General features: G+C 40.6%; 2 protein-coding genes across 11 annotated transcripts in view; one reads left to right on the forward strand and one right to left on the reverse strand.

Annotated features, from left to right (window-relative positions):
• Positions 1–10,685: 10,685 nt before the first annotated feature.
• Positions 10,686–37,962, reverse strand: LOC137659479 (proteasome subunit alpha type-1-like). The gene is made up of 7 exons (XM_068394370.1): positions 37,882–37,962; positions 34,696–34,755; positions 19,764–19,926; positions 19,185–19,372; positions 17,891–18,100; positions 11,596–11,817; positions 10,686–10,947 (listed from the first exon to the last, which is right to left on the reverse strand). Exons 1-7 carry the CDS (start codon positions 37,882–37,884, stop codon positions 10,924–10,926), a joined length of 870 nt encoding a protein of 289 aa, XP_068250471.1. The 5' UTR covers positions 37,885–37,962; the 3' UTR covers positions 10,686–10,923.
• A 2,268-nt stretch (positions 37,963–40,230) lies between these two features.
• Positions 40,231–72,089, forward strand: part of LOC137660261 (protein transport protein Sec31A-like) — a 129,140-nt gene continuing 97,281 nt past the window's right edge. For 7 of the 10 annotated variants that reach the window (XM_068395020.1, XM_068395016.1, XM_068395019.1 and 4 more), the window contains exons 1-11: positions 40,231–40,305; positions 54,994–55,205; positions 55,432–55,621; positions 55,974–56,104; positions 56,333–56,435; positions 61,396–61,607; positions 62,280–62,472; positions 62,688–62,819; positions 63,075–63,251; positions 70,255–70,470; positions 71,034–71,075. In XM_068395020.1, the coding sequence (XP_068251121.1) occupies positions 55,003–55,205; positions 55,432–55,621; positions 55,974–56,104; positions 56,333–56,435; positions 61,396–61,607; positions 62,280–62,472; positions 62,688–62,819; positions 63,075–63,251; positions 70,255–70,470; positions 71,034–71,075 (1,599 nt within the window). In that variant the 5' untranslated portion in view covers positions 40,231–40,305; positions 54,994–55,002. Of the gene's footprint in view, positions 40,313–54,993; positions 55,206–55,431; positions 55,622–55,973; positions 56,105–56,332; positions 56,436–61,395; positions 61,608–62,279; positions 62,473–62,687; positions 62,820–63,074; positions 63,252–70,254; positions 70,471–71,033; positions 71,076–72,089 lie in introns of all 10 variants that reach the window. The other 3 variants (XM_068395013.1, XM_068395015.1, XM_068395011.1) reach the window with 2 other exon arrangements.

Below are 72,089 nucleotides of genomic sequence, written 5' to 3' on the forward strand. Positions count from 1 at the left end.
CTACATTCAGGGGATGGAATTGATGCAAAGAGAGTAGCATCATCTGCATATGCAACAAGCTTATTTTCTAGGCCAAACCACATGTCATGTGTATATAGTATGAAAAGTAATGGGCCAAGAACACTACCCTGTGGAACACCGGATATCACATTCCTATACTCACTATGGTGCCCATCAACAACAACTCTTTGAGATCTACTACTTAAAAAATCAATAATAATGCTAAGAAACGACCCACCCACTCCCAACTGTTTCAGTTTGAAAACAAGGGCCTCATGATTAACACGGTCAAAGGCAGCACTAAAATCAAGGCCAATCATACGAACTTCCCGACCACAATCAAGGGATTTCTGTACTGCATTGGAGATTGTAAGAAGGGCATCACATGCTCCAAGGCCTTTCCGAAAACCAAATTGCAAACTAGGGAATAGATGATTACCTTCAGCAAACCTATTAAGACGTTTTGCCAGAAGACGTTCAAAAACTTTAGATAATATGGGAGTTATGGAAATTGGGCGGTAATCAGTGGGACTTGAGCTACCACAAACACATTTACATAGAGGAGTAACATTACCAATTCTCCAACAAGTGCTAAAAGCTCCTCTTCTTGCTAACTTGCGTAAAATAACAGATAACTTTGGAGCTAAGAAATCTGCTGTCTTTATAAAAAACAAAGGAAAAATACCATTAGGGTCTACACCTCCATAAGCATCAAGGTCCATCAACAGAGCTTTAATCTCACGAGATCGAAAAGCTAAACTAGTTAGTTTAGCCTCAGGAAAACAGGAATGAGGAAGTTCAAGTTTTTCATTACTCTGTTTACTGTCAAAAACATTAGCCAAAAGGGTTGCCTTTTCCTTTGGACAGTGAGTGACTGAGCCATCTGGTTTAAGTAAAGGAGGAACTGTTGCATCTACACCAAAGAGTGCAGATTTAAGGGTAGACCACCATTTATGTTCCTGAGTTGTACCAGAGAGGGTTTCTTTTATGATTAAATTGTACTCCTTTTCAGTTGAGGCATAAACTCTCTGAGCAAAAGCTCGAAGCTGAGTATAGTTGTTCCAGGTCAAATCTGATCTGTTACCCTTCCAAAGGTGATAGGCCTCCTGCTTCTCCAAATAAGCACGTCTACAATCATCATTGAACCACGGTTTGTCCTTCATTCGGTACCTTAGCACACGAGAAGGGATACGCCTATCAATTATGTTGACTAGATTCTCATTCAAAGGGACAACAGGATCTACACTATTATATAATTGTGACCAATTCAAGCACAAAAGATCATGCAAAATCCCATTCCAGTCTGCTTGGGATTTCATATAAATTTTACAAGAATATGATATATCAGGGACAGGCTGCTCAGTTTTCACTAATAATGAAATCAAGGCATGATCAGAAGTCCCGACTGGAGAACCAACCTTACTAGTTATAACGCCAGGGGAGTCAGTGTATACGAGGTCCAAGCAATTACCAGACCTGTGAGTAGCTTCATTTATGATTTGCTCACAGCCTGATTCTGAGGCAAAGTCTAAAGCTCTTAAGCCATGGCGATCGGTAGGAGAGATAGAACTCAACCACTCCCTATGGTGAGCATTAAAATCACCAACAAAGACAAACGAAGCCTTTCTATCATCTTCTTGTATCTTAGCCATAATGGTAAGAAGACAATCAAAGATAGAATCATCCATGTCTGGATTCCGGTAGATAGAACACAAATAAAAGTTGTTATGCCTGCCACAAACTTTTATTACCTGAATCTCATGACATCCACATTGATAGCAGGACTTATTAGAAGCAGGATACTCGGTCCTAATATACACCGCCATTCCCCTGGCCCTAGGAATGGAATCACGTTTCAGCATTATTGGCTTCTTAAAACCAGTTATAAGGAGCTCAGATGAGTGCCTCATATTAGAAACCAAAGTTTCTGAGCACAAAAGAATATCATACTGTCTGGACGCAACTGTAAGGTCTCGGATATTTGCATGAAGACCACGAATATTGCAATACAGAAGACGACATTGACGAAATCTAGGACGTACTGGTCCCGGATTTTGCTCAATGTCTCCAGACAGCATAAGAATTAATAGAAATAAAAAAGAGACATCATACTTAAAAACTAGATTAACAAGAATTAAAACCAAAACAATATGTACAGAATAATAATAAAAGTGATTGATGATATCCATAGACTATAGTAAAAAGTCGGAAAAACTGGTCAACATGGAGGAGCCGATACACCATGCAAGGCTAAATACCCTCCAGGATAGCCACTTCAACTGAAGGGAGGACAGTAAGGATGGTTTTGAGAAGAAAAAATCAGAAAAAGGAAAAGACAACCTCTTGATAAACCACCAGGCATCCATGGCCCTTCTATTAAGCCTGCCCAACACACCATTTCAAAAAAACAAGAGGAAGAAAAAAAAATAAGATAGAATAGTGTGCCCGAGTGTACCCTCAAGCAAGAGAACTCTAACCCAAGACAGTGGAAGACCATGGTACAGAGGCTATGGCACTACCCAAGACTAGAGGACAATGGTTTAATTTTGGAGTGTCCTTCTCCTAGAAGAGCTGCTTACCATAGCTAAAGAGTCTCTTCTACCCTTACCAAGAGGAAAGTACACTGAACAAATTGCAGTGCAGTAAATTAACCCCTTGGTGAAGAAGTGTTAAGTATCTCATTGTTGTCAGATGTATGAGGAAAGACGAGAATATGTAAAGAATAGGCCAGACTATTCCGTGTAAGTGTAGGCAAAGAAAAAATAAGCCGTGACTAGAGAGAGGGGTCCAATGCAATACTGTCTGGCCAGTCAAAGGATCCAATACCTCTCTAGTGGTAGTATCTCAACGGGCGGCTGGTGCCCTGGCCAACCTACTACCTATTGATAGATGTTATAGGCCTACCCAGGCGTCACGTGAGATTGATATCGATCTGTGTGAAGTCCTTCCTCAGACGTTTGTAGTGTGACTCGTTTTTGCTACATTCTCTGGAGAGAGAGAGAGAGAGAGAGAGAGAGAGAGAGAGAGAGAGAGAGAGAGAGAGAGAGAGAGAGAGAGAGAGATTAATTGTTGCTACGAGAAAGTTAAAATATCACAACGTAGACCTAGTAAAGTTAAATTCCAGACTGATATAGTCACCAAATTCCAGTGTATATGGGGAATATGTGAACCTCAAATTCAAAAGTAATATTCTATTTTTAGTGCTGTATTCTTTATTTCTGAATTTATGGGGATTTCTCCACTCCATGAACGAATCTCTTCTATGTTCACCGCCTTATGTTTAATTAAAAGTTGGCTTTTTTTTCCTTTTTACAAATAAAAACATCTATTCGATCTTATTAAATCAACCCTATTTACTGACGTATCTCCTGTCTTATTTTACTGATCACCTATTTATTCATGAATATTTCTATAAAAGTTGATTTCATGCCTTATTTGGTATTCATGGAAAAAAACTTACCACTTTATTTTATTCCTTTAATGTAGGATCGTTAACATTACTAGCGTAAAAGCATCCGCTATTTACATTATGCTGTAAATACGGAGTAATAAGAACACGTGTTTACCACATATTGGACCGAATAACCGCTATTCTTCTTATCGTTACACACTTCAAGTCACCTGGGACTATGATTTTATCACCAACATGGCTATAAAACTTGCCCGTGTTGCGACACTGCATTTAAACTAGGTTGTCGTTATGTTAATCTGGGTGCTTGCACCTTCAACAGTCAACAGGTCTAGGTTTAGTTGGCGGGTCTAGGGTTAGCTTTATACTAACACGATCTCTTGCCCAAAGCCTAGGGATGATATGAAAGGAAATGGGAAGCTTAGTGTGAAATTACAAACACTGTTACTGTTTCGCTGCCATTTTTTTTCCCAGATGCTAGAATATGACAGAAAATAATGGTTTAATGAGAGCCAGGTACCGTTGGTGTGTAAGCTTCGCTTACCCATCTGAATCATTAAGCATTACACTGACAATCCCCTTTCAAAACGTCATTTTTCTTACTCCTACTCTTGTGGTGTGACAACGGGTCCTAACGAAGCTCTAGAAACCAACAGATGTAGCTAGCTAGCAATACAAATTATGGCGGCAAAATGTCACGAAACTTACTTGCATGGCACCATCTTGAAAAATGTACCAAGATACCTTGTAAATGCAGCAGTGAGTAGAAAGAAAGTTATTCTCTCTTGTGCAATCAATGCAGCACAGTTTAATCTGGAGTGAGAAATTATTTATGAAAAACTGGGAAAAAAAAATAAATTGGGGTATGTTAGTCAATTGAATAGTTTGTCTTTGATAATGAATATTTTATATTAACTACTTTTTACAAAATGTTCAGTTTTCTTTTAGGGAATGTGAAAATCGTCCCACTAACAATAAAGATAATCCGTAGAAAGTCATTTAGTTGATAGAAATGGTCTCCCTATCAATGTTTACAGTAATTCTATTCGGTAAGAAAATAAAGCTAAGTAGAAAAAGGGATGTAAATAATTTTGCTACAGCAATATGTTCTTCAAACATAATTTCCATTTTATGCCCGATAAATACATTAGCCTGACATTTTAAGGACAAATTGATGGGAAGGTTATCCAGTGTAGGCCTACACTTATCGATGCAGTCTATCAAATAATGATTTAAAACCTAATATTCCTTGTCAATGAATCTCTCTCTCTCTCTCTCTCTCTCTCTCTCTCTCTCTCTCTCTCTCTCTCTCTCTCTCTCTCTCTCTCTCTCTCTCTTTATCAGCTAGGAGATTGTGGTTACTTTTTATTCAGCGTGACTTTTAAAATGTCTGTTTATCAGCTACTACGCATTTATAATCGAAAGTAAATTGAAAAAAAGCCAATGTCCTCTTTATGTATTAACCTCCCCCCCCCCTTTTTTTTTTTTTTTTTTTTTTTTTTTTTGGCTGTGCTTGTAAACAAACCAGTGACCGAAATAAAAATGCACTTGTAACCTGTATCATATCTGCCGAGCGTCTTCACTAAATCCTGGGATTAGCTGAAGTTGGCGACTGCCTTCAGTGACACAATTTAGGTCTAATTCTGGGTTGTCTTTGCTTTCCTACGTATCTTTGACAGAGCGGAAATTAATCTTGAATTAAAGCAGTAGGCCTACACTGTAGACTATATTAAAAAAAGGTTCAATTTCACAATCAAATGCAATAATGAATTATTTGATTTGTGATCTACACTAAATTGTTGTTGGCTAGTATGAATAAAAGTAGCTCAAATAAGTTCTAATAGTTTACCGGCTCATTTCTAATTTTCCGCAATGCAAGGCAATCACATTTTCCATAAGCTGTAGAGAATAATAGACGTCTTCGTTACCTATAAATGTCTGAACTATCAAGAATTCCTCAAAATTTAACGCCCACCTTTCGAAATAACTAACAAATTTGAGATCATTGTACCTTGTCCCTAGTCTGAGCTAAAATGTTGAAATTGCGATATGCAAAATGACATCATTCTCGCATTTTGCTTATTTGTTACTTTTTAAATAATCACCTACATCTATTTATGGTCTTTCTGTGCCAGTCCACGCCCACAAACTTCCTTAGTTCGTCGATCCATCGTCTTCTCTTCCTTCCTCTGCTCCTTTCACAATTTCTATGGACCAATTCTGTTATTCTTAGTGTCCATCTATTGTCTGTCATTCTCATCACATGTCTTGCCCATGTCAATTTCTCTTTCTTACAAGTTAATAGAATATCCTCTACTTTAGCTTTTTCTCGTAACCATGTCGCTCTTTTTCTGTCTCTTAGTTTATTCTCATCATCATTCTTTCCATAGTTCTTCAAGTTGTAACTTAGAGAGAGAGAGAGAGAGAGAGAGAGAGAGAGAGAGAGAGAGAGAGAGAGAGAGAGAGAGAGAGAGAGAGAGAGAGAGAGAGAATGTATATATATATATATATATATATATATATATATATATATATATATATATATATATATATATATATATATATATATATATATATATATACACACGTTCACATTGCACCCTACTAAATAAAACGCAATGTGTAGCTTATTACGTACCTAAGTAATAACTATAGTCTACGGACATTGAACCTCTTGTTTCGCCAACCCGTTGTCCCGCCTGTCTACCTCCAGACTGGTACATTAGCATGTACTGAACATAGATAGATGGTAAGTTATTCAACAACATTTTTGTCTTGACCCAGTTGAGTGTGCGTCCATTGCAGATAATAGCTATCATGTTTATAATTTACTACACCTGCTACTACTAGTCCTAGCCCTTTCAGCCACTAGTTCTAGCCCTTTCAGCCACTAGTCCTAGCCCTTTCAGCCACTAGTCCTAGCCTTTTCAGACACTAGTCCTAGCCCTTTCAGCCACTAGTCCTGGCCCTTTCAGCCACTAGTCCTAGCCCTTTCAGACACTAGTCCTAGCCTTTTCAGCCACTAGTCCTAGCCCTTTCAGACACTAGTCCTAGCCTTTTCAGCCACTAGTCCTAGCCTTTTCAGCCACTAGTCCTAGCCCTTTCAGCCACTAGTCCTAGCCTTTTCAGCCACTAGTCCTCGCCCTTTCAGCCACTAGTCCTAGCCCTTTCAGCCACTAGTCCTAGCCTTTTCAGAGACTAGTCCTAGCCTTTTCAGACACTAGTCCTAGCCCTTTCAGCCACTAGTCCTGGCCCTTTCAGCCACTAGTCCTAGCCCTTTCAGACACTAGTCCTAGCCTTTTCAGCCACTAGTCCTAGCCCTTTCAGACACTAGTCCTAGCCTTTTCAGCCACTAGTCCTAGCCTTTTCAGCCACTAGTCCTAGCCCTTTCAGCCACTAGTCCTAGCCTTTTTAGACACTAGTCCTAGCCTTTACAGCCACTAGTCCTTCAGCCACTAGTCCTAGCCCTTTCAACCACTTCCAAATCTAAATTATTTTCAAGCACACATGCACTTGTCCACCAGTGCAGTCCAGATATCACGTGGAACTTGGATGGCCTATTTCCCCAGAAATCTTGTAATCAGTTAAGAACTCACTTACCCTGACAACTTCTGGAGAGAATCACTGATAAATTCAGCTGATATCACGGAAGAGATGTGGAATCACGTGCACCAAACATGAGAGATAAGGGAGGGACTTTCCCATATTATTATTATTATTATTATTATTAACCAAACTACAGTCTTGGTTTGAAGAGCCGAATACTAAGAGTCCTAGGGCTCCAATGAGAGTTAACCCAGTGAGGGAAGGAAATAAGGGAATATATAAGCAATTGACTAAAAATAAAAGAAATAAGACCAGTAGCAACGTTAGAATAAATCAGTCATATATAAACTATAAAACGAGACGTGTCAACATTTTCATCAGAATTTAAGTAGTTTGAACGCCTTGTGATGGAGAAAATCCCACAGGACCCGATCCCCAGATTCCCCACGGACCAGTCCCCAGATTCCCAACGGACAATATCCCACAGGACCAATTCCCAGATTTCCCATAGACCAATTCCCACAGGACCCAACCCTCAAATTCCCCACGGACATGACCCCACGTTATGAAAAGTGAGTTTAGACATGAGAAAAGGCGAATCAAATTACTGAGAGATAAGGACATGAGCGTTTTAATGCGGTTGTTTGATATGAATGGCAGCATCGCTGGTTATCAGAATTGACCACAAAAAAAAAAAAAAGTCTGAAAATATTGAAATATCAAGTTACTTGGCGTTTAGGTCATAGCTGCAGTACTAGGCCTATATATCTTTCCTTTCTAGGTAACTGTCCTTATATGTTGTTGAACACGCTTAAGACTATTTTCATAACCCTGGTTGATGAGTTTTTAATATCCATTATTATTATTATTATTATTATTATTATCACCATTATTATTATTAGTAGTAGTAGTAGTAGTGGTAGTGGTAGTAGCAACAGCAGCAGCAGCAGCAGCAGCAGCAGCAGTAGTAGTAGTAGTAGTAGTAGTAGTAGTAGTAAGGCAAACAACTTGACACATGACCAGGAAAACAGCCCTTAAAGAAAAGTAACTTTCCAGCCTAGTTTCCTCTGAATAAAATACCAATTGCGGAAAAAAAAAATGCTTGCTTTATAAAGTCATTGATGATTTCATTCATTTGGAAAGTAAACAAACAACAGACGCAATTCTTAAAAACATAGTACGTCATTAGGCTCACTAATTAGGCCTAATCTCTTTTATACATTACTGGTTATAAATAGTACTGTCCCCTGAGCCTCTAGTTTTGGTTCCCAGGACCTGAGGAACCAAAACTAGACTCCAGCAGTTTTCTGTTTCGTCTAAGATTAAAAAAAATAATCATGATTAGGGCATTATAATTATTGTAGATTGAGGGCATTCATTGCAGTATTAACGTTAGTAATAGTAAAAAATCGTATTAGTAATGCAACCCTTTTCCAGGAGATTCGACGCTCGACAGTTTATCATTATTATTATTATTATTATTATTACTTGCTAAGCTACAACCCTAGTTGGAAAAGTAGGATGCTATAAGCCCAAGGGTTCCAAAAGGAAGAAGTAGCCCAGTGAGGAAAAGGGAAATAAATAAACTACAAGAGAAGTAATAAACAATTGAAATGTAATATTCAACGAAGGTAACAATACTTTCATATATAAACTATAGAAAACAGAGGAATAGCAATAAGATAGAATAGTGTGCCGGAGTGTACCCTCAGGGGAGAGAATCAGGTTATGCTAGTTTATATCATTCCCAGCAGCAGCAACAACAACAACAACAACGATGATGATGATGATAATAATAATAATAATACAAAAACAATAATAAAGTAGTGGTAGACCCTGCTTAATTTTTTTCCTTAACAAGACATGATTAAAAGATCTCCACAATATTGTATTCGCACCAAAGCGCAAAAGCATCACAGTATGAGAGAGAGAGAGAGAGAGAGAGAGAGAGAGAGAGAGAGAGAGAGAGAGAGAGAGAGAGAGCGTTTCAAGATGTTCTGGAAGCAAGCTCATAAACTAATATGCTTGAATCTAAATTAATTTTCCCATAGAAAATAAAGGAAATGCACTCCATAAGTTCATGAATACATATATGCACTGATTTTTATATGCTTCTAATGGAATTTATTGAGAAAAATCTAAAACCCTTGTCAGATATTCACGAATAAAAAATAAATTATTGATAAATCAACTCTCACTTTACCTTTGAGGAGAGGAGTGGCTGCCATAAGGGAGATGGGTCATGAGGAGGGGATTACAGCTTGGAAAGGGAATCTACGCCCATGAGAACTCATGTTAAAATACCTGAGTTCTCTCTCATGAATAACATTCACTAAATCACTTAATATACATTTTATGGACACTTGGTCATCTTTCTATTACTCTTACATTCAATTTTGATAAGGAATCATCTCTAGACTGCTTTTGTCTTTCCTTTTAAACGACATGAAAATTGGGTAAAAATAACATGAGCACTGCATGTGTGGAGTATGGTCTCCACTTTGATTTCTTGCTAGTCTTGTTAGTAATTGTCCACGAAAATATGCATACGGATGGAAATTTTGCTTGCCGATTGATACAACCCTTGTAAACTAATTAGCTTATAGTCAATCACTTGTAAATAGAGGTACTTCTGTATATACATGGAGGTATATACATACATAAATGATATGTATGTATATAGGTGTGTGTGTGTGTGTATGTATGTATATATATATATATATATATATATATATATATATATATATATATATATATATATATATATATATATATATATATATATATATATATAAAAACATCCTGAATGCTCATTTCTGTGCTAACTAATGCACTATAATTGTTCAGAGGCTACTTTCCTCTAAGTAAAGGTAGAAGAGACTTTATCTATGGTAGGCAGCTCTTCTAGGAGAAGGGCACTCTAAAATAAAATTTTTGTTCTCTGGTCTTGGATAATGCCATAGCCTCTGTACCATGGTCTTCCACTGTCTTGGCCTAGAGTTCTCTTGCTTGAGTATACACTCGGGCACACAATTCTATATAATTTCTCTTCCTCTTGTGTTTTTAAAGTTTTAATAAATTATATATGAAGGACTTATTTTGGTGTTGTTGCCGTTCTTAAAATGTTTTTTGTTGTTAGTTACTGTACTTCTCTTGTAGTTTCCTTATTTGTTTTCCTCACTGGGCTATTTCCCCTGTTGGAGCCCTCGGGCTTATAGCCTCCTGCTTTTCCAACTAGGGTTGCAGCTTAGCAAGTAATAGTAATAAAAGTAATAAACAAATTCCTTTGAAAACTGTTTGCGGTTGTCCCACCATTGAACCAGACAGGTCCATACTTGCCAGCATTATTTTTTTTTCTTTTTTTTATTCAACATTCAGTTCCAAGATCAAGAATGGTTAATTTGTATATGTCTCAATTGTACAAGACCCAGAGAAACAAACTTTTTCCTACAAAGATATAGTTTCCAGAAGTCTCACAACAATTTTTGATGTCTGGAACAGTGGACAAAATGAAATAACATTTTTAAATAGGTAATTATACTTAATATCAAATACAGTACCAACCTTCACCATACCTATCTTAACACAGCTTCATCAAAATGACTTCTTTATATGCTAATATTGTTGGACAAAATTAACTATGGTTTTTGAGTTTTCAAATAAAGGGAAATCACCAAGAATAAAATCTGCTTATATAAACTTCACATGACAGAGGAAAACAAACAAAAACTCTGTAAGATTAATCTATATTTCTTGTGGAAAAACAGTATAATATAGTAATAACATGATTTAACTTACATAAATATTTGGGGAATACAAATGAATCCTGAAATTTGGAAAAAAAAAAATAAAACGTAAAAATTACAGCAGCTTCACAGATAATAGGCTTCTCACAGTAGGTGTGGCAAAGGCTAACGCATCATACAAAATGTTTTTAATGTTCTTTACTTAGCACAAACTATCATTCATTAATCTGTTTCCATAGCATCACCCTGAAAAAGAAAAATCATATCATCACTATTATTATCATTAAAACATCATATACTGTACACTACAAAGTAGAATTAGAATAGTAGTTCAAAGGCAGCTAAAGAGTCATATCTACTGACACTTACAGGCTCGTCCAAAGGACTCCATTCAAAAGGTGAAAATTTTGTCTTTAAAAATTATTGACATATGAAGAGCAAAAAATCCAAATAAAATTGATATAAGATATTTGGTAGTAAACAAAGGACTTGGGGAATGAGTTGATGTAGCTAAAAACCAATTAATTATGTCACAGAGTCTATTTTAACTACAAAGCTAATAACCAATTAATTATGTCACGGAGTCTATTTTAACTACCGTACAGTATAATCACTCTGTGAATTCGTTACTCATAAATATTTCTAACTAGTGCCATAAAATTATAGTTTTCCATCTATCAACAACAGATTATTGTCATAAAATGCCCAACCGCATTATTTGTGATTCAGCATATCCATCATTATCAAACTGAACATTATTCACAAGATTTTCAAATTTAACAGGAACATCTACAACTATTACTACCTGTCAAACATCTAAGTTTTACTGAATAAATACTATTACAAATATAAAAAAAAATTTGGCACAATTAAATACTAAGAAGATCAACTTACCGATGGCTGGTCATCAGATGGAGGTGGTGGAGGTGCCGAGCTGCCTTCTTCACCATCGCCTTCTCCTTCTCCCTCGGCAGCAGCAGCAGCTGGTGCATCCCGGCTAGTTCCAGCACCGCCGCGGCGTTCCTCTTGATCCAATCCCTCAAGGTAGGGGTTCACATCATCATCGTCATAGATATTCAACTTCTCCCCTTTTCCAACAACTGCTATGCTGCAATTCTAAAATAAAGGAGATTGTTACATGCATGTTTTAGACTTACACTAAAGAACTGGTGAATTACAATTTTTATGCTGTACATTCATCAAAAGACAATACCCTTTTATATTTTTAAAATAAAAATAATCCTGTTTTTGTGTTTCTATTAATATTCCAGTATAATAGTTCTGTCACAGCTAAAAAAAAAAAAAAAACCTACAGTACATCTTAAAGTAATTTGTATTTTTCCTAGTTGGACAGACCCCTGTCATTTAAAAAGGATTATGACTTCAGTGGGAGCTGGAATGGCCGTTGAATGGTTAACAAGGTAGGTGCAGTAGTTAGCGGGAGGTTTGGCAAAGGTACTCCACCACCTGCCTAACTGTAATAGATCACTCTTGACCTTTTGCCTGAAGACAGAGATGGGTAGTTGCTTGACAACCACCAAAGGAACTGCAAAGCAGAAAAGCTGCGTTACTCCCTCCTAACAAAGGAGTGCAGCTCTCTAAGAGCATGGAAGCTCCTCATATTTAAGACTGGAACAGGGAAGGTGTGGGAAAAGTCCCATTTCTGCCTGGCCCATGAAGTCCATGTTGGGTCCTATGCAGTACCTTTCACTAGCATTAAAGAAAAAACTGTCCTATGAGGCCCACAATCATTTGACAAACCCTAGAGGTACCGGTCAAAGGAAAAAAACTGATAATCCCTCCACATAAGGGAGGGCAGCTTCTTAAGGGCAAGGCGGTTTGCCTATATCATGAAAGAAATGAAGATGGTAGGAGGAATGCTCACATCTGGCATACAGACTCACCTGACCTGTCACTCTCACTGAAGGAGAAAACTGTAGGCTAGAAGTCCAAAGGTGCTTTTATGATAGTCTTCTTGCACGACTAATACGGCTTCTTCCTTCTGAAAAGAAGTTTCTGAGGAAGAGAAAGTAGGGGAAGATGTAGGAGGAGGAAAATGAGAGAGCAAACTCACTATTCTCCACATCTCTTCCTTGCTACCATGAATAGGCTAGCAGTTATAACTGATTAGGTACAGGTGTGCTACCTCTACAGGTCTACTGATAAGTACAAGGAAAACTAACAGTCAAGTAGTATACCAGGTATTCCTCTTTTGCATAGGAGAGCGATCAAATTCTCTATGATTGCAAAAAAATCAAGAGGTAGTCTTGATCTTGTCCTGGAATGACTTCGAAGAGGTAATTTCAAGCAGTCCAAGCTTAACATTTAGGTAGGTAATTGTGTAAATACCTGAGAAACAAATAGGCACTTTCTGAAAAACTGAAGACATGCATGCACTACAAGTCCTTCACATCACCCATACTGAGAGCAGGAGACAGCCTCCATGTTACATCCCCATCTTCTTTTCCTTCTAATCCTTTCATGGACTGAGCCTGGAAAAAGGAGGAAGTTGCCATTTGTCCTTGCTGGAAACTGGAGAAGGCAAAGACCTTCCCCATCTGTGTCAGGATGAGCAACTGATGTAGCTGAGCCAGCCAATCAGGCCATAAGCAGTCAAATAAAAGAATCTGAGCCTCTATATTATCATTTGATAAGCTACAACCCTAGTTGGATAAGCAAGATACTATAAGCCCAAGGGATCTAACAGGAAAAATAGCCCAGTGAAGAAAGGAAATAGGGAAATAAATAAACAACATGAGAAATAAACATCAAAATAATTCTTTTAAGAAGAGTAACATTAAAATAAATCTTTCATAAATAAACTATGAAAACTTTAAAGAAACAAGAAGATAAACAAAGTAGGATAGTGAGCCTGAGTGTACCTTCAAGCAAGAGAACTATAATCCAAGACTGGAACACCATGCTATGAGGCTAAGGCACTACCCAAAACTAGAGAGCAATGATTTGATTTTTGAGTGTCCTTCTCCTAGAAGAGTTGCTGACCATAGCTAAAGAATCTCTTCTACCTTATCAAGGAATGTAGCCACTACATTTACAGTGTAGTAGTTAAGCCCTTGAGTGAAGAATAGTTTGGTTATCTCAGTGTTGTCAGGTGAATGAGGACAGAGGAGAATATGTAAAGAATAGGCCAGACTATTCGATATATGTGTAAGCAAAGGGAAAATGAGCCATACTCAGGGAGAAGGATCCAATGTAGTGCTGTCTGGCAAGTCAAAAGACCCAATAACTCTCTAGCAGTAGCATGTCAACGGTTCAAAGAAAAAGGCTCCTAGAACATCTAGATCAAAGTGAGTATTTCAGATCTGAAAAATTCATACAGTAGTAGCAGGCCACAAGCCTAATGGTAAGATTTGAAACCACATCGGGTCTAAAAGTCTCACAAACGAATAGCACCTATAGAAACCAAGGGTTCCTAAGTGCCTAACTCCTTCAGATTTTGATGGTTGTACCTTCTTCACCAACTATAGGAACAGATAAAAAAATGTAGATACAGGAAAAGGAATTAATCAGGCTGTGAACGGTCAAATGTCATGTCCTAAGCTAATCCCTAGCACCATCAAACTACTAAGGAAGGGATGATACTGTGTATCCTTTTCCAAAAGATCATCCTTATCTAATGCTTAAAATCATATAGAGCATTACCTGGCACTTGTAAAGGACTTTCCTTCCTCTTAGAAAACAATTTCCAGGACTGAGAATGACCTTAGGGATGTACCCACAAGAGGACAAACTTAGAACTAGTCACTAGTGATCATGGCTCACACTCACACCAGAAACAGAACTTGTCTTTGCCACTCACGCCCACTAAATAAGAAAGGGTGTATAGGTAAGAGCAGCGTTGGGCAGCATATAGGTGCATTGCATGAATACTGGCCATCAAATGATGTTCGACCTTGTTCCCAATCGCTCATGGGAACTCTCCAGCACATGGAGAACAGGTAATAGGATGTTAAATAAAACCACATGCAAGACGCATAAATAAAACAAACATGATACTGGTGAAGTAAGAAAAGATCCAACAGTCAGGAGAGCATCGACTACCCCAACCCACAACTACCTCCCGCATTTACCTTGTTAATTATTCAATTACAGTTCCAGCATGAGCTGAGGACATAATCCAGGCTAAAAGATGAAGTTTTAATGTGTAAAAAAATGGATAGGTATCTACCAAATTTATTGGCAACTGATATGCACATTTTACAATCAACTTCCTAAACTGTTAATAATTACAAAATATCCCATTCATAATGTTTCAAAACATCCTGATGTCACAGAGTCGTGGTTAGGAACAGAAAATACAGTATATAAAGTCTCCTAACAGTAAGCCATCTTTGGAAGAAAAATGCTAGAGAGTTTTAATCCAACATTCTAAACTAAGCCATATCTCAACCAAATATCTTCAAATTGGTCACAAAATTATGTACTGTACACAATTCAATCAACTCTCTTTACCACAGAATATCTCAAAGGATGAATCCTTTCCCCATGTACCATTGCCTTTCTTAGCTCCTAGGCCTTACTGAATCATTGCTATTTGCAATAGATCCCTCAGAGATGTGCCATCCTAGTTTCATCATCTTGTTGCTCTTCTACATCTAAAGAATCAAGACCTTCAAATAGGTTATTGAAAATTTATGAGCTACAAAATATATAAAAATCAATACTGCATAAGATTATCAAAGGATTGTCCATGTGACCCTTAGCCATAAAAAGAATTACCTAACTCTCTCGACATAATAATGTTTCCACATTAAATTTAGATGTTATAAAACGAGGTACCCAGACAAACAATAATGGTTACAATATTAGTCTAAATTCTCAGAAGAATGCAAAGGAATATATATATATATATATATATATATATATATATATATATATATATATATATATATATATATATATACATTAAAATACACAATTTTCCGTGTATTTATGATAAATAAAATAACCCACAATGTATGAAAAATAGAAGTTTATTTAGCTTTCGAAGGGACCATCTCCCTTCCTCTTCAGAATACAAATGGTTACAAATTTTTTTTTTAAAAAGAGTTACAAAAAGGTTCTTAAGAGATAAAAAGCCCGTTACAGTCTTAGCGAATATTAACAGCATTTCACGGTGGTTTGTTTACATCGTTTAACAATTCCTTAACAATAGTTACATTGTTTTTTACAATATTATTTAAAAACTGATCCAATTTAAAATTACTTTGATATATATTAAAATTATTAGAATTCTGAATTAAAACAGCTTCAATCAGTTTCCGTCTATGTGTATCAGACATTGATATCAATTTGTCCATATTCTTAAAATCTATTGGGTGATTTTCCCGTGTCATATGTTTAAAAACAGCGCTATTTTCATCACCTCTTCTAATGGAATCTCTATGTTCTCTTTTTCTTCTCTCAAAATCTACTGATTCTCCTATGTAAACTTTATCACACGAACCACATGGTAGTTTATATATACATGCTTGTTTGGCAGCCTTTCCTTTCCCTGATTTTGTCAACACTTTTTTAATAGTTAAATTATTTTTATATACCCCAACTACTTTGCAACTTTTTAGGCAGGTGTCAAGTAATTTGTTGTCTTGGCCTGTTTGAGGAATGACAAGAAGACACTCATCATCTTTTAGAAATGGTCTTCTTTCTTTTGCAACAAAATATGTCTTCCTTGCTTTTAAGTGTGCCTTTCCGATAAAACCAGAATCATAGCCATGACCTTTGAAAACCCTTTTAAGATAGCTTATTTCAAATTCAAGAAATTCGTGGTCACAAACTTTATATGCCCTTAAAAATAAGTTAGAAATAACCCCCAATTTTGTAGTTCTTGTATGGTTTGAAAATGCATGTATATAAGAATCTGAATGCGTTTCTTTCCTGTAAACCTTGAATTTAGGACAGCCAACTTCCGGACGGATTACCAGTGTGTCCAAGAAGGGTAATTCATTATTGTTTTCTATTTCAACTTTAAATTTAATTGAAGGGTGGAGATTGTTTAAAGACACTAAAAAGTTATCAATATTAAGAGAACATGGAACAACAGCAAAAATATCATCTACATATCTCACCCATGTAATGTCAAAATCTAAAATGTCAGGTAAAAGTTCTGTTTCAAAAAATTCCATAAAAATATTTGCTAAAACAGGAGACAGAGGGGAACCCATGGGAAGACCATATATTTGAGAGAAAAACTGACCGTTACAAGTAAAATAAGACTCAGAAACACACAATTCTATCAACTTTATAAAAATATCATTAGGTACAGGTATACTTAAATCTAATGTATCAATTTTGTTACTCAGGTACTGAAGACATTGTTGTACTGGGACTTTGGTAAATAAGGATTCAACATCAAAACTGACTAACTTTTTGTTGTGAAGATCAATATCTCTAATTCTATCAACAAAATTACAAGTATCTTTTAAATGAGAATTTGATATGGTGCCAAGACATGGGGAAAGTAATTTTGCTATCCACTTAGATATATTGTAGGTTACACAATTACGGGTTGAAGTAATTGGCCTCATAGGTACTCCTTCCTTGTGAATCTTCGGTAATCCATACATGTGGGAAAGAGATGGTAAATAAGCCTGAAATTTCTTGCACAACTCGGGATAATCTTTCTGGAGGAGAGATTTTAACATCTTATTGTAAGTTGCCTGCCATCGTTTAAGTGGATCCGTTGTTAGTTTCTTGTATGTAGATTCGTCACTTAATAAAAAATTCATTTTTTCTGTATAAGTATTAACGTCTAGAACTACAATTTTATAACCTTTATCTGCTTTTGTGATAAGAATGTCTCTTCTTTTCTTCAGATCTAATATTGTAAAAAACAATGTAACTATTGTTAAGGAATTGTTAAACGATGTAAACAAACCACCGTGAAATGCTGTTAATATTCGCTAAGACTGTAACGGGCTTTTTATCTCTTAAGAACCTTTTTGTAACTCTTTTTAAAAAAAAATTTGTAACCATTTGTATTCTGAAGAGGAAGGGAGATGGTCCCTTCGAAAGCTAAATAAACTTCTATTTTTCATACATTGTGGGTTATTTTATTTATATATATATATATATATATATATATATATATATATATATATATATATATATATATATATATATATAAATAAAAGTTATTAAAACCCCCAGAGCCAGACACTAGCCATACCTTATTTGTTAACTCCACATCATTTGGAAGAGTATCACGCAGAGCTCGCAGCGCATGTCTGATTAGTTCTTCTCGTGTAGCTGCAGGAAATTCCTCCAGGTGGCGTTCTAAGTAAGTCCTAGCACTCTGTGAGCGAGCTCCAATACCCATAGCCTTGCAGTCATAGTAATTAGCTGATGGGCAAGTTTGATAGACATGAGGACCATCTTCCTGAAATGGGAATTCAATTATCAGATCAACAATGCAAAATTCTTGAAAAAAAAAAGTACAAACATATCAGAATCATGATTATTGATGACTTTACAATACTTAATTTGACATCAAAAATGAAAAAAATATAGTGTACCTAGTTATTACTACAAAATCCTATAGTGGTAAAGTTTAATAATGAATAGTTAAAATCATCATGTTGTATAATCGAGATCACTCATTATATAAAAGAAGGAGAGAAGAGAGAATTAAAAAAAAATCTTTGTAAGGGTTTTACATTTCAGAATCTAACATGATTTTCATTTACATACCTATATCTGGAACTCAAAACTATTTACATTAAATTATACACATTTAATCTATTGGCGCTCCATTTTAAACTAATATACTCTGTAGTATGTTGAATCCATCTACTCTTTCCTCCAAATCAACCAAAAATAATTTTCACTTGACACTATTAGAGGAATTTCTTATCAGCATTGTACTGTATTCTAAAAGGTTTTTACATGGGGTTAAAAGAATGGATTTTCTGCTAATAGGAACTACAGTAATAATGACCACAGATACTGAACCATAATTCAATATACAGGTAAAACCTTGGTAAGAATTCATCTGAGATCCAATTCATGCTACAAGTAAAGCCAAGAAACAAATTGAAATATCACAACAAACTTTAAGGAAATTTCCCAAGGGCCTCAGCCACTCTAAATGCATTACTCTATTCAAAGGTGAAATGATTACCATTTCTGAATTATGTCTCAATTTAGAACTTTATACAGTATATCAATCTAAAGAGCTAACCTTAATAATTTAGAAGATATTAAATAAAGGCTTAGGTGTGGAAGACAAGCAGCCACAATTGTTTGAGGGTACACTCAGGCACACAATTTTATCCGTTTCTTTTCTTCACTTGACTATTTTTCCTGTTAGAGTCCTTGAGCTTATAGCATTCTGCTCTTTCAACTAGGGTTGTAGATTAGCTAGTAGTAGTAGTAGTAATAATAATAATAATAATAATACTATTGTGCTTCTTGTGAGAAATCATAATCTTAGAAAAAAAGTACTGTAATAAAACATTACTTACATCATAACCTGCAAGCAGGAGACCAACACCATATGGTCTTTTATCGTACCGCTGGGTAGCAACCTGCATTTTAGTTCCAACCCGCTCCATTAATTTATTTAACGACAGAGTCTGATTATGACTGAAGTGCTCATTCAGGCACTCAGTGCGCATAAATCTCGACAACACTCGAGCATCTGCGGTGAGACCTATTTGAAGAAAGGAAAATTCAAATGGTTAAAATCACTTATGTTATACAGTACTACAAAAAAAAAAGGAGCTACTTAAGTTAAACTAAACCAATTTCATATATTTTTCCTTGAACTTGCCATTTAAGAAATCAAGCACAATACATACTCATAATTCTTATGTTATTTGAAAAGGATTAACACAAACTCAATAGTAGGGAAACATTAATAAGCGTTTCCACCTCTTAGGCACTTGAGTTTTCAGCTATTCAATTTCCATCTTTCAAGTTTATGAAGTTTATTTTCTTAGGCCTTATTTGGATCACTAATGGATGGTCCCCTGACTAAACAAAAAGGCAATTCAATAAAACTTGTAAGAAGGGATAAGTTCCTTTAAAAATATTCCTCTCACCTGAAATAGAGACGGCAATATGCTCGTCAATGGGCATTATCTTTTTTTGATGTGCGGCCAGCTCTGAAGATGCTCTCTTCAAGGCTACAAGAACTGCATGGCTTGTGCTCTTGACACCTACTGTGGCTGAACCTTGTTTCACAGCTTCCATGGCATATTCAACCTAGAAAATAACAGGCACCAAATCTGATGTAAGGTTGAACATATGAAAGCATAGAAAATAACATGGGCAGTTAAATACAGAACAAATATATCACAAATTTTAATAGTAATTTCTATTTTTCCTAACTGTACAAACACAAGTCCTTTAAAAGGTTTATGCTTTCAGCTTGGCTGGAATTTTGGCTGATACAATTTATAATGAGGAGCCAGTAGTTACTGGTGGGTGTTGGAGAAGGGCCGCCCGCAAGCCAGTACTGTACACTGAGTGGTCCCTTTGACCTTCACCTCTGCAGGAAATGAAACTAGGACTCACGTTTATATACTTAGAAAATATACAATCTACTTTTAAAATTCGTTATTTGGTCTTCCATGAAGAGAATACAAACCCTGGATCTTTAATTGAAGACATATTTTGGAGGGAATGAAGGCAATAAAATTGTACTGGATGGTTTAAAAGTCAGGGATGTCAACACACTGACCTGACAGTGGTGCAGGAGTGTTGATTCTTACCATCTCTCAACACTTAAGAATAAATTCTCATGGGTTGGGCTAAGTTTTCTGTCCGCTGACAGACGATTGAGGAAGAATCTACAGTATATCCTGTCACAACGTATGGCCAATTAGGTGTCTGTATACTACATTCTATCCATCCTGCCCCTCGCAAGGAGGATGGGGGACATACTTCTGTAGCTGACTTGTATAGAACAGGTGCTCGGTATGGAAGCTCACCCTCAACGTCCAATACAGTAAATGACAGAACGACCCCTGCAACCTCAGAGAGGGATAGAAAGGAAAAGGGGAAAAGGGCCAGACATTATCCCTCTGATCCTAGACTAATGTAGCGACTGTTATCTTGCATAAGATGCTTCTTGTTTTACAGGGAACTGGATAAGCTTCAAAACCAGATGATCAGCTACCATAGTTGACAACGAAAATACATCTGAAAACTTGTAGGTATAATCCCATGGATAGGAAGCTGCAAGGACTGCCTGGCACTTCCAGAATCCGGCTTTTAGCACTAGCACCACTGACAGGTTATTCCTATAGGATAGGGTATATCCGGGTAATCTTCCTCGTGGGAAAGTGTGTATTATTGTTCCCATGAAGCCAGAACAAAACAGCATTTCAGGATCTCTCAATCCCTCCGTAATGAAGGAAGAGTCTTGGCGACTCCCCCATGAACGGGAAGGTTAGTCATTCTTGCCCTGCTATCACATTGAAGAATTGAAATCATGGCTGCTTGGATTCTAGGACCTTGCCATTAAATGCTGAATCAAGGAGATAGAAATCTTCTATCCATCAGAATGGTTAGTGACAGGACAATTTATGCCGTTTTCCTACTCGTTTCACTAGGCCTAACAAGAGTTCAAATGGGTCTAATTAAATGACCTAAGGACTCGTGGAAATGCTCCAAGTGGCTTTAGCTCTTAGGAGGTAAAGACTGTGACTTCCCACCTCCTGAAGAGTCTTAGTTGATTCGCATGAAGAGTCCAAATGTTTAAGACTTAGATCAGGGACTGAGTGGTATCTTTACCATATGACCTGGGACTGCTAAGGAGCGATCGGATCTTTCTGAGTCTCCATATATTCTACCGACTGCTAAGTACTGTAACTAAAGAGACAGGGAAAGAAGGCTGGAAAGGCATAAGTATCTAGGATTAACAGAGATGTTGGAAGGCATCTTCAAACTTCGGGGACAGTGTGCGACTGAGAGAATCTTAAAAGTTTCTTATCTTACTGCATGGCAAATAGGAGTGATGGTGAGAAACTAAGCCTTGCTATGAATTTTTGCTGGACGCCCCAGTAGCTATCATGTTAAGGTAAGCCCAGATCTTCCATCCTCTGTCTGGGAGTCCTAAAAAACTTTACTTAATGCTACAAATCTTAATCCACTGATCAAGACAAGAGATAGAATCTCTCTCAATGCTGAAATGATTCCCTTGTAGGAGTGTAAAAGGGGCAATCGCCGAGACCCATCCGTAGACGAATGGCGATTGTAAGAGCTAAAAAAAGACTAACGTGAGTGAACACTTGGGGAGTGGTAGCCAATCCAAAGCACAGGGCTTTGATTTGGTAGCTACTTCCCCCAAAAGACCTAGTGGAGAAAACCTCCTGTCAGGTAGAGGGTACATGTCCTTCACGTTTACAAGGATGGAGTAGTCATCATTCTTATGACGGACTGTATGCAGTAAGACATGGCCTTTCTGGATTGTGTCTGGAAACCCGAACATGAAGATCGAGGATCGGTCTCCAATTCCCCATAGACTGTTACGAATTATTCTATATGTAAGAGTAGACAGTAAAAGTCCATAACCCTTCTCGGCAGCCTTCCCATCACCTCCATTCCTACCAGTAAGGTGTGAGTTTTGGTTGATCATGAGTGTAATCAGTAAGCAGGTCTAGAATGTTCTATTGATACCCATACTGACCAGTATGTACTCCTTCAGAGAAACTGCATAAGTCACTGAATTCAGAATTAATTTCTGCCTTTCCTCCTCCTATCCCTATACATCAAAGGCAAGGTTGTGAGAGAAATAGAGAGCTGTCTAAACTTGTCAACACGAGGAAGAGACTGGAGAAGCTGATTAGACCTGTAGGTCACCAGATTCTTTCTCAGTGCTTGCTAAAGGTGTGAAGGGGATCTTGGAATAATTATCCTCGAAGGGCCTGTCCCCTTAGTGCTAGCTGATTGGTGGATGAGGACACATGTTTGCGCCTTTTTCCCACCATCACCGCCCTGATGTCGTTCCCTCCATGGGAACCAGGATGCAACTTTTATACCAATGTACTCTATAAGGGACGAAACTCTTTGGACTCCCTTGCCTGATGAAGTACGAGGTAATTGTATTCCTTTTCTCTAGGTTTCAAATGGCCCATGGGGCAACTGTATAGTGCAACAAGAAGGCTTTCTTCATAGCAGATTAAATCAGTGTACTTCCTCGTACTTGGCCTTTGACAAATCCTGAGTTGTAGTGCAGTGCAATGCTGTGATTGCCTACTAATTGAACTCTGATGTAGCTTGGAGCCTGGCCATGCATATAGATTCCTACAAAAAGGACTTAGATGTTGGGACATCATGTCCTCGTTTCATCCGGGTCCCTATTGTCAAAGTGGATTCTTCTGGTTCAAGCGATGGGGGTTCTGCAAAAATCCAAGGGACTAAGATGCTATGAGATAAAAGATTCTTGGCATCTGGGACACCTCAAGTCATAGATCTTTGAGTATAGGAAGATCTAGATTGAGGAGTAGTATCAGCAAGCTGGAAGTTCATGTGTGATGGTGCACTGAAGCATCTCTTGAACATCACAGGAGCAAAAAGGGACGAGGGCTTCTGCCAACGTTCCGACCAGCAGCTTTCATGCTCGGTCTCAAAGAATGAGCTTCCATACTCCATACCAAAACCCTTCCAGAGGGTTTGATTTTTGGTACAGTGCTGCTCCTCCCACAAAACCATGCAGAGGGAATGGCTTAAAACTTGAGCAACTATGTCAGATTTGTCATCACGTGCTTTAGTGATTCCTCCCTCCTACTATTCTACGGTAAGAGAGACGTGAAGGAATAAGTGTAAACTCCGAATGTTGTTCCAGATCTCACAATTCCCAATCTCTATAACCCATTGAAAGCTTCCCGGTTGCTATACAGTACGCCATTGTAAGGTTCACAACCTCAGAAACCAATTATATGGGTCTCAATAAATGTACACAAACGTAGAGTTCCAGATAGCGGTAAATGATCATAGTTCCCAATCACGGTACAGTAGGTGATTGTAGAATTCCCAATCATAGTAACCAATTGTAAGAATTGCAATTGCCGAGAACGGTCGATCCCACAGGAGAAAACGGCAATTGTGGAGAGCAAGTGCAAGGCAATGTTCCCCTAAAGATGAAACACAAACGGACAGGCACAAGGAAAACTCGCTCGCATACCAGTACTGTAATATCTTGTAGCCTGTACAAGAGATGCGAATGACCCAAGAGTCCTCTTCCATTGTAATATATAATGGAAGAGCAAGGGCAAAGCAGATGCCAGAAGTTCTGAGATCCAAAAGTAACTGAAGATGATACGGAAGTGTCAGATCATTTAGCATCAAGCAAGCAAAGTGAATACATGAACCTTGTAACTGAAAATTTCCTCGGGGGGAAGTACGTAAGAATTATTGGTACTTAAGCTCTCAGAACATGCTGTACTCTGTATTATCTGTATAAGACTCACTCAGGTAAGTGAGCGACCATCTTCCCTGTCGAAAAAACAAGATCTCGTATGAAACCGAGTGCTAGAAACACGTGTGTGATCATTTGTATCCTGAACCATTCAGAGCTGGGTACACTCTTTGGTGCAAAACACTTAGCATTGGGTATGATCGTGGAATGTGTCGCCCTCATGTACTCCAAGACCATTGGAGACGGTTGAGGGTATTGTATTTGGTACAAGACGAACCATGGTTGGCAAAGTGTGTACCGTTGACTGTTCACAAAGGAACAACTTTTGGTACAGCTCTTTTCAACTACCTCTTTCAAAAGCTAGAGTACACTTGTGCAGGAAAGGAAGAGAAGGGTGACGACCCTACTCCTACTGGTAGTGACCATAGGTAACTGGCGTGTTAGCACTTGCATCCCATACTGACACGTAACTTCGGGGAAGGAATGGTCCTCGTAAGCATTCTCTCACCTCACAAAATTCACTGGGGAACAAGAAACTATCAAGTTTCTCACCTTGCTAGAAGGCAAATGTGAGCTCTCATTCAATCAGCATAGCATTCTAGACAGGCCGTGTGAACAGTTGAGCGTTCTTGATTTGGAGATTGCATGCCAGCAGTACAGCGCACCTGAGCACAAAATGGTATGACATCAAGAGCAGCTGAGGGAGTGCCAAGTGGGGGAGTACTCGCAATCACATGATAAGCAGCCCATAGGTAAGTCAGCTTATGTGCAAATAGATAGAAGGTTGCAAAGATGTGAATGGCCAAAGTCTGATGAATGAGTACGAATAGAAAGTGCCAAATGGGGCAGTGTGAAAGTGGGGTAGTACTCACGATCAAATGACAGGCAGCCCCTAGGAAAGTGGGCTTATGTGCGAATAGATAGAAGCATGCAAAGATGTGAATGGTCTAAGTACGATGAATGAGTACAAATAGAAAGGTGCATGCCCTCTTGGGGGTGTGCGGGAGCATGTACTGTACTATAAATGCTTCAAGTTGCATGAATTGGAGCTAGCACAAATAGGTGAGGAGACGCTTCGTTAGTGGGGCATATTCGCAAGCAGGTAAAGCGGCATTTCCATTGTCAGTTGTTTTGTGTATTACCGAGCATGAAAGGTGGTGCTTCCATAGATGGGTGCTACCGAACAGGTGAAGTAGTGCCACTTTAAGAGGACATGATCACGAGCAGGTGTGAAGAACACTGTGATTAGATGTGGTAGCACTCAAGTAGAAGCATGTGACCGTGAACAAGCGGGGTAGTGCTCCCGCACATTAAGCACAGGTTAGATGAGTAGCATGCTAATGCCTAGTATCGCACTAATGGGCTGGCGTAAAGTAGCTTCCATGGTGAAAGAAACAATACAAGACACTTATGTGACTATGTACTATTGATTGGTTTTATAAGTAGTGAGCCCTCGTTTATCGCGGTAGATAGGTTCCAGACCCGACCGCGATAGGTGAAAATCCGCGAAGTAGTGACACCATATTTACGTATTTATTTAACATGTATATTCAGACTTTTAAAACCTTCCCTTGTATGTACAGTAGTACTGTTAACAAACTACCCTTTAATGTACAGAACACTTAATGCATGTACTACAGTACCCTAAACTAAAACAGGGACAAATATTAAAGGCGATTTTATATCATGCGTTTCCTAAACACGCCAAAAAGCATGATAAAAAATGGCAACCAATGTTTTGTTTACGTTTATCTCTGATCATAATGAAGAAACAAACGCATTTAATGTACACATCTGTGTATAGGTTAGTTTTTGAATCGATTATATTGATTATACAGTATGATGATTTTGTTATTACCAATGTTTTACTTAATTTTTCTTAGGACTTCCAAATGAAATGTTTTTCTTTATGGGCGGTGTCATAAAGTACGCTTCATCTTCGATCGTAATAAACAAACGAAGGCATTTAACGTGCATGATGAAAGTGATAAATAATGATATTACAGTAAAAGCTTTTAGAAAATATGTTATTACAAATATTATTTACCGTATCTATATAAAATCATACATACGTAGCAAAGCAGGAAAACAATTTACGAGAGAGAGAGAGAGAGAGAGAGAGAGGAGAGAGAGAGAGATTGTTTTTACGTACGTAAATGTAAATTTTAAACAAAAAAAAAATAGCCCCATTTCATATGAAATAGGTTATTACAAATATTTTACTTAATCATATTACAGTAGTCTGTATAATACTGTAAAGTTCAGTACAGTATGTTGTTGTTAGTCGTGACGATGAAATTCTCACGAAACAAAAAACACGGCATTCGATTACAACAGCTGATATATATATTCATTCATTCTCTCTCTCTCTCTCTCTCTCTCTCTCTCTCTCTCTCTCTCTCTCTCTCTCTCTCTCTCAATACAGTACTTACATATAGATGAAGAAACGAAAATTAGTTTTCTTAGTGTCAATTAAATACGAAACGAAAATATTATGCCGAGTTTACATCCATTTCAATCATTGCTAAAAATACCGCATCCGATTTCATCAGCAAACCACTATTTTTTGGGAAACATCAAAAATTTTAAGTAATTTTTATTTTTCCTAACATACTTACCGAGAACTAATTTCTTAGGAGTTACCTGTAATCTCCTCTCTACCGACCAGAGTTTTGTGTAGGATACCCTAAAACCCGTTTTCTATGGATGGCTATCTCGGGCGTAAGAGAACGTGCCCCGAGGGTAGCTTTTGCGCTAGGTCGAGGTCCGCTTGGGTCGTTAGCGTCAGTAAGTTCGTCGGATGTTGCACAATACTCGCAAGGGCAGAGAGGCACTCGGGGAAGGAAGGGGGGGCCATTACCCGAAAGTAGTTCTCGGTAAGTATGTTAGGAAAAATAAAAATTACTTAAAATTTTTTATTTGTTCCAACACGAATACTTACCTCGAACTACTTTCTTAGGAGACTTACACTTTAGGAGGCGGGAGTGCCTTTCTGACCTTCAGACCCAGTAAGCGGAAGCCAAGAGGCCTAGGTATAAACGAAACATACTAGGAAAACTGACGATAGGGTAACTACACAAAGAGCTCACGTTAGTGTCTAAGTACTCACCCTTTGAAAAACTTCTTCTGATGTTGAATCCAGTAACGTAGTTGCGGAGAACGTGTTATCCAATGGTTACAAGAGGGTTATCTCCGATAAGGATAGGGAAAAACAGGGAATAGGATGAAAGGGAACGAACCTGTGTCTCCCGGTTTGCTATCCACGATTGAGCCTGGGGCTTTTACCGTTAAATCACTTGGAGAGCGGAGATGACTGTTCCAATGGAGAACCCGTCTAAGGACTTCCTTGAGTAGTCCTTGAGGTAATGGGCAGTAAAGGTCGACGGGTTAGACCAGGTACCTGCTCGAAGGATCTGACCCACTGCCAAAGGCTAAGGACGTGCTCAGACCCCTGATGTCATGGGGTTTGGGGACGCCTGGCAAGGCCAGAGCTTCTTCCCTGTAGGCCCTGGCAATAACTTGTCTCAACCAGAAGGAAATGGTGTTCTTGGATACCTGTTTCTTAGTAACACCCGTGGAGACGAAGAGGCTCTTGATGCCTGGCCGGAGATGAGCTGCCTTTCAAGGTATTTTCTAATAGCACGAACCGGGTATAATTTCAAATCCTCAGCATTCCCCGTCCTAAGGATGGCTGGCAGAGAGAAACCTTCGAATTTAGGATCCCAGACAGCTGGGTTCTGGGTCTTCGCCACAAAAGAAGGAACGAACTTGAAAGATATTTCTTTCCACCCCCTCGAATGAGAGACGTCATAAGACAGCCCATGGATCTCCCCTACTCTTTTAGCGGAAGCCAAGGCTAGCAAAAAGACTGTCTTGAGAGTGAGATCCCTGTCTACGATATCTTTCATTGGTTCGAAGGGGGGGGCCACTCAACATCTTCAGGACCCTAGCTAAGTCCCACTGAGGTACCCTAACTGCTTGTGGGGAGCAGGACTGCTCGAAGCTCCTGACAAGCATCGAGATGTGCCTAGAGGAACCCAGGTCGATGCCCTTCAGAAGGAAGACTTGGCCCAAGGCGGCCCGTACTCCTTTTATGGCTGGAATTGACATTCCCATTTTGTCCCTGAGATATACCAGAAAATCCGCTATGTCTGGGACCGAGGCTTTGAGGGGCTTAATGTGCCTCGAAGCGCACCACTTCGTGAAGGAGGCCCACTTAGCTTGGTAGACCGCTGCCGAAGACCTTCTCAGGTATAGCGACATCCTCTTAGCAGTAGCTGATGAATACCCCTCCTTCTTCAGGAGTCGCTCGATAGTCTCCAGGCGTGAAGACGTAGAGACTGTGGGTTGTCGTGAAATCTGAGAAAATGCGGTTGTTGTAGAAGATCTGACCTGTCGGGGAGTGGCCACGGAGGTTGACTCGCCAGGTCTTTTAGGTCTGCGAACCACTCTCTCTCCGGCCACCAGGGCGCTACCAAAGTCATCCTTAAGTTCCGGGCAGTCCTTACTCTGTTGAGTACTTGCCTTATCAACGTGAAGGGGGGAAAAGCGTACACGTCTAGGTTGTCCCACCTGTGCTGAAAGGCATCCTCCAAGGCTGCCTTCGGGTCTGGGACAGGAGAACAATACACGGGAAGTTGAGCGTTCAGTTTGGTTGCAAAGAGGTCCATCACTGGGGAACCCCAACGTTGGATGATGAGCTTGGCTACTTCTGGAAGGAGGGACCATTCTGTCCCTACTAATTGGCCCATCCTGCTGAGACCGTCGGCCAGCACGTTCTTTTTCCCGGGGATGAACCTTGCTAATAACACAACCTGGTTCGTTTCTGCCCAATCTAGAATCTCTAGGGCGAGATCGCACAATTCCCTTGACTTCAAACCTCCTTGTTTCTTTATATACGCTACCGCTTGTCGCACATCAACGCCACAGTGTTTCCCCTTAGTAGATCTACGAAGTGTAGGCAAGCTTTCTGGACTGCCTTCAACTCTAGGACATTGATGTGTAGGTCCTTTTCCCCGTCCATCCAGGTTCCTCTCGCTGTCTTGTCGAGGAGATGGGCTCCCCATCCCTGGTTGGAGGCGTCTGTGAACAGAAGTAACTCAGGAGGGTCATTCGCGAAGGGCATCCCCTTGAGCGAGTTCGATCGGCAATGCCACCATTCCAGGGAGGGCATTGTGTTTGGTAGAACTGGGATTAGTACTTGTTGCGAGTCCAGTTGGCACCAGAGGTGCTTCAGGTTCCATTGGACGGCTCTCAGCCTGATTCTCCCCTGGGGAACTAGTTTTTCCAACGACACCAGATGCCCTATTAGTCTTTGCCAGTCCTTCGCTCTCCTGGGTTGCCCCGATAGGAACGGACGAAGGATCTCCATCAGATTGCTTATTCTGTCTTGCGAAGGAAAAGCTTTTCCCAGAAGGGTATCTAGTGTCATCCCCAAGTAGGTCATTCTGGTGGAGGGGGATAGGTTTGATTTTTCCGGGTTGATCACGATACCCAGATCCTTGCAAAACTGGAGAAGTTTCATCCCTTGCTCCTTCAAGAGGTCCTTCGAGGAGGAAAGAAGCAACCAGTCGTCCAGGTACCAGATGAGGCGAATGCCTCGTTCGTGAGCCCACACTGAGACTGTCGTGAAGACTCTCGTGAATACCTGGGGCGCTGTTGACAATCCGAAGCAAAGGGTCTTGAATTGCAGGATCTGGGTGCCCCATTTCACCAGGAGAAACTTCCGACTCGAGGGCTGGACCGGAATTTGGAAGTAGGCGTCCTTGAGGTCTATGGTCATCATGTAATCTTTCTCTCTCAAGGACAGCAGGAATGACTTCGGAGTGTCCATTTTGAAGTCTGTCTTCTTTAAGAATTTGTTGAGAGCCGACAGATCTATAACCGGCCTCCACCCCCCTGTCGCTTTTTCCACCAGGAACAGACGACTGTAGAAACCTGGACCTGGGTGTAGGATCTCCTCCATGGCGCCCTTCTCCAACATGGAGGACACTTCATCTTGAAGGGCGGCCCTCTTCAACGGATCCTTGGGGACCAGCCACTCCGACCGGATGGCCGGAATTAGAGGGGGTGGTTCTGCTAAGAACGGTAACCTGTAGCCCTCCTTCAGTACGGACACTGTCCAGGGCTCTGCTCCGTGAGCTTTCCATGCTTGCCAATATAGTCTGAGGCATCCCCCAACCTGAGGCTTGGGCAGGGATAGGGGGCCTCCCACTCTATCTCCTCCTGGAGGAGCGGCCTGAACGGCCTCTCCTGGAGGCAGAATAACCTGTCCTAAAGGAGGCTGAAGCTGCTGGGGCTCCTCTACGGGGGGGCTGAGGCCCAGGAGGAAGAAGGAGCTTCTCGCTTCGTCATGTTAGGAGAGGCCTGAGACGTCGCGGCACTGTCTGAGACTGACCTCTTCTAGGGCGGTCTCCTTGCCGGCGTAGGCCTGGGCGTGTTTAATTCTTTTCTTTTAGACACTTTCTCCATAATCGTTTCCAAGTCCTTTAAGGGGAACAAGGAGTCACCCCACAAGGGAAGGCTCCTCATGGCCCGCGCCTCTCTGTCTGGGACCTTTCGGGACACCTTTGCCAGGATGGTGTCTCTCTTGCGAAGCACCCAATTCGCTGTCAGGGCGAGGGACTGGTACGTCAGGAACTTAAGAGTCTTGCTCCCGGAGGTGATAAGTTCCCTCAGGAGGCTTTGCTGTTCCGGGTCTGTAGGATCAAAAGTAGCTTGCACCCCTACTAAGGTGGAAGCCCACCAGTCTAGCCAAGAGGAGACGTGTACCAGGTCCCTTGACATTTCCTCCATCATCGCAGCCTCCGATGGAGAAAAACAGACTGGGGCTGAAGAGGCTCTGTCCTCCGAGACGCCCTGGCCCAGGATGTCGAGAGAAGGTTCTACTTTGCAGGCTCCCGGCCGTCGCCCTTCTGGTACATAGACCTTGCTCTGCGTTTTGAGCCCCTGGAGCAACTTAGAAGAGCTCTGAGTATTGGGGGCTTCGGCATTACTTGCCACCACTCTATCCACGTGCTCCTGTCCCAGGACGAGATCCCGGGCTACAGGAAGAGCCAGGGAGGCTTTTGGCTGGGCAGGGGCCTGCATCAACCGGATAAGGCTGGACCTCCAATAGTCTTCGTCGGTAGCTGCCGGTTCTTCTATCTTGTGATGCCTCCTGATTAGGCCAATCACTCTTCTATAGGCCGAGTCCTCCGTCGGGGAACCCTCTCTACCGTCGGCCGAAGCCTCGGCTTGAGCCCGGGGAGCCGGGTTACCGGGCACTCCCACCGGGCGCCTTGGTCTTGGCACAACAGGCACTCCCCTGCAGAGGTACTGGTCCTTCCCGGCGGAGGTCTCCGCACCAGGGGCGGGGTTAGGACAGGCATCGCCGACCCGGCGAGGACTAGTGTCCGATCATGTTCCCTGGGGGACGAGGACGCGGATCCCGCGAGCTGACCCGACAGCGGGAACCGTTCCTTTCGGTCCGAGGGCCGCACCAGCTGGGCTGGTTCGGCCAGGCTGCCCGTAAGGAAGCGCGGTTCCCCCCGCTGGGCGGGGTGAACCGGAGGCTTCGCGGTCTTATGCCTGCCTGCAGAGGCCTTCTCGCGTATCTCCCTGTGAGGGTCATAACCATGCTTGGAGGATGGTCTCATTGGCGAGAAATCCCTGGACCGCCGGTCCGGGGAACACTGTATCTCCGCCTTACGGGGTACGAAAACCCAATCGCCATCGGGTGACCTACTCCTCCTGTGTTTTCTTCGTGGAGAACGGGAGCGCCTCCTGCTGTACCTGGAACGTGATCTTGAGCGGGAATGCCTGCTCCTGGACCGCTCCCTCCGACGCCGATGTTTCCTCCTGGCTTCTTCACCCGACGAGAGACTCCTCTGAAGAGCCCGACGTCACTGTACTTACCGTACGGCGGGCGGGAGCGGGGACCGCGGGGGTCTTCGTGACTCGTTGTGTACCCGAGGTAGAGGGTTGCAGGAATTCTTCAGGAACTTCCGTGAGAGGGGTTGGAAACGAGGGTTGGCGCCCAACACTAGGGAACCAGGAATCCAGGCCCTCTTCCATCCGCATAGGGGACCTACCTGGTGTCTTAGGAAGCTTCCATCCGAAGGCATCACTCCCTGCGGAACCTAACTTACCCTGGTTGTCGCCGCCTGCCGAAGAACCTGAAACACAGGCCCACGAAGGGGGCGAAGACACAGAAACAACGTTGCTACACCACAAGGGGTCATCGGAGGAAACGTGCCCCCCAAGCACAAGGGCCGAGTCTCCAGAGCTCCCTGACACAGCACTACCGGGCTCCTAACTAGCCCGAGAAGGCCCCGCAACCCCCACTTCACATTCACCAGACTCCTGGGGCAGAACGCTCGGTTCTTTCCCCACGATGGACTTACCTCATCCCCTACTCTGGGTAGGTGAAGGCGAGACAGAAGCCACGTCGGACTGTTCACTGGGCGACGGTAGCGGCGAAGAAACACTAGCTTTCCTGGGTGAACGCTTCCACGATTTCTTCTTCTTCGTGCCGTAACGCACCCACTGAATATCACTCCAACCAACACACTCGAGGCACGTATCCGAAGACGAACAAACTTTGCCCCTACAGGAAGAGCAAAGGGAGTGAGGGTCCACCTCAGGTTTGGAGAGGAACGCTCCACACGATTTACCGGCTCTAGGCCCAGGACAACGGCGGATCTGCTCCATAACGCACAAACACAAGACACAGGAACGCAGGGAATCAAGGAATACACTGGGGAAGCACAAGGAAGGGAAGTGAACACACAGGAACACAAGGGATAAGTACAAGTTACCACGCGGTAAACACGTGGGGCACACGCGGCGCACACAAAGGGTCGAGAGAGAACGAGAGCGACGTGGTGACACGTCGCGACCAGAGAACTTACTGACGCTAACGACCCAAGCGGACCTCGACCTATCGCAAAAGCTACCCTCGGGGCACGTTCTCTTACGCCCGAGATAGCCCTCCATAGAAAACGGGTTTTAGGGTATCCTACACAAAACTCTGGTCGGTAGAGAGGAGATTACAGGTAACTCCTAAGAAAGTAGTTCGAGGTAAGTATTCGTGTTGGAACAAATCATTTTATTCTAGAAAATTGCTACTCTTTAAATAGTTAATTGCACATTAAGAAAGCGTGTACTTTTGTTTTTAAATTTCGGGTGTGTTTTAAAAATCGAGTATTGTTGACTTCTTTTTGTTTTACTTTTGGCTGTGATCAGATCAGCTGACGTCTAGCTGCCGCTCGAGAGCGTACGAATACACTAACAAAGTATCGTTTATACCATTTCTTAACTTATTCAAACCGTCTATACAGTTGATATTACATAAGCACCAATGTGTTATAACCTATCAAATTTTTTTGTTTATTACATTTAAAACAACACACACACTCTCTCTCTCTCTCTCTTATTACATTTAAAACAACACACACACACACACACTCTCTCTCTCTCTGTGGGCTACTTTTCACGACCTCCCATTCCTTACCTCTCTCTATCTCTCTAACAAATGATATCTTTGTTGCTCCTCAAAGTTTCATTTATATTGAAAATCAATCATGATTCAATTTTCCTTACTTTCTCCAATCTCGCACCATCGGTCACATCGCGGTATTTTCAAAATTTCCGGAAAATCCGCGATATATGTATATACATGCGTTATGAAAAAAATCCGCGAAGTGGTGAATCCGCGATGGTCAAACCGCGAAGTAGCGAGGGATCACTGTACTACAGTCAATGAATAAAAAAGGAAAAAGAGGGGTGACGTTCTCTTTTATTCCAACCAGCAGTGGGCTCTAAGTCTGATAAATGCTGTCGGCACTTAGTGAAGAGGATGCGACAGAGGTGAAGGAATACTTGAAGTTCTCCTATCTACAATTCGACATTGTGCAATGACATTTCATACCTAAGTTTTGATGCCTTTGTCATCACTACTGCACACAAGCGAGGGAATAAACAGCAACAGGAATGCTGTTAACATGAACGAAAAATGTATACTGTACCTGCAGTTACACAGAAACTGTCAGTCAGTTACTGTTATTGGGAAAGCTGCAAAATGTTTCATCTTTCTTAAATTCCCTTACACACAATGTACTGCTAACCATAAACATGAAGAAAAACCAAAAATTAAAAAAGTCCCATTGACACTGCTGGGAGTTCATCTGTAATCTACTGGCTGGGGGCTGGGGGGGATTCCCCGCTACCACCCAGTAACTACCAATACCTTGTTAAAAGTTTTGACAGTTGAAGTTCCAGACAAGCTTTGTATTCATGTAAGAACAAATAAGCTCTCCCAGCTATACAAACGTGAATACTAAAATTAAACATATGTCACCAATAGGGCGGTTGTAGAATTCCAGTACGGAGTTAAGATGACTGAGGGTTATGATAGGCTAACCTACCATAATCTAGCCACTTTAACTTAGGCCTAAGGACTATGAATGGTGGTTAAGAAAAGAATTTATTTTAAGGGCTAAAGTCTGCAATTTAAAAAAAGGATTTATTCTAAAAGGAATATGGACCTTAAATCATCAAGAGTAGTAAACCATTTCAGTACATATATCATAAAATGCATAAAGAACCAACCCATGCAGTAGAAAATTTACCTGGTGAAGACGCCCCTGTGGTGACCACACGGTGACATCGTTGTCATACTGGTTTCTAAACTGTAAATAAAATTTTATTTGTATTATATACAGTATATAAGAACTTTTCAAGAGCACACTAAAATCATATAAAACATTGTACATTGTATATGAATAAAGACAATAATAAGCATTTTCTCAATTTAATTTCCAAACTGAAAAAATAGCCGAAATCTTGGGAATACAGTTTCTAGAAAACTAAGCTTTTATAATGCAAAAGCTGTAAATTTCTTAATGTCATTATATTACTACTTCCCAAAATGAAAAATGCAGATCCAAAAACATTACACAACAGTAGCCTCAAATTAAGTGAAACCCTTATAAAGTCCATATGGGGAATAAATCAAAGTACTATACTAGGGATCAGTGCATTTATTCAAATTGGACCATGTAACTTATTGCCATCGTTAAAATATTTCATTTCATGGCATATTTTCCCTATATCAGGTTGGACAAGATTTACTTCCATTCTCTTCTGTTATGAGTTTAATTTCTGACTGATTTTCCATTAGTCTACATCTTAATTCATGACCACTCAGCATGCTCCTTCCAGTCACTGCTTCCAAAAATCCAACACTTTTCAGACTGGCTGTTGCTCACTCTTAGTATCGAAAGGTCAAACAATTACAATCTTAAGTCTGATTTTGAGCCCTATCTCCAAAGCCTGGAACAGACAACTGAATAGAGCTCTTGAAACACTTTTACTTCAGACTCCATTGCATATACTAGAAAACCAATAATAACAAAGATATTCTTATTTCTATTGTCTTCGCATATTAATTTCCCATTTTCTATATCATTATATCCTGATTTGAATACATATCACTTTCCAAGTGACCAACCATAGCTGTTTTCACTATCACATAACTATTTTGCTCCATCACCTACCCTCACTACTAATGAGATGCTATCATCCTTTTTATGCGACTGATCTTTGGTGTTAGCTGGCTTGGAAGGAAGTCACTGTTACGATCACTACTATTATACTTACAGGTTTTGAACAATTCTGATGCCTTTAACTGTTGGAAATCGTTCTGGGTACATGCATAGATTGTTGGGCCACCAGGCCTGCTGCTCGCATAGAATATGACAAGCTTTCCAATCATAGTCCGTTGCCAACATAACACTAATTATTCAATTGGAAATCATTCTGGGTACGTGCATAGATTGTTGGGTCATCAGGCCTGCTCCTCGCATAGAATATGACAAGCTTTCCAATCATAGTCCGTTGCCAACATAACACTAATCATTCAATTACTATTTTCTGCTCCATCATGGCTCACTTCACTAAAACTTAACATTGCCTCCTTGCTTTCCGTTCTGGCAAGTATTACACGTTGCACTACATGCGTTGGCAGAGTGGGCAAGTATTTTCAGAAATAAAATTTGGTAAATTTATAGAAAAATACAGGAAAACATTTCTAAGAGAAAAAACTTCTACTGTACTATCGTAAATGATACGCTTTCCTCAAATTTGACTTTCATTTCCACTGCAAATAAGCTTTTCTAACAATATGGAACCCCCGCCCTCCCAAATGACACAGATGGGAACCTTGGATTTTGGATGTGCAAAAACAGGACAAAACATGGAGCCTTTGTATATCAGCGGCCAGTTCCTCCCGTGTGGATTAAAATTGGACGCCAACTAAGCTAAACTTTCCCCCTTAACCTAACCTACAAGCTGTGTCCTTACCTACTTACCTAACGAGGGGGCTAACGGCCCCCTGCGACCCCACTTTCACTGTCGTATTCTAAGTTAGCCGTAATCAAACATACAGGTGGCTGCTATCATACATACACCCCCAAAACATGATTATTTAACACTTTTGAGATATGTAAAAGGGTACAGAACCCAACAAACCCACTTAACCTAACCTAGTAGTTCCCAGGCCACAAGCCCAAGCCGAGGGTAAGCCCCCAAGATCCCCCTTCCCAGGTCACAATCTCTAGCCAGGGGGCCAGCCCTATGACCCTCCTTCCCAGGTCACATTCTTAAACTAAATCCCAAATAATCCTTACTATATGATAAAGTAAATGGGTAGTTTGTAGCGCTACGGCCAAGCGTCCTAATTTGCTTATTATCGCTCCGACTGTTATTTTGTATAGAATAATTACGTTTGGAAATGGTCTACGGATCTTAAATATGTTGTGTAAGGGGGGGTCCGGGGGGCCCTGCGTAAGGACACGGCTTTTAGCATAGGTTAGGTGGGTTTTTTAAGTTCGCTTCTCCCGTCGTACTCGTAGGTAAGGAAACTGTTGTGTAAAGGGGGGGGGGGGGGAAAGCCCCCTAGGGTAAGGATACGGCTTTTAGCATAGGTTAGGTGGATTTTTTAAGTTAGCTTCTCCCGCCAAAATCGTTTTTAGAACAACGGCCACAGTTCAGAATATTACCGTTTTCTACAGGATTTGGCCGTCACCCTACAAAGGCTCCAAGTAAATCATAAATAATTCCTTACCTAATGATTGACACCTACATCTCTGTTTTGTCTTGGCAATCTTTACAGTAGCATTGTAGTAGTAAAGTTTGTCCTGTGCATTTCTATAATACCCAATATTTGGTGACCCAACTATACCCAACCCTTATAACAATGAAACACAAATTATACCTGAATATACACTTTTGACGGAGGAAGTAAACAGCGATGTGATCCACCTTGGGGTACGGTACACACATAATTTTTCTTTTTTTTTTGGGGGGGGGAGGGTGCGTGTAACCCAATCCAGTATGTGAGGACAGAAACCTGACTAGGTTGGGGGGGAGGGACGGTGGGACCTCAGGTTAGTTCACACCTATGGGTTTGTTTCCTTTGAAAAATAAGAGGTTATATGATTTATCAGTTGTAACTTGAGTTTCAAACATCACCCTCACTTGTAACTTGAGTTTCAAACATCACCATAAATTGAATAATAAGAAATTCGGAGTTATTTTACTATTAGTTCACTTATTATTTCTTTTTTTTTTAACTTTCTGGGGTCTAACCTAGTTCAGGTTTTGACAATGAGTAGACAGGCTCTAGTTTAACCTCAAGTTACGTCTGATTTACTCCCTCTACAGCGAACAATTTTCGATGGCGTAAAGCAGACATGCCTCTAATGAGTTAAGCAAGCCTTAAATTATAAAACTAATTCCGTATTACAAACGCTTACCATTTTAAGATAGAGGAAATTTGGAGACTTCTAACACCAAAACAAACGAGTCCCTCTCATGAAACCGAGGTCATCAATGCAACCTTTTAGGAGGAGGCGCGAAGTTTCTATGCTGTTTCAGTAAATGCTGTTGCAAAATATACAGTAAATGATTTGTAGAACACAAAGACGATATAACCAATAATTTAATAAAAACAAAAGAAAAAAAGAATTATAAAAAAAGATCTTAAAACTATACTGGCTCAATAGAAGACGGTTTCAGAAATTGAACCACTCTGGTAAGATGGCGATTTCATATTTTAATTACTAAATCATGGATGAATACCATGTACGAGTAACTTCCATAACACTCCCCGTGCATTTGGACAAATAGTCCAGCAGCACATTAAACTTCATTCCCCATAGTGCATGGTTACCACAAACTATATCATGTAGGCTACTCTCGCTTATTATAAATTATGAGACCTTTTCTTTCTAGTATCTATTTCATTCAATCAATTTAGGACTTTAAAGGTTTTTTTAACACTTCGTAATTATTCAGTCTATTAGATAACTTAGCATTTCTTCCCTATACTCTTAAAATTTTAGGTGCGATTCTCGACAGCAAATTTACTTTTGAGAAACACATTAGGTCTTCTTCAATTGCACAAAAAATGGCTTATTGGGAAAGTCTTACAAGATTTTCGGTGGTCAATCTATTCTGAAGAAGTGTTTTAATTCTTTCATTCTACCTTGTTTTGAGTATTGTTCTCCTGTCTGGTGTTCAGCTGCTGATTTTCATCTTAATTTGTTGGAGAGAAACTTATGGTCCATTAAATTTCTTATTCCTGATCTAGATATTAATCTTTGGCACCGTCGTTCAATTAGGTCATTATGCATGTTGCATAAGATTTTTCATAACTCTGACCATCCTTTACATTCATATTTCCCTGGACAATTCTATCCTGTTCGTAATACTAGGCAGGCAGTTAATTCTAATAGCCAGGCCTTCTTCATCATGAGACTCAATACTACACAGTATTCTAGAAGTTTTATTCCAGCTGTTACCAAGTTGTGGAATGATCTTCCTAATAGGGTAGTTGAATCAGTAGAACTTCAAAAGTTCAAAGTTGGAGCAAATGTTTTTATGTTGACCAGGCTGACATGAGTCTTTTTATAGTTTATATGACATGTCTGTTTTTGACGTTGATAATAGTTTATATAGGACATATCTGTTTGGACGCTGTTACTGTTTTTAGAATGATTTATTGTTAATTTAGTCTCATCATTTTTTTTCCTTATTTCCTTTCCTCACTGGGCTATTTTCCCTATTGGAGCCCTTGGGGTTATAGCATCTTGCTTTTCCAACTAGGGTTGTAGCTTTGCTAGTAATAATAATAATAATAACAATCCAACTATCTTAAGCTGTCCTTATATTACGTTTTACTTATGCTAATCTTCTTTTAAGTTATATGACTCTAAACAAGAAAAGCCTTAGAAAGGAATTTATGGACAAATAACTATTTAAAGTGTTATTTGATGAATATTTGTCCATATTAAAGATAGCTCATTACATTGTTCTCTTACAAGATATTTTGGTGGGTTGTATAAAGCAAATGACACCGGTAAACACAAGCTGTGTTTTGGTGAAATATTAATTCGACTTTATTATATTGAGATACGATAGAGGATATAGTCCCTATAAAAGAATTATCTAAATAAATCATACAAATAACAAAATTTGAAATACAAAAAATTTTGAGATTGTGATTTTTTGGGAAAGTCGAGTATCCATGCATCGAAGCAGACTGCCATGTCCCTTGCCATATCGTGACAAGTGCCATTAAGAATGAAGGCAAAAACCTCTTATTCATCCATGGCCTATTGAAGACGAGACTACAGTTACCTATTATTCATATTTCAATATTTTTTAAATCGTGAGATTGTTTTATGAACATATATATTCGATTACAAATTTACAGCTACTATAGAAAGTAATGGACAACAACCCCTTTAAATTGTAAGTAACTGTTATCATAATGACAAAAAAAATATAAAGAGTACCATGAGAAGTTATTCATTAACAATAAAGAAGAATTTTAACTTTACCAAGTCTGATTTTATTCCTTATTTCGTAATTATTAACAATATTATTTCACGAGTGTTATCGTCTGTATTTTCATGTTGAGCCCAGTGATTAAATTGTAAATAGATGTCATTGTAAATCTTGGGTATTAATATAACTTTTAAATAAATCTGATTGATGTCTATCGCCTTATGGAACGTAAACAATAAAATTATTAAAACCAGATGAGTTTCTAGAAAAAGATAACTTTTCCTATCCTCCTTGAATACGCCACGTAGAAATAGTTGACATCAGAGGGTCGTAGGAGTAGGTTGTGTGGCTGTTTCTCTCAAGCCGTCAACCCTTGTGTCAAGTATTTGGTGAGTTGTAAGTCCCTGGTCATTACTACTCTATAAATTAATTGCTTTAACAATTAAATACCCACTGACAGTAATGATTTTGTTGTATTCTGTGTTTCAGCATTTGACAGTATAATAGGTTAACCACTTTGGGTTGGGCATTGAAAATTAAGGTCAGCTGTTTTCTTCATTTTTTTCTTATCTGCTGAGTACAGAGATTTGCCGTATCTTTTGACAGTTGTGACTTGTCATTTTCTTAACGGCTAACATTGACCACGTTTCAACGTCGTGATATTAAGAGTTCTCTGACATCTGTGGTAGATTATAGGGTAGGTTAGTATGCCCAGTGTTTAATAGTAGCGATCAGCTGATTTTTTTGTACACGTATGGATGGTCATGATACTTGACCTGATGTGTTACTGATTAGCCTCATCATAATAATACTATAGTCAATTCTTTTTAGTGAGGCAGAATTGTACCGATTGGCAGGGTTGCCCTTTTTGAAGAGAACGGGCCTTTTTTCTATAGAAATAAGTAGTTTTTTCCTAGGTTACATTACCCTGTAATACAGTACAATAATACCATAAGAATAGACTATAGTACAGTAGTAGTGAAAGTTAAGTTTCCTTAGCCCTTGTTATAGTATACCTATTTTGAAACCTTTTTTTTTTATCTGCTTATTAGAACAATATTTGTGAACCCACGGTGGGCTTATTTATATTCCCAAAAGCAACATTTAATATGTTTTAAGAACTGGTCAGCTGTCTGTGTAAGGCATTGTGTACCTGAGAAAAAATATCGAATTAAAACTATGAAATTTGGGATTAAATGATTAATTCATCATGCCTATATTTCACCGAATTTGAACATCAGGTTTGGAATGGCGGGTGTTTATACATTAGACAATTTATATTAAAAAAAAATTACATTACAAATATGATGATTATCTGTTTTACCGGATCCATGCTATCGTACGTTTTAATTCTATCGTTTTTCTTGGAAGTATTATCGTTCAAGTTTTTGCCCGGGGGGTGACATCATTCCGTTGATTTACTGTACGTACTGTTCCTCCGAGCTAAGTCCAGGAGCTGAAGTGCTCATCCAGCCACCCTATTCAAGCGAGCATTGTTCAGTATAGTGGAGCGTAAGTCCTTGAAAAAGGTATAGATATGTCTTCATTACAAAAAAGTTGGTTAATACGTAATAGGCCTAATTCTGTATCATGTCTGTTTTGGTCCACGTGTCCCATGTCAACGGATAATGAGACATCAGAACATGAGTTTTTTCACTTTATTACAAAAACGTTCGTGAATACACTTTACACAGCCCGATACTCTCAGACGAGTACCTTGTTCTAATGATCGCTCAAGTGGTACTGCCCAGCCCTCGGCAAGTATTGCAATGTTTCTGTCAATATGCTGAATTGTTAGATTTTGTGGATTTCCCCACTGTGTTGGAAAATACTGTTGCCAATAAGCTTTCCACATGTCCTTTATCAGACTTAAAACATGGGATCTATAACAGAGTTCAGTGATTGCGCTCTACAATTTGTGACAGTCATAGTACTCTTAAGTTCATTAATCTCACTATAAAACAAATGCAAGGGTTAGGAAATATGTTTGTGAAGCTGCATTTTAAAATCTTTTTACTCTCTCCATAGAGAATGACTAAAATCAACAGTATATTTAATGCTGTCAATAAAAGCTAGGTGAAATATCTTCTACAGTTTATGGATAGAGAGGAGGCTTGAAGGGAAGTATCAATTACTGAAGGGGGCGTGGCAGTAAAAAGAGGTTAAGAACCACTGCACTATTATGTTACCATTTTTAAACATAAGACTTACCCGGTAGTTATATATATAGCTTACGTCCCTGACGTCACAGCAGAAAATTCGAATCTAGCGCCAATCGCCGATTGGATAGCTAGGTGTACCACCCCTGCGCCTTAGCGAGGTACCTATGAACCATTCCAGGAACCCTCACGTATTCCCTGCCGCGCTAGCGGCAAGATGTTGGATTTTTCACTCGCTATAACGTGTATATTACAGTTTTCTAGGTGATGTACAATTTATTTTTAGCCTTTGCTGGTTGGATTTTATTTTTACTGAGTGTTAGTGCTTTAACTACATTTGTATCTTAACAGAGGTAGGAATGGGTGTTTTTTCCCCCTACTGTAAAACTTACGAACCTACTCTTTAACATGATGGCGGAGATCGTTTCATCTTCTGAAGGAGGATTACAATTTCCTTTCATAGGAAAATCTCCTTTAGTTTTAGCTCCAATAGATCTCTCTCACAGTTCTAGAGAAGAGTTTAAGAGGCAGGCTTTACATTTAAACTTTTGCTAAATGTTGCAGAATACTGCACTCAAGAGACATCAGAGCCTCCCTGTAACTGGACGATTGATTTATCAAAGCTCTTTCTTACGATCTTCATGAAGGATTTTCAGATAACTTTGAACCTTTCAGAGGAATTGCGTATTCCTGTCAACTAGACGAGTCTCTTCTGACACCAGGACGCTTAGCGCCACATCTTACAGGACACTCGGCGCCACTCCTTCCAGGATGTTCGGCGCCACGTCTTACAGGACGCTCGGCGCCACGTCTTACAGGACGCTCGGCGCCACGTCTTACAGGACGCTCGGCGCCACGTCTTACAGGACGCTCGGCGCCACGTCTTACAGGACGCTCGGCGCCACGTCTTACAGGACGCTCGGCGCCACGTCTTATAGGACGCTCGACGCCACGTCTTGCAGTAAGCTCGGCGCCACGTCTCACAGGACGCTCGGCGCCTCGTCTTTCAAGACGCTCGGCGCCACGTCTTGCAGGAAGCTCGGCGCCACGTCTTGCAGGAAGCTCGGCGCCACGTCTTACAGGACGCTCGATGCCCCGTCTTTCAGGACGCTCGGCGCCCCGTCTTTCAGGACGCTCGGCGTCGGAGATCCTGAAGGAAGCATGACATTGAACATGAGAACCTCTGACTTCGTGGTGACACTAGTCGAATCGAATGTCGAGATCAAGGATGCCTTAGTTCCGATCTCTTTGATCACGAAAGTTTTTTATTGAGCGTCTAGCCTTAGTGCAATGCGGCGACATAGGCGGTGATCTGGGTTTCCTTGACGCCAGGAGTCAGGACCTTAAATACATGTATCCTGATAAACACAACGTCACTACTTCCGTTAGATCTTCTGACACTATCACAAAAAATACTTTATTTAAGGATGGTGATTCAGAGTCAAGTTTTTTCGGGCTTTTACGCCTCCTCTTAAAACGGAGCAAGCCTTCTTGAAACTTCAATCTTTCTAATATACATAAGTGTTCTGCGAGGAAGTGGATGAGTGTGTTGGGAAACCTCTCTTCTTGGGGAGGGTTTTTTTTCACTGGGTAGACTGATTCTTTCTTGGTGACCATTGTTATGTCACTGTTCATCCTAGTTTTCCTGGACCAAGGTTCGATTCCCGGCCAGTCAGAAGCTAGAAGCTATGATCCTTATGTGAGTTATCTTTATTCTCTCCATTTCAACCTCAATCATCTTGGGACAAGGAGAAAGTCTTGAGTCGATATGCATCTCTTTTAGGATGCTATAAGAAGTTGCCTTCAGTGGTGGTTCGATCCAGTCAAACTTCCGGAAGGTCACCCCTTTTGAACAGAGGATCTTAGACCTTGTGTTGTGTCTCCTCACCTCGGTTTCGGGGTGGGAGCAACACTAGACAGTTGGAAACTTCGGGACTTTGGACAGAGGATCAGAAGAGCTTCCTCATCACCCAAAGGAACTGTTGACAGTCCAGTTGGCTCTCAAAAAGCTTTGAAGGGTCAGTTTGGAATAAAGTGGTGCAGGTCTATGCCGATCACACCACAGAATTGGCTTTCATTGCCAAGCAAGACGGAACCCACTCGAGGTTCCTTTTCGGGACTGAGAGGAGTCTTCTCATCTGGGCTAAGGAGAAGAATGTATTCCTTCTAACAAGGTTCTTTAGAAAAGAGAAGAACTTCTGGAAGAACAGTCTCAGCTGGAGAATGGACACTCCATCGAGAAATCTGCAAGAATCTGTGGTGACTTTGGTGTCGTTCTAGTATAGTCCTATTCGTGACTTAACAGACAAAGAGACTAGAATCTTACTGCTCTCCAGTGCCAGATCTCGAAGCAGTCCACATAGACGCTTTCCTGTTAGTCTGGTCCAATCTGGATGTGTACGTTTTCCTCGTTCTATTTCCTTACAAGGTGACACAAAAGTTTGTGTCACACGAAGGGACCAGGTGACTTTAGTGGCCTTCTTTTGGCCCTCAAGAGGATGGTTCACAAAGATACTGGAATGGATGGTGGACTCTCCTAGAAGTTTTCCATTAAGAGTAGTTTTACTCAAACAACCTCTCTTGGAAAGTTACCCTTCTAGTCTCCAAGCTTTTCTTCTGGCTACCTTCAGCCTTTTGAAACCTCACAGGATCTAGACGTTTTCGAAAGAGGCAGCTAAGTCTTTTACAAGTGCAATAAGAACTTCTACCACCAGGATTTATCAATCCAAGTGGGAAGCGTTAGAGAATGATGCAGAGTCAACTCTGTTTTTCTCTTCCAGTATCTCTACAACTCAGATTGCTGACTTTGTTTTTACCTTCGAAGGAAGCTCATTTGTTCATCCTCTTCCATCAAGGATACAGGTGTGTGTTGGTGACTGTTGTCAGACACAGTATCTTGGACCTTTCGATTGATAAAGTCTTACAGGAACGTCTCAACTTGTTTGAAACATCAAACAACCAGGATTCACCAGCTTGGATCCTGGACTCAATCCTGAGGTTCCTTATGAGTGACAAGCTTGAGCCCTTGCTTTCATCTTCATTTTAAGGACCTCTCAATGAAAACTATTTTTTTTGTTAGTCCGGTGACATCTAAAAGAATCGGTTAATTCCTACGTTTAGTAAAACGTTGGCTTTCGAGATAACAAAGCTATCTGCTCATTGCAGTTAGGCTTTCTCGCAAGGAATGACCGCCTTTCTCAACTTTGACCTAAGGCTTTTGAGTTTCCGAATTTTTCGGATATGGTTGGCGAGGAGTTGGAGAGAGTCCTGTTTCCAGTAAGAACCCTGAAGTTCTACCCAGGCAGTATGAAAGAGTTGCGAGGCAAGTCGAAAGCTCTTTGGTGCTCGATTAAGAAGCCCTCGTTATCAGATGTCAAGAATGTCCTTTCATTCTTCATCAGACTCTTATAAGAGAGGCTCTTATACATTACAGTGAGACTGGCCTCAAGTTTTTAAGGTCAAGACGCATGAGGTTAGTACTATAACAACTTGAATGACCTTCAAGCAGAATAGATTGTGGTGGAGTATTATGGACACAACCTTTTGGGGGAGTAAATCTGTGTTCACTTCACACTATTTTAATCGTGTCCAGACTCTTTATGAGGACTGCTACACTCTGGGACCATTCGTGATAGCGAGTGCAGTAGTGGGTGAAGGATTCACCACTACGTTCCCATAATCCCAATAACCTTTTCTTCTCTTGGAACTTTTATTTGTTTTTATGGTTGTTTGTGGAGACTGTGTCAGTCTTCCAAAATCATTGATTTTAATCAGGTGGTCAATTTTCTTCCTTGAAGAGCACCCGGAACTGGTTATTGGAGGAGGTTCTCTCATAATGAGGTATATACACCGGTTTGACAGTCCCTACGAGATCTTCAGCCCCTGGGAGGATCGCTGGATCTCATAAGGCTAGCAGACATAATGAGACAGAGAATCATTGAAGTCAGCTTCCTTATCAGGTACGAACCCTTAAGTTTGTTTTAATTAACTCTTGAGAAAAATTCCAGATATACTAGCTGTCTCTAATCCTCCACCAAAGGTGTTAATTAGCTATATATATAACTACCGGGTAAGTCTTATGTTTAAAAATGGTATTTTCATTATAGAATAAATTTTTGAACATACTTACCCGGTAGTTATATATAATTAAAGTCCCACCCTCCTCCCCTCTAAGAGACTAGAGGCATGGAATATATGAGGGTTCCTAGAATGGTTCCTAGGTACCTCGCTAGGGCTCAGGGGTGGTACACCTGGCTATCCAATCGGCGATTGGCGCGAGATTTGAATTTTCTGCCGTGACGTCAGGGACGTAAGCTATATATATATAACTACCGGGTAAGTATGTTCAAAAATTTATTTTATAATGAAAATAACATTTTACAATTCATGTGGTAGGTTCACACGAATGTGTTGCAAGTAATGGTAAGAATAATGAAATCTCTTTCTGTTGACCTTCCCCATTGCATATAGAGTACTGTATGTGATACTCTTAATGAATCATTGGTTCTTTATCACATTGTGTTTTGTTAATTTCTTCTTGGGTGTAATGTACTCACATTCCTGAAGTATACACCAATACTGATATAAAGTTTCTCACCAAGTTTTCTCCAAATATGTTATTTTCCTTAGTAAAATAAATTTTTGAATATACTTACCCGGTGATCATATAGCTGCATCCCTGCTGCCCGACAGAAAAAACCTACGGGCGGAATACGCCAGCGATCGCTATACAGGTGGGGGTGTACATCAACAGCGCCATCTGTCAAGTAGGTACTCAAGTACTCGATGTCAACAAAGAACCAATTTTCTCCTCTGTCCCACTGGTTCTCTATTGGGGAGGAAGGGTGGGTCCTTTAATTTATGATCACCGGGTAAGTATATTCAAAAATTTATTTTACTAAGGAAAATAACATTTTTCAATATCAAACTTACCCGATGATCATATAGCTGATTCACACCCAGGGGGGTGGGTAGAGACCAGCATTACAAGTTGACATTATGAGCTAAGTATTCCGTATTTCATTTTAGCAGTTATTCAAAATAACAAGCATAAAATAAATAAGTACCTGGTAAGGAAGACGACTTGAACAATTACTCTGCCTTTTTAAGTACGTCTTCCTTACTGAGCCTCACGATCCTCATAGGATGCTGAGCGACTCCTAGGAGCTGAAGTATGAAGGGTTGCAACCCATACTAAAGGTCCTCATCAAAACCTCTAATCTAGGCGCTTCTCAAGAAATGATTTTGACCACCCGCCAAATCAAGTAGGATGCGAAAGGCTTCTTAGCCTTCCGGACAACCCAAAAATATTTCAAGAGAAAGATTAAAAAGGTTCTGGAATTAGGGAATTGTAGTGGTGGAGCCCCCACCACTACTGCACTCGTTGCTACGAATGGTCCCAGAGTGTAGCAGTTCTCGTAAAGAGACTGGACATTCTTAAAATAAAAGACGCGAACACTGATTTGCTTTTCCAATAGGTTGCGTCGAATATATTTTGCAGAGATCTATTTTGTTTAAAGGCCACGGAAGTTGTGACAGCTCTAACTTCGTGTGTCCTTACCTTCAGCCAAGCTTGGTCTTCCTCATTCAGAAGGGAATGAGCTTCTCGTATTAACAGTCTGATAAAATAGGATAAAGAATTCTCTGACATAGGCAAAGATGGATTCTTAACTGAACACCATAAAGCTTCAGACGGGCCTCGTAAAGGTTTTAAAATAGAACTTAAGAGCTCTTACAGGACATAATACTCTTTCTAGTTCATTTCCAACCATACGATAAGTTTGGAATATCGAACGATATTAGTCAATGCCGAGAAGGCAGCTCGTGTTTGGCTAGAAAACCAAGATGTAGAACATGTAGCCGTTTCGGATGAGAATCCGATGTTCTTGCTGAAGGCATGAATCTCACTGACTCTTTTAGCTGTGGTTAAGCATATCAGGAAAAGAGTCTTAAAGGTGAGATCTTTAAGGGAGGCTGATTGAAGTGGTTAGAACCTGTCTGACATAAGGAATCTTAGAACCACGTCAAAATTCCAACCAGGTGTAACCAAACGACGCTCCTTCGTGGTCTCAAAAGACTTAAGGAGGTCCTGTAGATCTTTATTGTTGGAAAGATCTAAGCCTCTGTGACGGAAGACTGATGCCAACATGCTTCTGTAACCCTTGAAAGTGGGAGCTGAAAGAGATCGCTCTTTCCTCAGATATAAGAGGAAGTCAGCTATTTGAGTTACAGAGGTACTGGTCGAGGATACGGATACTGACTTGCACCAGTTTCGGAAGATTTCCCACTTCGATTGGTAGACTCTAAGGGTGGATGTTCTCCTTGCTCTAGCAATCGCTCTGGTTGCCTCCTTCGAAAAACCTCTAGTTCTCGAGAGTCTTTCGATATTCTGAAGGCAGTCAGACGAAGAGCGTGGAGGCCTTGGAGTACCTTCTTTACGCGTGGCAGACGTAGCAGGTCCACCCTTAGGGGAAGTGTTCTGGGAACGTCTACTAGCCATCGAAGTACCTCGGTAAGTTATTCTCTCGCGGGCCAGAGGGAAGCAACTAGCGTCAACTTTGTCCCTTCGTGAGAGGCGAACTTCTGCAGTACCTTGTTGACAATCTAGAACGGAGGGAATGCATATAGATCTAGATGTGACCAATCTAGTAGAAAGGCATCTATAAGAACTACTGCTGGGTCCGGGATAGGTGAGCAAAGTATTGGGAGCCTCTTGGACATCGAGGTTGCGAAGAGATCTATGGTTGGCTGGCCCCAGGTGACCCAAAGTCTCTTGCATACATACTTGTGGAGGGTCCAATATGTTGGAATTATTGTCCCTTCCTACTGAGACAATCTGCTAAGACAATCAAGTTGCCTTGGATGAAACTCGTTACTAGAGAAAAGTCTAGACCTGTTGAACAGGAGAGGAGGTCACTTGCGAACTCGTACCATGTCAGAGAGTAGGTCCCTCCTTGCTAGGAGATGTACATCAAAGCAGGGAGTTGACCGTGTTCACCTCCACCACTTTGCCTTGAAGGAGAGACCTGAAGCTTTTCCAGGTCAGACGTACTGCCAGAAGCTTCTTGCAGTTGAAATGCATTGTCCTTTGACTCGAGTTCCATAATCCCGAGCATTCCCTACCGCCTAAGGTCGCACCCCAGCCTACGTCCGATGCGTCTGAGAAGAGAACGTGGTTGGGAGTCTGAACAGTCAGGGGAAGACCCTTTCAAAGGTTGATAAAGTCCTTTCATCAAGTCAGACCAGACTTATCTTTCCGGAAACCGGGATCGAGACCGCTTCTAGCGTCTTGTCCTTATCCAGTGAAGAGCTAGATGATACCGAAGAGGACGGAGGTGTAGTCTTCCAAGTGACACCAATTGAACCACGGATGACAGTGTCCTAACCAGACTCATCCACAGCCTGACAGGGCCGTGTTCCTTCTTCAGCATCTTCTGGATGGATAGCAGGGCTGGGGGTTGATCGTCTAGTTCAGCCATGTCCTCATCAGAGGGTTCCTAATCCGAAACTGATGAGGAAACGGCAACGGAGTGGGCAACGTCTGACTCGCTGAATCCGGTCGCACTGGTGGATGCGTGACGGAGCCGGACACAAGATCATGGTACTGCTGCACAGTCTGTGAACTGTCAACCATGGGGACGCGAGGAAGAACAGCGACAACCCGAAACTGTCTAGACTGTCTGGGTTGTGCAGACAACCCCCTACCGGGTTGCTGAGGTTGCCGCACTGCGTCACAACAAGTCACCTCTGCTGGTTGTTGAACGTCTTCCTAGTGACACACTGAACGTCCACAACCACCTCCGAGAGTCGCTTAACGTCAACGTGCGACTGGCAACCCACACTGGGTCGCACCGGTGGAGGAACCATCTCAACTGGCGGACGTGAGTAGGATACCTCAGAGTCAACAGGGCGTACAACCAACCGGTAGGAAGGTTGTTGGCTAGAAGGTTCTTCTCCGTAAAAAATCCTCTATCAAGGACTAAGCTTGGACTGCATGTCTTGCAACAAAGCCCATTAGGGTCTATGGGAGCAGGTGTGGCAACAGACGGGGTTAGCGACTGAAGCGGAACCATTTACCATCCCTGGAAGCATGTTATGCTTTAATTAAAGTCCATAGGAGGCTAAGCAGCTTAAGGCTCCTCTCCAAATGACAGAGTCCTCAAGGGAATATCAGAAGGAGGGAGAACAGCACTTTCTCATCTACAGGAACCATGTCCGAGAAAAGCTAGGTTATCTCAGTGAGGGTTTCACTGGTGCATAAGCAGCAGACCAGAAGGCAATGTTATGTAACTGCTTGACAGTCTGTGAACTGTCAAAAACTGAACTGTCAACCACAACAGGTGCGTGAGGACATACAGCACTGGTGCATTAGCAGCAGACCAGAAGGCAACGTCATGTAACTGCTTGACAGTCTGTGAGCTGGCAACAACCAAAGCTGTGTGGGGAAGCCTCAACTCCTGACTGACTAGTCTGCTGCGGGCGAGTGGCGGTAACCACAGTGGGTTGCGGAGGCTGACACACCGTGTCAAAACACGGCAGCTTGTGGTAGCTCACGCACGGCAACGGAGTGCTCCGTGTGTCTGTGGGAGTCAGCATGCGTCTGGCAGGGTCGACTGCGCATGGGTGGAGGAGCTCTCACAACAAGAGTGTGGGAGCAGGCAGACATGCTGGGCGCACAACCGTGGCAGGCTGTAGGCCAACGGGTGCATCGGCAACCTTCTCCGCAGTCGGAGTGTGGGAGCAGGCAACAACCAAAGCGGAGTGGTGGTGCGTGGTGGGGACTGCCGTGGGTTGCGGAAACTAACGCATCGCGTCAAAACACGGCAGCTTGACTCCACCTTCCCACTGCTGATGCGGTAGCTCACGCATGTTAACGGAGGGAGCCGCACGTCGGCTAACGTTAACATGCGTCTGGCAGGGTCGATCGCGCATCGGAGGTGGAGCTCTCCGCAGCCGGAGTGTGGGAGCAGGCAGCCTCAGCGTGAGCTGGCCGCACAACCGTGGCAGGTTGTAGGCTAACGAGAGCAGTGTAAACCTTCTCCGCACGAAACTCCTGCATAACCGCAGCTAACTGAGTCTGCATAGACTGCAGTAAAGACCACTAGGGTCTAAAAAAAAACGGCAACAAACGGAGCTACTGTCCGTTGTGACTGAGGGTCTAAAACAGCTGGTGCGGCAACAGACGGAGTTACTGCCTGTTGCGGTACCACCTTGCCTCTCTTGGGAGGTGTGCAGTCGTCGGATGACTGCAGCGAGTCCGAACTGACCCAGTGGCTACACCTAGGCCGTTGGACTTGCGCGGAAGGGACCGACTTGCACTTAAAAAGCTGCAAGATTTGGTCCATGGTTTCTACGAGAAACCTCTTCCGCAGACGAGGAATAAATGGGCTCTCTCGTCTTTGTGTGGGTGGGGCGATCACGTCGGCAACGTGTGTAGATACACCCGAAACCACGGAGGGAAACGTCTGTTCGTCGATCAAGGCCTGTGGAACCCATAAGTCGTTCGACATTACTTCTCCCCTGGGCTTGGGAGCTTGTAAGAGGTCCCGGACTAGGTGAACAACTGGCACGAACAGACGAACCCTCGAACGCAACACTGTAACACTTTGCGCATATCACTTTATCACTTTTGATTTTCTGTTTGCACTTATTTCACTGAAATCGAAACTTTAACAGAATTCTACCTGAAACACGCAATCCTATCCTTCATTAAAAGGTAGTAATTGCGAAAACAGTTTTACAATGCAACAGAAAAACATAATTAAAGATAAAGAATTCAGTGGCTGGAAAAGAGACTAAACACTAGATCAAATAAACTACGTTTAAAATCTCTCACCGCATAAAGCCTGGGAACAAGAATAAAACTCTAGAAACGTTTTACCTTCTTCCCCTACAGCGACTAGGGAGAAGAGTAAAAAACGAGAACAACGTTACCCGTTTGAACGAAACGTTTATTCTCCTCTCTCTCCCTCCGTCTCTATCTCTCTCTCTCTTCTCTCTTGACTTAGAACCTGAGAGAAGAGCCCAATTATATATCGTTAAAACATATTATTTGCTAAAGGAAAAAACTGAAAGGTTTCCCAAATAAAAAGTTCCTTTATTTAGAATTTAAACCATTTAAGCTAAGAAAGAATGAACGAAACGCTAGAATCGGTTTACTCTTACTGCAACGTGAAACCGTGAAATACTCTCTCTCTATCGTAACGATAGAGCGCATGTTGAACGTCCTGAACGTCAACAACTGCGGAGACTAAACTAAACGTTAGTTCATCTTTGAAAACAGTACGAGACTATCAAAGAAATTCTTTCATAAAACATTAAAATTAAAAAAGTATTAAATTCTTAAAAGGTAAATACGATATGACGGGCTCAATGTTAATTAACTTCGGTTCCAAGTAAGGACCGCCTACTATTAGGGAAGGTCGCATATAAACAAACATAGAAATTAATTTTTATAAGTTTATAATAAATGGAAAGTTAATCGAAGAGGCCTATAAAGGCGGAGAGATATAAAATAAATAGATCTATAACTTGTTAAGCAAAATTACCAAAAACCTAAACACACTTCCGTCTAAGGGAAGGGTCGGCCATTTAAAAGTGAAAGAGAGTCCATACTCTCTTCGTCACCAACACTTCCGTCTAAGGGAAGGGTCGGCCATTTAAAAGTGAAAGAGAGTCCATACTCTCTTCGTCACCAACACTTCCGTCTAAGGGAAGGGTCGGCCATTTAAAAGTGAAAGAGAGTCCATACTCTCTTCGTCACCATAATTAAATCTATCCAAAACGAGTTCAAGTTTTGAAATGAAGATAAAACCCCTGCATAGCGAAAGCTCAAAACTGGAATAGTGTACTTTACCAAATCGTTGTGAAAACAAATCCAGTTAGGGACGGCGTATTTAGTAGGTCTTGCCTGTGGCACGACAGAGGGAAAATTGGTTCTTTGTTGACATCGAGTACTTGAGTACCTACTTGACAGATGGCGCTGTTGATGTACACCCCCACCTGTATAGCGATCGCTGGCGTATTCCGCCCGTAGGTTTTTTCTGTCGGGCAGCAGGGATGCAGCTATATGATCACCGGGTAAGTTTGATATTGAAAAAGGTTTCTTATGTAAGGTCTGAGTAAGGTAAAACAGAATAAAGAGAGAGATATAACTAAATGTAATTTCTAAGAATACTTTGCTAGATATTGTACACAATAAGCCTGTAAGTATGGCAAGAAAATCTAAAAGTGTACTCGTGTATATACTATGTATAAGTAATTACAATAGACTAAGAGACTAATGGCTATACTGTATTAGGTTACTTTATGTAGCAATGACCTTTCAATAAATAATGTTTGGGTACCATTGCTGTTGTCAAGTATGAATTATATGATTTTGGAGTGATCATATAATGAATTATGCATTTCTTTTCTTTCAGATTAGTGCATTGTTTATATTTTCTATCCACACACAAATACAGTTTTTTTTTTTCTGGAGTTATTCATGATTATAGGATATAGGCAGTTAGATTAGATACTTTAAAATTTTTTAGGAGTTATTGGTTCCCTCATTTTTTTTTCTGCATACATTATATATATAAGTTACATCACACTTAGGGTTACCAGATGACAAGATTAGGAATCTGGGTCACTTGAAATTACTCACCATATGTATAAATATATGCCTACTTACACAGCCTGACCATTATACTCTACAGTACAGTATTATATAACATTGATATAATTATCACATCATAAAAAAAAACATGAAGGAATAATTTTGATGGGGTATAAGTCATTATATAAAGACAAAAAAGAAAGTAATTTGGAAAATTCATGATATAAAAAATGGAAAATTATAAAAGGAGTAATTTGGAAAATTAATAATCAATACAAACAATACTGAAACTAAATTAACTCTACATTTGTATGAAGAGTATAAATTAACCCTTTTACTCCCAAAGGACGTACTGGTACGTTTCACAAAAGCCATCCCTTTACCCCCATGGACGTACCGGTACGTCCTAGCGAAAAAATGCTATAAAAATTTTTTTTTTCACATTTTTGATAATTTATTGAGAAAATTCAGGCATTTTTCAAGAGAATGAGACCAACCTGACCTCTCTATGACAAAAATTAAGCCTGTTAGAGCAATTTAAAAAAAGTATACTGCAAAATGTGATGGGATAAAAATAACCCCTTGGGGGTTAAGGGTTGGAAATTTCCAAATAGCCCGGGGGTAAAAGGGTTAAAATAAGAAATTTACATAAACGAAAATAGAACTCAAATCTTGATTCTTTGGGTTTCTTGGATGATTTGGCTTTTTAAAGAGGTCATCTGCCAAAAAATTCTTTACAATGAAAATAAAGTTCCATGTGCATTGTAAGATAGCTTCTACAGAGGCCACATCCAACTTGTTTCTGCTTGTCAGTCCACTGGATATTCATGAGTGAGAATACACGCTTAACATTAGCATTGTGAGCGGGAAGGCTAAATATATAAGTAATGGCACAAAAAAAGCATTCCTGTATATTGTTCTTGAAATTCTGTGATACAAAGTTCCAACTAAGAATCGTTATAAAGTATTAAAAAATATAACGTTATGGTATTATTAAGGGTATCCCAGAAGGGTCGATGTGGGACAGGACAAAATGATCAAATCTGGGACATGGCCCGGAAGAACGGGACGTTTAGCAACCCTAATCCAACTACAAAATTTATTAAAAACCAGACACTACTGTATATCATACAGTTTCACTTTTAGATGCCCATTCTTTGAAACCTGATTTATACTGATCCTAGATTGGTTACATAAAGGGTAGAGAAACATTAATAAAATTTTTGGATATTAAAACTGAACTTAAGGCTTATCTTCTAAGTTTCAAGGTACGGTTGAAATTTGACCAAGAAAACTAAGGTGGTCTCTTCTCCTTCCAGGTGCCAAAAATGAAGGTGAAAGAAATAATAGGGACAGGCAGCATAGCCTGGTCCCCAAGTGATGTCTTACCTGTGTACTTGGCCAGCGGAACAGCAGCACAGCAATTGGATGCCAGTTTTAGTACTAGCTCAACTCTCAATTTGTACAATTTGAATATTGCCCAGTCTAATCTTGAAACGAAAGTTGCTGCTTCCGTGGAATCGCCAGGAAGGTAAGTGAGGCTTTATTTGTCCTGGTAATCAAGTCGTAAGGTTTTAGAAGAGCTGATGCTGTGTCGTTATGAATTAAAGAATGTTTAGTTCACAAGTAATGTATGATGGCAAAATCAGCCCAGGGAATATTTGTATAAAGAGCGTTATAGCGGTTAAAGATATACAGTACTAACGATGTAATGCATCTGGATACGGTAAAATGAGAGGCTTCTTATTTGCATTTAGGTTCCATTCTGTCCAGTGGAGTGTTGCGGAAGGTAAGCCATCCGGCTTTATTTATGGTGGATGTGACAATGCATCCATCTATATTTATGATGCTGCCAAATTGCTGGCTGGGGAAGCTGACCATTTGGTGGGGAAGACAGAAGGGTTGCACGCTGGTCCAGTTTTCACTGTTTCGCCCAACCCTATTCAGGTAAGTCTCCTTAATGGAAAGGAATAATTGGTTATAAAGTGGATGTGCAACTTCAGCATTTCATCATGGAAGTTTTTTAAGTTTTTCAGATTTGATTTTTTTTTTTTGTAACTTTAATGATTGTTTACCAATTTCTTAATTATCTATAAAAGACAATTTTTATTAGCATTGAAGATGTAGCTTCTTTATTGTAAAATGTTGGACCTCAGTCATGGTTAGTAACTTATGTCTGCTGTTATAAAGAATTATATCAATGTCCATTGATAACTTCTTTGTTGTCTTTTACTTCTAAATGTTGAGTAAAATTTTGATACAATATGTAGGATTTTGATTTAGTTTAATTTTGTTTCAGAAAAATCTCATTGCATCGGGGTCTTCCGAATGTGAAATTTCTGTATGGGATATCAACAAATTAGACACTCCAAACTCTCCTGGGAAAAGACCAGCAATAAATGCTGATGTTAGCTGTGTATCATTCAACAGGTGAGACTGATACCATCAGAAACCCAGCAAAAAGTTTTTAACTTTTATTTCTTTTTGTTACGTAAATATACAAAACTTGTATACTGTAGGTAGTAAGTAAAATATTATGATGGTAAAAGCTGAATAAAGTTTCAACTGCCAGGTCGTCATTATATTTTTGCTCTTAGAGTTGGTTTTAACTTTTTAATTGTATGGTGTACCGAGTGACTGTCTTTTATTGTTTTTCAGACAAGTTGCACATATCTTAGCATCAACATATGCTGGTCATTGTGTTATGTGGGACCTAAGGAAACAAACTTCCATCATTTCAATATCAGATACTGTATCAAGGGTGAGTAAATAAATATCCAATGGATCTAGATGTTATATATTTTTTTCTTTATAGAAATCCCCTCCTTTCTGAACTACAGTATGTTTCAAGGTAGTTTTTCAGTAATGTTTTGTTTAGCAGTCGGCTAGGAATGTTTTGAACATCCTTTATGAAAAGTTTTATTTCTCTTTCAATGCAAAGCGATATTATTTGTAGAATGATTCCACCAAACACACAAGGTTTTCTTATTTAAAGCCTAAGGGAAATAGTTATTTTGGAAAAGAAAGAAAACTTTGAAATTGCATAAGAAGGTTGAAAATCAAACTTATTTAGGAAACAATTTTGGTTATAAAATATATACCATGTAGGTTTTTTTCTCTGCCTGTATAATAATTTATACTGTATCAGACCCCTAATATTTGCTAATGTAGTACAAATATTTGTTCCTACACGGATGCGAATCCTTGTCTTTTAATAGGAGTATGATTTCAGTGAAGCTATAATCTCTGCTGTTAAAAATCATAATGAGGTGTTGGTAGTTACTGTCGGGTTGCGAGGAATTCCTCTCCACCCCGTCAGTACACCAATAAGCTAGACAGACTCCAGCAGCCTAACAGTAGGTATGGATCTACTTTTGGTCTCCCTAACTTGGCTGCTTCAATATATTCTCTCTTTATTTTTTATGGTGTGTGTGTTGTTTATTGGAGAAACAACATTCACTATTGCCTTGGAACTGGAATTGTTGGCCAAAGTTGCGGAACCTAAATGAGTAAGAGTAACGTTGACCCAAATTCTGACTCATTGCAGGTGGCATGACTGCTTATGGTATTTTTCTTTAAAGGGATGTGGATAAGTATACGGAAAAAAGAGGAAGAAGGCAAAGCATAACTCTTCACCTTTGGTATCCTCTTCTATGCTAAAGGAATCTTTTAGCTATGTTCTTTCACCCTTAAGTATTTTACCCCTGGACCCTTCATCTTCTGGGGACCGGTCATCAAAGAAGCAGAAAGACCCAGGTCTTCCATATCCACTAGATCCACTAGTGGAGTGTGTGGTGGGTTTAGCTGTTTCCATTTGTGGATCAGGTGACCCAGCCCTTCATTTTGTAATGTGCCTCACATTGATGACTCCACGTTCTTGGCTCTAAAGATGCTGTGGCCTTCTTTAACCCTGTAGGGCATTCCGTCCAAGGAGAAACTGCAGGAAGTCCTTGCTGGGGTTAATCAGTCTCCTGTTGTTGCCACTTTTGGTGTGTCAGGTCTAGTGCCTGATGTGACCCCCACCCCCCTCCAGCATGGCCCTAACTATTGGTGTAGCTGATGACAGCTCCTAACTCTAAGTAGATCTGTCAGCTCCTGATATGACAACAACAGGGAAAGGGAAGATGCGGGTACTTCACCCTTCCGCTCCCAAGGCCATATAGACCTTTCCTTTGGAAATAGTCTCCTGCTGCTACCCACCTCCCGAAGGGGAAAAGGGAGCACTTCTATTGTGCCCAACCAGTGGTCTTCCATTCACACAAGCAATAAGAAAAGTCACCAGTTGACAGCACAAAACAAGCTCTCTTCCATTCCGAGGCAGGATCTACAGTGACTTTCCAAGAAGATAGAGACAAATCTTTATAAAGTAATGAAGACTAATGCATGCTAAAGAGCACATTCACTCTTCCATAGAAGAGTTCTTTGATGAGACTAACCCTATTCTTCGCATGCACATTAAGGCGCTCTCACAGCAAGAGTTTATTTATTCTTCCATTCTTCCAATGAAAAATCATATGGGGTTGAACCTCCTAAGTGGAGGCACACTAAGGTGCACAAGCACCCCAAAGTGCATTTATGCTCTTATGAAGAAGCAGATCTTGTGGTGGATCCTCATACTCACTCTTATGTGAAAGCACACGCTCTTGTCATAGAGCACTCTTATGTCTCTGAAGATGATGTAGATAGTGATATAATTCATCCTTGCATGCTTGCCAAGAATGCATGCACATGCTCCAAAGCATACCAACACATCTGAAAAAGAGCCAGCTCTTGAAATAGATCCTCATTATTGCACATGCGTGCCCCAGATATTACTTCGCTCCTGAAGAAGTAGCCCTTTCAGTTGGTCCTCGGCCTCGCACATGTACCAACATGTACCATGGTGCACGTATGTGCTCCATGAACTTCAAACTCAATCTCCTGTGCACACTAAGGCACGCAAGCCAATTGCAGAGCACTCACACCCTACTGATGAAGAACTTGCTGATGAAGTGGTTTCTGTCTTGCCTGCACCCATGGGTGCTCCCACTTCTCAAATGAGAAATTGGCGTGGGAGTTGAATATGCATTCTTAAGAGCATTTCACAGCGCACATATTCCTTGGAAGTCGAATGAAGTGATTCTGCAGTCCCAACGCACATGTGCTTTTAAGAGGAAGAACTGGCTTCTGAGTTTGAGGCTCCTGCTCGCACACTAAAATTTGTGTTAATGTCCCATAAAGATTCAGCTCTCCTATCCATGAAAGGTCAATTTGTTCTGCAGTTCCTTCCGAATTAAACATGCTAGCCCTTTAGTGATAAGAGTTTTCAACCAGGCAACCAAGGCTCGCAGGATCAAAGGGTATCAGATTTTTTAGGGAAGATAGCCCCTTGACTATTGCTGCCTCCTTATCGGAATAATGGTCAGGTTCTGTTAGAATCGGGAAAATGACGGATCGAACCTTGACAACTATTATATTGTTCCTACTCCCCATACCAGTTTCGGGAGACGAGTCAAGAGATTTGCATCCAATTAATTTAGGGCCTGCTTCAGCAAAGACAGAAACCTCTTAGTGAATCAACCTTCAGGAAAGTTCTTGCTATTGTCAGACAAGTGAACAGTGTAGAGGAAGCTTCTAGGGCACAATTCAAATCAGGCAAAACTTCTGTTGACTGCTTGTTTTGGGGTGTCACAGGTCTCAGAACCCTTGTGGGAACTTCTCTGGTTGGAATTAGCTCTTGAAAAAATTGAAAATGCAGACTTGCAAGTCTATAGGAGAAGTAATTCTTGGATCTAGCAGGCATGATAGGGTTCTACCCCTAGCAGGAAACCAGTCTTTTTCAACTTGATGCTGCAGTTACACCCCTGACACCAGGGTTATTGTTGGAAAGTCAGGTCAGAGCCTACTATCTTCTCTGCTTCAGAGTCTACCAACAGGGAAGTGGCTGGCATGGTGAACCTCCAGACCATGTCCTGGTTTGACTACTAGTGGGGTGTAGTGGGACTCATCTTCTCTTTTCAGGATCTGTCAGAGCCTTTGAACAAAAAGGACTTTACTGACATAGTTCTCTCAGGGATAAAACAGTTACCTATTTGGCTCACCAGTTACTAATCAGTGGACAACTGGGTCTTATAATGAGAAATTTGGTGGTAACGAAGTTGACTCTGCAGAATGGCCAGCTGGAGGCTATGTCCCTAAGGAATACTTCCATTCTTAAGAGCTCAGCTTTCTTCCCTCCCATTGAAGTGGAAGAGAGAAATTAAGGAAATTGGTACAGGACAACATTTTCCACAGAGCTGTCTCATTCAATGGTGCAAAAAATCCTAAATTTACAAAATCAATAGCATCTTTGAAGTTGGCCAAAGAAGCTATCTTTGATTCAGAGGGGAAAATTGGTCCCTCCTTATACCTCCTCTTGTAGAAACCCAGATGCAAGTCGACCCATTCAAACCCAAGGTGGTTAGCCCAGAACGGAACGAGATAGAAGTGGAGACAAAAGGACGATGAGACATGCAGTCCCAACTTGCTGTCACGAGGTTGGGGGATGCATATCAAGCCATAGGGCAAGGTGGCAATCTTATGGAGCCAAGGAATGGGTGGTTAATATCCCTTTGGTATGGATACTGTATTCCATTAATTGGTTCTAATCCTCTCCTCATATTGTTTCGCAGGTTGATAAGAGGCGTATTGAAATCAACACTAGCACATCTTGAGCTCAGTGTGGTTGACATCCCGGGTTTTTACATTAGCCTGTTTGTTCATAAGAACTTCCTCCCTCCCAAGGATAAGTCTCCTATTAAAGGAAGAGGGTTTGTATCAGTGTAGGAACAAATCACAAATTCTAAAAGTAGTTTGTATTTTTCCTTACTGAACAAACTTGAGTTATTCAAGTTACACTTCCCACCTCAACCGCCCTGCTGATTCCTAGGTGAAGGTCAAAGTGACTTACTGGTGCACTGACGTGGGTGTTAAGATTCCCCACTACCTTTCAGTAGCTACTGATCCCTTGTTATAATTTTTAACAGCTAAGTTTTCAGCTTTACTGAAATTATATTCATATTAAAAGACTCTGGAAAGGATTTGTGATGGTACTTAATATTTTTAAACAATCTAAAAAGATAATATACAGTAGAATAAGCTTCCTCTGTAATATTTTACTCATTGAAGGGAGAAAAGACTTAACTGTAAAAAATTGTCTTGGATTTTGTTAGAAATGATATTTCTAATGGCAATCCAGTTGTTGAGAACAGAAATATCAGAAATCTCAAAGCTGGAAGTACTGTAAATCTCTTATCTATCATATTACACTAAGTTAACCCACACAAGAGATTCAAAGTATTAAGGGAAATTCTCTATGCATATATACCTTGATTTTGGTCCAGGTATTTTGTTAATCATGTGTTTTAGGAAGCCATAATTATTGTTTCTATTTACTATAGTATAGGATTATAATGGCAAACCTTTAAATTACATTAAATATAATGTGATGTTTGTGGCCTGTAATTTAACGGGAATGACAGAATATTTAAGAATATTGTAAGGGAGAAAAGCTAGAAAGATAAACAATGGGTGGTCTCTGATCTAATTCTTATTAACTTGACAATTTCGTCAAGAAGTTTAATATCGGAAATATTTACCTGGGTATTTTCCTCAGCTTTATGCAAGGGGGAAAACTTTTCATGCAAAATAGCCAGGAAGCAATAGAATGTTAACTTATGGTTGAATGCCTCATTTCCTTTTAGATGAAGTCGAAAAGTATTTGTTGGAATCCTAGCGTAGCTACACAGTTATTGCTAGCAAGTGATGATGACAGCACACCGTGGGCACAGATTTGGGACTTGCGTTATGCTAATCAGCCGATCAAAACTCTACAAGGTCATCAGAGAGGCATTTTGAAAGCAATGTGGTGTGCTCAGGATGATAACCTTCTGATTACAGCCTCTAAGGATAACAAGTAAGTTTCTCAGTATTTTTTTATTGTTAGAGTTTGAATGGAATTTCTTTAAACACACTTGAATATTTTATTCTATATTATTTTGTTAACCCTTTTACTCCCAGGCTATTTGGAAATTTCCAACCCTTAACCCCCAGGGGGTTATTTTTTTCCCAGCACATTTTGCAGTATATTTTATTTGAATTGCTCTAACAGCCTTAATTTTTGTCATAGAGAGATTAGGTTGGTCTCATTCTCTTGGAAAATGCCTGAATTTTCTAAAAAAAATTATCAAAAATATGAAAAAAAAAAATTTAATGGCATTTTTTTGCAAGGACGTACCGGTACGTCCATGGGGGTAAAGGGATGGCTTTTATGAAATGTACCAGTACGTCCTTTGGGGTTAAAAGGGTTAATAAACTTTTATAATTTATTACATAATAGTAGCTTTTTAAGTTTTACCCTAGTCAACATCCCAAGTATATTATTGAAGACCAAACTCTAGATTGAATATTCAGTGATGGTTTATTTTTAACATCTGAAGTATAATGAAATCATAGATAAAATTAATTTCATATAGTTCTGTATGGTAATGATAAATATCAATGATGAGGATACTAGAATGTTTTAAAAGTAAAAAGTCTGAAGGTATAACTCATCGCTAATTATGAAAAAAATTTCTCTTTAACGCAGAATTTACGTTTGGAATCCAAATCTGACTAATGGCACGGAAATAGTAGGGGAGTTTCCTTCGTATAATCAGTGGAGCTTTGATATGGATTGGTGTGGCAGAGATCCATCTCTGGTTGCTATGGCATCTGTCGATGGCTATGTTAGTGTGTACTCAATTTTGGGTGGAGGACTGCCCCCAACTCAAACTGACAAGGTTAGTATGTACATGGTATTTTATGAGAAAAATCACTTGCATGTGTGATTATTTTAACCTTTTGTATGCTATATTTTTCTGGGATATTTAATGCATTATAGTGTAGTTCATATTCTTCACTTAGAATTTTAGACACTTGCAATGCTGAGTACAGTACTCGTTTCATTGGCTTTGATCTCTCTTTTTTCATAGAATAATGATGAAATATCTTTCAGTTTTCGGCCATAGCAGACTCATTTCCAGGAATGGAAATGCCTGCCGTAGCACCACAAGGTGTGTCTCCACAGCCCATCCAGTTGAAATATGCTCCTAAGTGGTTCCCCAAGCCTGCTGGTGCTCGATTCTGTGTGAGTTGATTCTTTTCATGATTGTTTTATATACTGTAATAGAAGCTCTTCTATTTGTAATTTATTAGAGTATTTTTTTGATTGGAGTTTGAATATTATTAGGTTTACTTCTTTAATTGTTCTTTTGAAGTTCATATATTTAATTATATTAGTTTTATAAAATTCTATTTCAGGTTTAGATACGGGTCATGATTTCTATATGGGGGAACTACAGTACCTGTATTTGAAAATGTACAATAATGTTCTTTTTAACAGTTCGGTGGACGGTTGGTTTCGTGGAATAGTCAGACACGTGGGGTGGCAATTTCTCAGGTAGTTACAGAACCTGAACTGGTTGATCGAAGCAGGCAACTTGAGGAATCCCTCTCTCAGGGGCAGCTAGATTTGTTTTGCCAAGCAAAAGCACAAAATGCTGCTCAAACATCAGATCAGGTTAGTTCTGAAAAGAAGAGAAAGAATGGAGAAACCAGTTTCTCTTGTTTATAGTTTTTTAAAGATAAGTTTATGCGCTACTATTTTTATATATACAGTATATTTTAAAAGCTATATAATTTTAAATATAAAACTTACCCGCTGGTTATATAAAAGAGCTGAAGTCCCTGACGCCAGGGCAGAAAATTCAAATCTCGCGCTATCGAAGATACGCCAGGTGTACCAACCGCACCCTAGCGGTAGAACAGGTGGAACTACACACCAACTCCAGTTCTTCTCTCTGCCGTCATAGCTGACTGACATACAGAAGTTCGCTCTCGTGTTTTTACTCTCTTGGGAAGTTGTTTGGTGATGTACAACGTTCTTTTTTGAGTTTAAGCTATCGTTGATTAATTTTCCTTGGTTCTTATCTTGAAATCTTTTTGTTTGAGATTTTCTTTATTGTTTTTTCCCTTACTTTTTGCTTGTCGGTCTCTCACGTTAACTTTAAAATGGCCGACTCCTCCCCTGCTCAGCGTAGGTGTGTTAGTGAGGGTTGTCATACACGACTTCCTAATGGATCTATTGATCCTCATTCTATTTGTGTAAAATGTAGGGGTAAATTTTGTTCATTAGATGATAGGTGTAATGAGTGTCTTTCCTTAACTAATGATGATTTTGGTACTTACGATCGTTATGTTAGGAGATTATAGAGAGATAGACTTAGGCGTAGTTCTTCCCGATCTGTGGATAGAACCTTACCTAATTTACCTGTTCCTAATCCTGTTCCTTCCCCTGTGGTGGTAGATCAGGAACCTACTATGAAGGACATGTTTACTGCTATTTTGTCTCTTGGTGAGAAAGTTGAGTCCTTAGCAGCCGATAGAAATACTATCTTTTCAGAGTTAAAGGTATTGAAAAACCGTGATCCTATCGGAACTGTGGAAAGTGTTTCAGTGTCTGATGTGGTACCGAAGAATCGTGACTCTCTCGGTGTTGTGACAAGTGTTGATAATGTGGTTAGTGTTGCGGAAGGTGCGTCGACTCGAGTGTCTGATGTGGTACCGAAGAATCGTGACTCTCTCGGTGTTGTGACAAGTGTTGATAATGTGTTTAGTGTTGCGGAGGGTGCGTCGGCACGATCTTGTCGTTCACCTAGCCTTAGACCTCTTTCGAGCTCTCGAACCCATGGGAGAAGTAATGTCGAACGGCTTAAGGGAACGAGAAGCATCATCAATCGTGCAGACGTCCCCTCGAACGTTCCTGTTGCCGTAGCTCAGGTCGTTCACCCTCATCGTAGGAAAGGGGAGGTTCATACGTTATCCCCGTCTTCCGATGAAGGGTCGGGGAGTGAGATCTGGCGGCGAGCGTCGAGACCGCTTAAACGCTCCCATGTTGATTCACAGCGTCGGGAATCGCCTGTGCGGCCAGGATGTAGTTCGTGGGGTTCACCGGAACGTTTCCGTTCTCCCAGCGCTTGCACTCCGGCCAAACGTTCGGATCACCGTGTTCGTGCGGATATGATTCCTTCCGATTCGGACCTTGTAACTATTCATGCACCTCCTCTTCCATCGGATTGGCTTTCTTCCCCTGAAATGCGTGGTGACATTAGTGCGAATCTTCCTTCTAGGAGTTCTGTTGATCCGAAATGGACTGCGCTTTTGTCTATGAAGGAACAACTCTCGTCGTTGATGGATTCTTATCAACCAGGTGTTGGCGTTGTGTCTGGGTGTTCGATGTCAGACCAGTTATCGCACAAACGTTCGATGGTATATGGCCTTGACGAGTTATCACTTAGGCGGTCTCCCATTCACAGTGTTCAACGCCAGGTTGATTTTGATGAGTCGCGTCAGAGAGTTTTGGTTGACCAGTTTGCGTTTTCTGGTCGCGGGGAAGAGCGTCGGCGTCGACAAGTGGACGAGACGCGGCAACAATTTGAAGTAGTGGATCGCCCGCGGCAACAACTTTTGGACGCGGCGCGTCAAAACATTGGTTTACAGCGGCGACATCCTGACTCCTTTAATCGCTCGCAGCAACAGTCCTCGGACTTTGCGCGACCTCGCGGCGATCTTCAACAGTTACCTTCTGATTTCAAGCGTTCTTCTGTTCAACAACAGTTGAATTCTAAGCGGTCTAAGCAGTTGTTGGTTGAGGATGATCGTCTACATGTCCGTGTTTCGCATCAATCTACTTCTACTTCTCCCCACCAAATTGACTCAGAGGTTGGCCTTGACAGGCAGTCCCATCCAGACGTTGTTCCTTCGGTTCAGGCTGCAGCTGTTGCTGCACTGCCAGAAGACGAACCAGAGGAAAAGTCGGATGAGGATAATCCTATTGAGGAAGTCTCTGAGAATGAGGAGGAGAAGCATTATCAGCATGCTGTGGACCTTCGCAAGTTTATGCTTATTTTGACTGGAATTTTCCCGGATTCTTTTACCCCTGTGGCCCCTCGTTCTCCGCCTTCTGAATTCATCTTAGGTAAAGCTACTAAGGTTCCAGTTTACACCAAGATGGTTCTTTCTCGATCTTCTAAGCGGGCCTTGAAGTTAATGGGTTCTTGGTTGGACTCCAAGAAAGCTTTTGGCAAGACGGCCTTTGCCTTTCCTCCCGCTAGGTTAGCCTCTAAATCTAGTGTGTGGTATGAGACTGGTGAAGTGTTGGGCTTGAGTTTTCCTTCTTCTGCACAAGGGGATTTTTCAAGTTTGGTAGATGCTTCTCGTCGTCTTGCCTTAAGGAAGACGAAGATTTGGTGGTCCATTCCAGAGTTCGACCATTTGCTTAAAGGTCTTTTCAGGGCCTTCGAAGTTTTTAATTTTTTGGACTGGGCTTTGGGGGCTTTGAGTAAGAGGGTCTCTGATATGACGGAAACGGACACTAGTGGTTTGGTTCATTTGATGTCCTGCTTGGACAAAGGTGTGAGAGATGGCTCCAACGAACTTGCTGCCTTGTTTACAGCTGGAATTCTCAAGAAAAGGGCCACGATGTGCTCCTTCCTCTCCGCAGGAGTGTCTCCCTATCAGAAGACAGGCCTTCTTTTCGCACCTTTGTCTAATTCTTTATTTCCTCAGGAATTAGTGGGCGAGGTGGCTACTGCTCTCACTCAGAAGGCCACACATGACTTAGTTACTCATTCGACTAGGAAAGTTTTGCCTCCGTCATTCTCCTCTCGAAAACCTAAGGAATCTTCTTCTGGGTTTCGTCCTCAGTCCTTTCGTGGGAAGCCCTCTGGGAGAGGCTCTTTTAAACCAGAAGGAAGGAAACCTAGAGGCAGAGGGGGCAAGTCCGGCCGAGGTAAAGTCTGACTGCCCTCTCCTTCAGACAGCAGTGGGGGCCAGGTTGACTCACTTTTGGGAGGCTTGGGAGAGGAATGGAGCGGACCCCTGGTCCGTCCAGGTGTTAAAGGAAGGCTACAAGATCCCCTTCCTGACCAATCCTCCTTTAGTCACAGATCCAGTGGATCTTTCGCCCAAATACAGAGAGGGTCCCAAGAAACAAGCCATGCTTCTACAGATGTCTCTTTTATTAGAGAAACGAGCAATAGAGGAAGTGCAAGATGTTACGTCTCCGGGGTTTTACAACCGCCTTTTTCTAGTACCCAAGAGTTCCGGGGGGTGGAGACCGGTTCTGGACGTAAGTGTGCTCAATGGTTACGTCCAAAACTCGACGTTCACCATGGAGACTCAGAAAACAGTTCTGGCAGCTGTGAGGAAGAACGATTGGATGGTCTCTTTAGATCTTCAGGATGCCTATTTCCACCTTCCGATTCATCCCAGCTGCAGACGTTATCTGAGGTTCATGGACGGAAACAAGGTCTTCCAGTTCAGGGCTCTTTGTTTCGGACTTTGCACGGCTCCTCTATTGTTCACCAAGATCATGCTGAACGTGGCAAGCATGCTGCATTCGAGGGGAATCAGGGCCTCTCTGTATCTGGACGATTGGCTGATAAGAGCCTCCTCAGCCGATTGTTGTTTGAAGGACCTCAAGATGACTTTGGATCTCTCCAGAGAACTGGGTCTCCTGGTGAGCTCGAAAAAATCACAACTCATTCCATCCCAGGAGATTCTTTATTTGGGGATGGAGATTCACAGTCGGAGTTTTCGGGCTTTTCCGTCGTCGGTGAGAATCCAAGCAGCCCTCCTAAAAGTACAAACGTTCCTGAAGAGAGATCTTTGCTCCGTCAGAGATTGGATGAGCCTTCTGGGGACTCTCTCGTCGTTAGAGAAGTTCGTGACCCTGGGGAAGTTGTTCTTGCGTCCTCTTCAGTTTCATCTCAACCGCCATTGGAAGAAAGGGGACAGCCTCGACAGGGATTGCATTCCCATCTCGACTTCCATCAAGTCTCATCTTCAATGGTGGAACAACGAGCCCAGACTGAAAGAAGGCTTGTCTTTACTTCAGAGGAACCCAAACCTCGTGTTGTGTTGCGACGCCTCCAACTCGGGGTGGGGAGCCACTCTAGAGAAGCAGGAACTTTCGGGGACTTGGACGGTAGAGCAAACCTCTCTCCACATCAATCAAAAAGAGCTTTTAGCTATTCATCTGGCTCTCATCGGCTTCGAAAAGCAGATCAGGGGCAAGGTAGTCCAAGTCAATTCGGACAGCACGACAGCTCTGGCCTATATTGCGAAACAAGGCGGGACCCACTCTTGGCCTCTGTTCGAGATTGCAAGATTGCTCCTCATCTGGGCGGAGGAAAGGAAGGTGACTCTTTTGACGCGGTTCATCCAGGGAGTCAACAATGTGAGCGCAGACAGACTCAGCAGGAAAGGTCAGGTTCTCTCCACAGAATGGATTCTGCACCCGGACATCTGCAAGAGTCTGTGGCGGTTATGGGGTCGACCTCTCGTGGATCTCTTTGCCACCGCGAAGACCAAACGACTAGAGTGTTACTGCTCTCCGGTTCCGGATCCCGAAGCTTTTCACATAGACGCTTTTCTGATGAACTGGTCACACATGGAGGTTTATGCCTTTCCTCCGTTCAAGATCCTTTACAAAGTGATTCAGAAGTTCGTTTCACACGAGGAGACCAGAATGACACTGATAGCTCCGTTCTGGCCGTCAAGGAGCTGGTTTCCAGAGGTACTGGAATGGATGGTGGATGTCCCGAGAAGCCTTCCCATGAGACCCGATCTTCTCAGACAACCTCACTTGGCCCGAAATCATCAAAACCTCCGAGCTCTACGTCTGACTGCCTTCAGACTATCGAAAAACTCGCTAGAGCTAGAGGATTTTCGAAGAAGGCAGCCAAGGCAATTGCAAGGGCAAGAAGGTCTTCAACCATCAAGGTGTATCAGTCCAAGTGGGAGTTGTTCAGGGAATGGTGTAGAACTAACGCGATTTCCTCTTCCAGTACATCGCTTTCCCAAATAGCAGATTTTTTCTTGGACCTTAAAACTAAGCATAACTTCTCGTCATCAACTATTAAAGGTTACAGGAGTATGTTGGCGACGGTTTTTCGACACAGGAACCTAGACCTTTCTGATAATAAGGATCTACGAGATTTACTTAGGTCTTTTGATACGACCAAGATGATTCAAACGGCTCCCATCGTCTGGAATTTGGATGTTGTCCTTAAATTTCTCATGAGTGACAGATTTGAGCCTTTACACTCGGCTTCATTTAAGGACTTAACCTTGAAAACCCTTTTTCTAGTTACCCTCGCCACTGCGAAAAGAGTTAGTGAAGTTCACGCTTTAAGCAAGAACATTGGTTTTCGGAATGGGAAAGCCATTTGTTCTTTGCAACTGGGGTTTCTGGCCAAGAACGAAAACCCTTCTCGACCATGGCCCAAATCCTTCGAGATTTCTAACCTTTCGGATTTGGCTGGCGATGAATTGGAAAGGGTTCTCTGTCCAGTTAGAGCTCTACGGTGTTATGTGGACAGAACTAAGAATCTGAGAGGTAACTCAGACGCTCTGTGGTGTGCAGTTCGGAAACCCTCGATGCCCATGTCCAAGAATGCCTTGTCTTTTTTCGTTAGATTGTTGATTCGAGAAGCTCATGCTCAGTGTGATGAGTCGGATCAGAGGCTCCTCAAAGTCAAGACACATGAAGTCAGAGCGGTAGCGACTTCAGTGGCCTTTAAACAGAACCGTTCTCTGCAAAGTCTGATGGATACAACATTTTGGAGAAGTAAGTCTGTTTTTGCATCCCATTATTTGAAGAATGTTCAGACTCGCTATGAGGACCTTTTTACGTTGGGTCCTTTTATAGCTGCTAATGCGATAGTAGGTGAATGATCTACCACTACGTTCCCTTTTTTCCTAATACCCCTTTTCTATCTCTTGGAACTCGTTTTTTATGGTTGTTTGTGGAGATTGGGCGTCAGTCTTCCGCAATCTTTGATTTGGCTAGGTGGTCAATTTGTTCCTTGAGTGCACCCGGAACAAGGGTATTGGTTGAGGTCCTGTCATGTTATAGGTGTTTGTACCGTTTGACAGCTCCTAGAGATTTTCAGCCCGAGTGGATTACTGGATCTCTTAAGGATAGCGGACGAAATGAGGCAGAGTATCATTGCTGTCAGCTTCCTTATCAGGTGAGAACTGCTTAAGTTTATTGTATGTAACCCTTAAGTGAATTTTCTGTATGTAGCTGTCTCTGACCCGCCACCAAGGGGTGTCAATCAGCTCTTTTATATAACCAGCGGGTAAGTTTTATATTTAAAAATGATATTTTCATAATAAAATAAATTTTTGAATATACTTACCCGCTGGTTATATAAATTTAACACCCTCCCTCCTCCCCTCTAGAGACTACCTATGGTATGGCTATGAGGCATGGAAGAACTGGAGTTGGTGTGTAGTTCCACCTGTTCTACCGCTAGGGTGCGGTTGGTACACCTGGCGTATCTTCGATAGCGCGAGATTTGAATTTTCTGCCCTGGCGTCAGGGACTTCAGCTCTTTTATATAACCAGCAGGTAAGTATATTCAAAAATTTATTTTATTATGAAAATATCATTTTACTGCACTTAGTTAATTTATATTGTTTCTACCTAATAGTTTACAAGTTTTAAAACATTTTAGGTTCTGTGGAAATTTTCTGAGGCAAACTTCGAAGAAAAATTATGGCAGACCATCGGTGCCAACTTTGGACAGTCTCCCCGTGCCAATTTTATGGATATATTGGGATATTCAAAGACTCAGGTGTCAAGTAAGCTGAAGCCAGCTGTGCCAGCCGCTGCAGAAAATGGAGTGAGCCCTGAAGATTTGGCCGATAAGATGGCAAGCCTTGCAACCACTGTATGTATGCCATACTTTGTTTTTTTAAGATGCTCTTTTTCATTGTTGGTTATTAAAAACTTGAATTTTGCAACAAATTCTTATACTGTACTGCAGTGCTTAGAGTGGCGCATAACACAGCACAAGCTTTCTTCCACTAAGCAGAACATATGAAATGAAATCACACCATTTCTTTTAACAAATTTGATTGCATGTTCAAACAATGCTGTGTATTAGATTTCACATCATAAACAAGAAATTTATAATCATTAAAGAATTATTTCAACTTATTACGGTTTAAATGGTTTGTTAAACAGTGATAATTTTTTAAGACTGCTGTCATAAACTTAATTTTAGTGTTTGTACATATTATGCAAAGATTTGTTTTGTCTCTGCTCATACTGGTGCTTATACATTTTGTTTATTCATGCATGTAATGATGAGACAGGAGTAAATATTAATCTCGAGTGTGCTGCTATTTTTGCTTCTTGCATTCATGCTTTCAGAGTTAGCTTTACATAGTTTGTGATTGTAGATAGGTTTGCTTTGCCTTCACTAAATTTAATTTCATTTCCCGCAAGCAGAGGCGAATGCAAACTAACAGCCAAGGGTGGTTGGTTGTTCCTGTAAGTACTGGTGCATGAATTTAATTTTTGCTGTTTAGTACTAAGCCTATAAAACTCTTTTAGGATGAAATGCTACAATTTCAAAGACTTCAAACTGCATGATCCATTTAGGGTAGTTTTATTTCAGGTATTGTAGCATAAGACGCATGTACAGGATAGTATAGTACAGTACTTAGTTTATTGTCTTTTTTTTTTTTTTAGGAACCACTCATTTTAAGGGTTAACATGCTTTGGGCATTCTTAACGCTTCATAAAAGTGTGTGTGTGTGTGTGTATATATATATATATATATATATATATAAATATATATATATATATATATATATATATATATATATTTATATATTTATATATATATATATACATATATATATATATATATATATATATATATATATATATACATATATATATATATACATATACAGTATATATATATAAATATATATATATATATATATATATATATATATATATATATATATATATATATATATATATATATATATATATATATATATATATATATATATATATATATATATATATATATATATATACATATATATGTATATATGTATATATGTATATATATATATATATATATATATATATATATATATATACATATATATATATATATATACATATATATATACATATATATATATATATATATATATATATATACAGTATATATATATATATATATATATATATATATATATACAGTATATATATATATATATATATATATATATATATATATATATATATATATATATATATGTATATATATATATGGATTATGTGTTGGTAACTAAAAGAATGTTTGGAAGATTGAAAGACGTGCACGTGTTTAGGGGTATGGCTAACGGTATGTCTGATCATTTTATGGTGGAAGGAAAATTAGTTGTAGCAAAAGAGTGGGGGAATAGAGTAGGTGGATGTAAAAGGGAGCTAGTGAGGGTTGAAGAGCTAATAAAACCGGGGGTAAAAAGTAAATATCAGGAA

Source organism: Palaemon carinicauda, chromosome 20, assembly GCF_036898095.1.
Source record: "Palaemon carinicauda isolate YSFRI2023 chromosome 20, ASM3689809v2, whole genome shotgun sequence".
In the NCBI taxonomy this organism is placed as follows: Eukaryota; Metazoa; Arthropoda; class Malacostraca; order Decapoda; family Palaemonidae; genus Palaemon; species Palaemon carinicauda.

Coding starts and splice junctions, on each gene's coding strand:
- LOC137659479 (XM_068394370.1), bottom strand. Junction 19,927..34,695: donor CACAGGGGCGTCTTCACCAG/GTAAATTTTCTA, acceptor GTTATTTTCTAG/GTTGAATATGCCATGGAAGC. Junction 10,948..11,595: donor CATCTGATGACCAGCCATCG/GTAAGTTGATCT, acceptor TTTCTTTTTCAG/GGTGATGCTATGGAAACAGA.